Below are 71,663 nucleotides of genomic sequence, written 5' to 3' on the forward strand. Positions count from 1 at the left end.
TGGCCATGCTGAGGCCGTGTCCCACATACAGCAACTAGAAGGATGTGCAACTATGACATACAATTATCTACTGGGGCTTTGGGGGAAAAAACGAGGAGGAGTGGCAATAGATGTCAGCTCAGAGCCGGTCTTCCTCAGCAAAAAGAGGAGGATTAGCATGGATGATAGCTCAGGGCTGATCTTTCTCAGAAAAAATAAAAAAACAGTAGTTATGTGGATGGATTTAAAATATTTCATGAAGAAATGTTTCAGTGTTTGAATTTTACATGTATATAAATATAAAATATATATTGTACACATAACATATGTGAGCCCTTTTTGTGTACAAAGCCATATGTGAACACTATAGTGGGAAAGGTTGGAAAATCCATATTAGTCTTGTCTTCATGGAATATCTAATTTAGTGAGAAAGAATTAAATCTTGAAAGAAATAGATAATAATGCACATATAACTAAAATAGAAACAAAATCAACAAAGAGGTAAAATGGGGTTTTGTAATTTAGGTTACTAGAGCAGGAGACATCCCTGTGTGGAAATGATATTTTGTATGAGATCTGAAAGGTGATTAGAAATAAATTAGAAGTGGATAACCTGTAGGTAGCTTCAGAAGGGTGCATGGATGGTTCATTGATTGGTGAGTTTGGGGTGGCAGGCTGTGCAGAGTGACACCCAGGGGTAGACAGCTTATTACCACAAATAAGTGAGTTTGGGGACACTGAAAGAGAAGCAAATTATTTGAGGATGTGATTTGTTGAAGTTGGGACCTGGTCATTGTGAGTTGAGTCATCACTGATGTGGTGAGTGGGCAGGTAGATAAATGGGTCTGGGGGTCAGAGTTAGGTCTCTGTTGATTATTTGGACATGTTTGGCTCATTAGTGGTATTTGAAGCCAGGGAAATGTATGGGGTTGCCCAAGAAGGAGGGTGCAGATGGGGAACAGGTATCAGAGCAGGGCTCACTTCCGGGAATCATCCATCATTGTGGGGTGGTCATAAAGGTAAGCAAGGATGTTGCTCAGGAAGTTTAGACAGGCAAGAACAGGACAGTGTAGGGTGGTGGATCCCATCGGCTTTTAAAAGGACATTGTTGTCTGCAATGTCACCTGCTACTGCAGAGCATGTCAGACAAATCATGAAAAGTCCCCAGTTGATTAGAAAGAGACACGGCTTGTGAGGTTAGCAAGAGAAGCATCCACAGAATGGGGATGGGATTGGGTGGGCACTGTGGAAACAGAGGCATTGGGATATATGTGAACTTTTTGCAATGTATGCCTGGCAGGAGGAGGAAAGTAGGGGCGTGGAGGGTGAGGACTATTAGGAAGTCTGGATGAGAGATTCGTTTGTAGATGGTAGAGATTTGTGCATATTTGAAACTTGAGGGATGATTCCAGTAGGGAAGTTATGGAAAGCACAACAAATATTGAGGGCATAATGTCATTGAAATGGAAGGATAAGATAAAAATCAGAGTGGTTTCAGCCAAAAAATCAATTTCTTTGGATATAACAACAGAAAGGGTGTGATAAATGAATTCCTTATGAGGAATATTTGTAGATCTGATGACTAGAGAGTGAAATAGTTCTTGTCTGGTGGTTTACAATTTATCTGTGAAATATGGAGGATGTCGGAATATAGAGATTTATGGAACTCAAGAAATGGAAAGAATTGAGCAGGGCATTCAGGAAGCATTAGAGCATGCATATAAGTCCATTGGTTGCTGTTGATTCTCTGTTGGGATCCACAGGTTTCTGGTGCATTCTCTCTTCAGTGCAAGTGTCAACATGGCATGGCAGGTATTTGAAATCATCTGAAGTGTGCAGGGTGGATATGATGGCAATAAGGAATCTTGGAGTATGGTCAGTGGATGACTGAAATGATGCACTGTGAATCTGAGGTTACTAGAAAGGAGTATGAGAAGAAAAAAAAGAGTGGCTTGTGAAGATATTCCTACTGGAGTAATCTAGTTTATTGAAGAATGATTATTTAGAGTGGATTTATTTGTGTAAAAACTGGAAATGTGGAAATTTGTGGTGGGAATATGGTGTTTCTGAGTTACTGATTTGGGAGCAGGAGAATTTTGGGTGAAGATAGGATCAGGGTGTGGAAGTGAATGACTAAGGATGGAATAGTGAATAATTTCATTAGAGATGAGGCCGTAAAGGAGCTGTGGAGTCCTTGGAACTCTGTGTCCCAATAACAGTGGGCTGTGGAGCACCAGCATGTGTGTATTTGACCATGACAGAGAGAGGAGGAGAGGAACGTCCTGAAGCAAGATGGCGGAGGGAAGTTGGTCTGGATTTGACACTGGATAATGACCTGGCTATCTCTGTCCTTGTCTCACCTCAGCTTGATGGTGTCACTGAATCCTGGTCTCCACGTGTGGTCCCTGTACCAGCAGCATCAACATCACCTCTTAGAAATGAAAATTCTCCATTCCTTCCCTAGACCTGCTTGGGTTGAGGTCCAGCACTCTGAGTTTTAAAAACCGTCCAATGATTGTGATGCACAGTGTGAATTGAGACGCATGTGTCCAGGGAGAGAAGGAGGGTGGAATATCTATGTGAGCTGAGAACGATCTCCATGGATGGTAATCTTCATCCTCCATTTTGTTCAAATTTCAGATTTTATTTTGTTTTGAAAGAGAAAGCTCAAAAAACATGCCCCGACTTCATAGTGGAAACAGTAAGACCGTGAAACTAAACCCAATCAGAAAACTGAAGTTCTACGCACCCTGAAGCCTAAGCAGCTGTATATTCCAGAGGCCAGTTACTGGACTAACTGCCCATCCTGGTGCTGAAGTCAGATGCAGTCAGTGGGAGGAGACCTTGAAGAAGCCGCAGAAAGTCTGTGGATACAGTAGACTGCAGGGACTCCAGGCCTGCAGCAGTGAAGGAGAACTCTTACGTTCTTTGGAGTCGCAAATACCTTCTAAACGGTTGCACAGACTGGCCCATGTGAATCCCTGGACCATGCTGGGGCCGAGGGATCTGCACACCAGCCCTGAGCCCACCTGGGCCACTGTCTATATTGGGCAGAGATGAGTCCAGGGATGGGTCTGGGTCGCTCACAGCCCCTCTGCAGGCAACAGGCATCTTCTAGAGATATCAGTGGACAGACACAGAAAGTGAAGAAAAGCATGGGACAGACTGACGGTGGCCTCGAGGACAGACGAGATTGCCGGGGAGGCAGAGAGAGCAAGGAGCCAAGAAAGGCATCCTGAAAACACAGTGAGGAAAGCAACATCAGTTCTAAAGAAAAGGAGAGTGGTGCCGATGAGAAATTCCCCATGAGACAGGCTTGACTCTCACAGCATCTCTTTGTAACGGCCATCATGATCTTGACCTTTCATGGTAAACCTCAATTATTATTTACCATGAGTTTTCTCCTTTTTATATTAAAATTGATAGGAGAATTGAAGCTGAGGAATTAGTGTTTTGAAGTTACATTTGTATTTTCTAGAACTTACACTCAATGAAGAGATGATACCTACTTGAACAAGATTTGTCTGTTAATTTATATTAAATCCGATTCCATAAATTTTATTGTGATTTTGCTTTTTTTTTTTTATTTTTGCTGAGGAAGATTCATCGTGAGCTAACATTTGTTGCCAATCTTCCTCTACTTTGTATGTGGGTCACCGTCACGGCATGGCTGCTAATGAGTATTGTAGGTCCGTGCCTGGTAACTGAACCTGGGACACCAAAGCAGAACATGCCAAACTTAACCACCTGGCCAGGGGCCAGCACCATGATTGTGCATCTAGTTATAACATAAAATCCATCAATCTTCTCTTCATTGTCACATGGTAATTCAGACATAGGTGATTTCAATATCATGAATTAAGTATCTCTTATCTGTTACCTGGAAAACTTGTGTAGCTTTGATTTTGGAATATTAAAAATGAGCATACCCCCTGGGGGCATTATTCTCCACTTAAGAGAAGCTTGCAGCAGGCTCTTTGCCTTCCTTCCCACACTAGATCCAGAGTCGTGGAAATGTGTTCGCCTTGCACACAACACAGAGCACAAAGGAATTACTCAACAAACACGTGATAAGTGAATAACTGGTGGGATCATCAGGTCATTCACAGAAGCCAGACTGAGAGAGAGCTTCCTTAGGTCAGGAAGGAGAAGCATTCCTTTATATTTGTGATGTTTTAATTTGTAACATTGTAATATGAAAAGCAACTATACTACATTTATCAAAATTGTGTTCTGAAGGTTTTCAAAAATCTCTAAATCTCGGAATAGAGAAAAATCAATCTCTGTGAACCTGTTACTTGCTTCAAAGATTGTCAACTCGTATACCATCTGGCTTTGTTTATCCTCACACCAAGTCCCCAAGAATTAACCAGAAGAGATGGCTGAGAGCACATCATTTCAGCTGTAAATATTTCCGTTTCTCTTACAGATGAGGGATTTTGGAACACAAACACAATAATATTATCACACACAAAAATAAAAATGTCATTCGGATAATCAACTGTCCAGTCAGTATCCCAAGTCTCCCAGTTTTGTCAAGGTTATTTCCTGGTTTTACATTTTCTTTGAGTCAGGATCTTCATGAAACCCTTCTTTTGCAATTGGTTGGTCTGTTTCTGAAGTCACTTTTAATCTCTTAGTAGTTCATGCATCTTGGGATTTGGGTGGAATATGAGTGTGTGTGTTTGTGTGTCTACACCGATGCGTGAACTCTTTCTTTCCTGGATGGCAGTGTCCTGAAAGGAAGGGCCTGGGCTGTGGGAACCAGGATTTCTACTCTGCTTCAGGCTGAACTGAAAAGGCATCCGTGGGTGACACTTGCAGCCTTCAGAAAGGAGGGGGAAGAAGTACCAAGGAATTCAAGACAATGGCCCTTGTCTTACAGGGTATTTCCAGGGCATGATGTTCAAAATGCCAGGTGCTAAGACTTTAGCTCCACGTCGTTGGGTGGATTCTCAGCATGAGCTCTGAGCAGTGTCTGTTCACCACCCAGGTGGGGAGCATTTCAGTATTTTAATTGGTAAGGTTGTGTCTGTTGTGTCTGTGGTGTCTAAGATTGGTGGCATTCCCCTGCTGGACCCACTTCTATACCTGCCCCTCTCTTGCCTCATCTTTCAAAACTCCCAACAGTAAAGTTTCACATCCCTGTAACACAAATCCACATATCCTCAGCACAGACTGGGGAAAAGAACACAGCAGTCCCAGGGACTAAGTGCTCTATTCGCTCAGGCCCAGCTGCCACTTTGGGACAAGTCAGTAACAACACGACTGAGTATGTAAACGAGTGATTGTCTAAGACCATGGACCTCAGAACCACATGGGCCCAGATGTCACCCAGGGCAGCAAGGGACGGTGTGGGTCATTCAGTGGACAGGATTAAGGTCTATTGTCCTGGCAAACCAGAGCTCACCACTGATCCATCAGGCCCAGCCAGGGAGGAATGGCCACGATGTACCTGACAGAGAGGCTGGGGGCCTTCTAGGGAATTTCTGCCCAAAAAGAATCATACAAGGATGTGCGGGGATGCTGGAAATCCTAGTTCACAGGGAGCAGTGAGGTGTACGGAACAAAGTCCTGTTGTAGCTTTAAAAGCTGCATCATGAATCTTTCCCTCTGGATATGAAACAAGCGGGAAAAGGACTTCCTAGGGCATGGGCCAGGATCCCAGGTTTCCAGTCTAGGCGAAGGGTGAACAGGGAGGACTAGAGGCGGCCTGATGGGGATGTCCTGTTGGCCCTTAGTCCATCTGCACATGGTGTTCCTCTGGCCTTGTCTGTTCCACATGCAAACTTTTATCTTTTTACATTTTTCCTCATTTAGTGTTGATGCAAATCCAGAGACTGGTTAGAAAACGGCAATTTCCAATATCTGATGAAAGAAACATCAACAAGAGAAGCAAAAAACATTCCTTCTTCCTGGAAAGCTGTAGAAAGACAGCCGCTGTCCTGGGGAAGGACATGGTCCTGGTAAGTGCTATTTGAAAGACACCCACATTTCAGTGGTTATTGCTCTGCCTGGGAAAGTCCCTCCAACCTCTACATCCAGGGAGATCTGAGGGGCTGTCTCTGCTCCTGGCCCAGGTGAACCACACTGAAATGCACCTGTCCTCTGAGGAAGGGGGACTTAAGGGTTTCATTCAGTAGCCAGGGAGGAGGCTGGCCCTCCTCCATTCTCCCACATACAATAAGCTGTGACCATACACAAGTTCTTCATTCAAGGAGGAAAGTGAGATTCTGTGTCTCATTTACATGAGCATAAGAAGTGAAAGAACCACACCACAACACCCAGGCTGTGAAAGAAACAGGATATAATGTAAGAGTCAAATCTACCATTTACTATTAAAGAAATAATATCACTCCTCCCCAATGGGTTAACAGTGGCTGGCGTGGTGATGTCAGGGAGAGGGAGGGGGTGGTGCCCTCCCTCTGGGGCTTTAGGGGAAACCAGGGAAAGTCTTAGGATGTCCTCGTTCACTCAGGGTGGGAAGAGCTGGCCCAGTGCACCCCGAGGGCGCCAGTGTCCCTGCTGGTCGGGAGGAGCTGCACTTGTGGTCTCCAGAGTGTGACGGCTCATCGCCAAGGGCATGGTGGCTGAAGAGAAGAAACAGACTATTTTGGGGATCCTTCCTGAGATTCATGGCACAACTCCCTGTTCCCCTGCACTCTGATCCAAACCCTGTACCGAGTGCTCAGTCCATCAACAGCACCTCGTTTGTCCCTGATGCAGGAGGCATCATTTAGCATCACCCATTTCAGAGGATGCAACTGAATCCCAGAGAGGAGAGGGGAGCGGCCTGTCCCAGGCCTGCTCAGCAGTGGAGCTGGGATCCAGGCCCATGCTTAGCCCGGAGCTGTACTGAGCCCCTGGATTCAGTCGCTCCTGGTCCCAACACTCACTTGGCCCTGAACTGGAGGATGTCCGGTTCCTCTTTCTCCTGAAGAGCCGCATTTTGCTCGCCTTCTGGTGTGCGGGCTCCAGCTGGCAGGAGACCCAGTAGCTACAGGACAGAGTGGACCTGTGAGCTACCAGGAGCCACACCTCAGGTGCCCCTCCCAGAGCCTGCCAGCAGCTGAGTCCTGGTGCCCCATGGGTCACCACGCTACGAGTTCTGTGGCTGATCAGCGAGCCAGGCCACAGGCTCTGGAGCTGGCCATCAGAGAGAGTCTGCCCTGCCCTCACCCAACTCCTGTCCCCCTCACCTCTCATGGACACTGATGGGCTCCATGGCCTGGAACCAGGCCCCAAATCGCTCGTCGGGCTCCAGGTCATATCCATTTGCAGCCTGCTGGAGCAGCTGGATCCTCCTGATGAGTTTGTATTTCTGGGAGGAAGGACAGGATGCAGACAGGGCTTGGGTGGGGAACGCTGCCAGGGACTTGTGCGGAGTGAGGATCTGGTCTGGGGTCTGTGCTCACTCGGGACCCCTCCTTCCTTCCCTCTCCATTCAGGACTTGCCTGTCCTCACAGTTGGCTTGAATTAGTTCCTCATCCAGGAAGGTGTCCTTGATGCCAGCCCCTCCCGCACCCGCCAACGTGATGGGATGCCCAGCTTTGTGGATCTGACTCTCCCAATAAATGTAAGACCCAAGGGATGAGGCCAGAGAAAGTCTTGCCAGGCGAGGTCTCTGATTTCCACATCCCCACCCTCCCCATAGCTGCTCACGTCACACCATTTCTGAAAGTTGACCCGATTTCCCTGGAAGGGAGACAGCCAATGTCCATCAGAAACAGCCCCCTAAGCCCAGAACCAACCCCCATCCCACCCCTTCTCAGGCTGCAGGAATGTCAGGGCCCAGCAGAGGGCAGACCTTCCACAAAGAGAACTTGACACTGGGCCAGGCTCTGGGCTCCAGGGCAGGAGGGACAGGGGAGCTGAGGCCAAAGACCTTATGTAGCACACCCTCTCTGATGAAAGACGGGGAGACTGAGGCCTCAGGGAGGAAGGGACAGCTGGAACACAGAAGTGCTTCCTCACTTGCAGGGGCTGATGGCACTCCCCCAAGGGCAGGGCCCGAGGGGGAGGCTGAATCCATCTCAGACACAGCCTCCTGCAGCTCTGCAGGCAGGCAGCTATGAGCTTCACCAGCCCAGGTAGACTGGTGGGGGGCTTATGCGGAGTGTCTATTCACGCATTGCTAAGATGGGCCTGACTCCCCAACTCCAAGGGGTGGCCATGGGGCTCTCATGAGAGGAGGTTTGCCAGGTACTGAGAGCTCAGGTCCCAGTGCAGGGCTCTCGCCTCCCAAACCTCAGGATCCTGCTCTCTGGCCCCACCTCCAGGCTCACTCACTTCCAGATCATCCTCCATCCCAATGTCCAGCAGCTTCAGGTGATAGAGGAACATGCCCAGGAAGGGGACGACACCCTGTGAAATCAGGGTGGGAGTGGTGAGATGAGTCCCACCTCTCAGGTGCCCCCATGGACCCTCCCCAAAATCCCTTCACCCCAGCCTCCTGCCCACCACAGACTCCCACAGAGAACAGCCTAGGACCCTCAGCGGCCTCCCCCCAGTTACCCGCTCCAGGACCACCCAACTTCCCCAGTCACCTCCCAGGGGCGGCTTTTGGCAAATCCCAGGGTATGTGGTCCCTGCCCCTCCCCACCCTAACCCATCCTGGGCCCAGCCCTTCCAGGCCTCCTCCTGGTCACTTCCAGGGCAGGCCTTTCAGGCTCTTGGGCTCCTGGAGCTGGGCTGGAGGAGGAGGGACCCCTCTCTTAGGGAGGCCTCCAGCCGTGAGGTGAGTGACCCCTCCTCTGACACCTAGACCCTCCCCCTCAGGCCACCTCACCTGCTGCTGTCTCTCCTGGGCTCCCTGGGGGTCCATCTGCACGGTGGCCCTCACAGATATCACCTCCTGCAGGGTCAAGGACAGGCTCAGGGAAGCCATGTTCCCTTCCCCATGTCTCCCAGGCCCCTGATCTTGGACCCTGGACATCTGGTGTCTATGGCTGCTCCCATTCCAGGGTGCCCTGATTCTAGATCACTCCCAGCTCCAACACTCCCTTCTCTTTGCCCTCAGGCCTGCCCAGGCCCCTAAGCCTCTCTCCTCATCAGGAAAGTGTGAGGAGGACTCCCCATGCATCCCAGGGTCCCCTGAGGACTCAGTATCATCTGACTGTCACCAGTGCTGTCCCCTCCCCCATCGAGGAGGAGGAGCACAAAGCTCCTGCACATTCCTCTCCCCCTTGTACCTCATCACCCCTGTGAGGCCTGCACCACAGATCATCTCCCTCCATTTCCCAGATGAGGAGACCGAGGCCCACAGAGGGGCAGTGACTTGCTCAGGGGCCCACAGAGGAGACCGCTCCCCCTCCCAGCCAGAGGCCCTGGCCCCCGGCCTTCACTCCTCCTCCAGACACACCTCTGACCAATGTCCTGTCCTCTGGACTCTCAGGGTGTGTTGAGGCCCTCGGTCAACCTGAGCCATGGATGGAGAGGCACAAGGTATCTCGGGGTCCCATGCAAGTGGCTGCTGTGTTTTCCAGCCCCCTGGGATTCTCTGACACCAGGCTGGACCTGAGGCCATGCCAAAGTCCTCAGCTCCCTAGGATCCCCTCAGGATTGTCCCTGTACAGAACTCCTCCTTCACTCACTCAGGAAGGGGACCCACGTGTGCCACATCTGAGTGACAGTGTAGGATTTGACCACGGCACTGTGTAATGGTGACATTTGCATCCTTTTCACTTGGAAACTTCTAATGTCCCTTTTCTTTTCTCAGGTCTCATGTTTGAAGTCTGTGGTCTGAGCCTTTGCACAATCCTTAGGCCCCTCCTGCCAGGGCCTCGATGGAGGCCATTAAGTATCTGTCAGGAAAGTCCATTAAGAATCTGTAGGTTCCTCGATAATTCTCATTGCCATCTGGGGCTTATCCTTGTCGACAAGGCACCGGGGGAGACTCACTGGTTTGTCAGCAGTGACCACTATCAGGCTAGAGTGCACAGTCCCAGAGAGCACACAGTTCTGTCCCAGATCCACCATTTGGCCCAAGGCTGTGCAGCCCCTGTGTCCACAAGGCCTGTGTGACCTCACAGTGCCCATCCCTGGGACAGGCAGAATGCCCTCCCCTGTGAGGTGCAGTGAAGACAGAAGGAGCAGCAGGGGCCTGGCTTCCTGAGGACAGACTGGGCTGCTTTAGGAAGAAAGGAACCCCCACCCACTCCATCCACCCGCCAGCCTGGAGGATGATGAGGGCCAGCTGATGGGTCCGCATGGAAGCCAGACACCTGCTCATTCTGCCAGCTCCTCACCTCTTGGAACAGTCCAGGCGACACCACTGTATCCCGTGACCAAGGCCTCCTGCCCCAAACAGTCCCCACCTGCCCCTGCAGCTCACACCCCCCGCTTCCTGTCCAGCTGGACAAGACAGACCGTTATTTCTCGGGGAACCTTAAGTGAAAAACTTACCAAAGCACATCCTGCCTGGTCCCTCCCCACCTCACCTCCGGTCCTTCCAGTTCTCCAGCCTCCACTCACCTCCTTGAGAAGCTTCCTGCTCTCCTGGTGGCATGTTTCGATGATGTTTTTCAGTATTTGCCAGTTCTTCCTGAGGAGGGAAAAAAGGAAAGAAACACTGTGGAGTGGTTTGAGGGTAAATCCCTTTTGTTTGAAAACCCAGAAGATCCAGACAGCCTGGATGAGCATTTTCACTGTGTCGTCTGAGCCCTGAGGTGTCTGGGACTGGGGAGGGGCTCTCCTATTGTCACCTGGGGCCTCCATTCTCTTATTTTCTCAGCAGATGTGTTTTAAACAGTCTTAATTTCACGTGGACAGAGAGTTCTGTTGCTGCAAACACTTGAAAATCTTCAATTTGGTTCAAGCCATGATCTGTCACTTAGGGAAACTGATTCCTGAAGCAGAACCACTGGCCTAAGTTTTCAGAAAGACTTCCAGCCTGCCAACCAGGTCAGACCCTATCCCCAGGGTTTGCTGTCTCCCAGGAGGTCCCAACTGACTGAAGGGCAATGCCAGCCCTGTGGGGGGTGTCTGGTCCACCCAGGTGGTGCTCGCATGGAGAGAGGCCTACCCACCTGGACACCTGTCTCCACGTCTCTTTTAAACGTTGAATGGAGGGGCCCTCCAGAGCCCAGAAGATCGCATGGAGAGAGGAAAGGTTCCTCAGGCCGTGGCATTCCTGGGGAAGGGAAGAGAATGAGCTGTGAGGGGGAGCTGGAGCCCTGCTTCCTCTGGCTTCTGTCGCCTCATTGACGTCTCCTGTCCTGGATGAGACAGCAGCTCAGGGAACCCGGGAAAGGCACAGCTGGAACCTGATGAGGAATACTTCCAGGGAGGAGGATTTCAGCTCAAGCCAAGAAAGGAGCCCAGGAAGGGGTGAGCTTCCCACCACTGGGACCAGGAGTCAGGTCATCGAGGCCTGGCAGGAGGGGCCTAAGGATTGTGCAAAGGCTCAGACCACGGACTTCAAACATGAGAGCTGAGAAAGGAGAAGGGGCAGTTCCCCCGACTCCAGAGAGGGGCTCCCAGGGCCTCCCACATCTTACCTTGGCCACCTGGATCCAGAGCTCCACCACCCTGGCCCTGTCCTGGGCCGTCATGCTCGGGTCCCCAATGCAGGTGGTGACGATACATTCGACCACTCTGTTAAAGTGGGTCATGGTGGCATGGATGGTCGGTGCCAGGTGCTCAATGCCCCTGTTGTCACCCTGGGACCAGATGGAGTCCAGGAATTCGTGGGGCCTCACTGTCTTGAAGAGCTCCTGGGGAGGACAGGGAGTGTCACCCAGCCCTGCCACAGCCCAGCTCAGCTTCCGCAGCCCCCAGTCCCAGGCTGGGTCAGTGGTGAGAGCTGGAGCTCAGGAAGCTGAGAATGCGGCCTGAGGCTTGTGGGAGTCCCTGGGTGTTGCCTGTGTCCCCTGAGGGCACCCAGCACAGGATGACCCAGGAACCGATACTGTGGCGCAGGGAAGTGGCATTTGCTCGCCGCCCAGTCTCACTTCCTCCAAGCACCAGAACTCGGCTCCTGCTTGACCATCTCTAGGGGCATCTTCCACCCATTCTGACCATCCTGGGGTCTGACTCCTCTTTCAGATGCACATTCCCCCAAGGCAGCAACAACCACGGGCTTTGTTTGTCTGCCTTGTAGTCATGTACACATGAGGTGCCTAATTAGTGCTGAGGCTGTTGAGGCCTCCTGGGCAAATGAGTGAACTACCCAAGGACGAGACAGCGCTTCAGTGTGCTCCCCTCCCCCACCAAAGCGCAGACTCTGCCCAACTTCCTCTCTGCTCCCCGTCATCCACCTGCACAGCCACTCTGCATGGCAGCTGCTCTCAGTGTCCACCCCTACTGTCCACATGAGGACAGCAAAGGCTTGGGAGTTAAGAAGGCTGCTCAGGTCACATGAGGGTAAGTGGGGAAGCAAGAGGTTGGACCGAGATCATGGGATTCTGGATCAGGAAATGGCAGGTCTGGGGCAGCTGATGGCACAGGGAAGGCCGGCCCCACCTGCCCTGAGAGCCCCGCTGCTCACCACATCCATCAGTGTCAACTGCTCTGCCACCAGCCGGGGAGGGAACTCCAAGAAGTCAGGCTTCTCCTCCCTCAGCAGGTTCTTGGTGGTCACGTCCCAGGGGCAGGCGGGCTCTGGGGCTGGATCTGGCTCTGCTGTTATCTCTCCAGGTGGAGGGAGGATTCTCCCTGGAGCCAATGGTCCAGCTGGCTCCAGCTCAGGAGCTGGCACTGGGGCTGGAGCTGATGTTGGTGGTGGCTCTGGCCCTGGAGGGACTGATGGAGGTGACACTAGCTCCAGCTCTAGCACAGGTGGTGGAACTAGAGCCGGAGCTGGATCTAGCCAGGGAGCTGGCCCTTGCTCTGGTGCTGGAGCTGGAGGGAGCTCTGGAGATGGTACTGCAGCAGGAGAAAGAAACAGTGTCACTCAAGTAGCTGACTTCCCCTGTGCCTGTCAAAGCCAGGAAAGACCCCACTGCCTTGAAGTGAACCAAGCCTCTGAACACTCTGCAAATTGTCATCCCAGACTGCAGTCGCCTCACCTTCCAGCTCTGCCTCAATGGGCCGTGGATGCTCCAGCTGGACCTGGAGAAGGTAGGCGTGGCCCTGCAGCCCCGAGCCAGGCAAGCTGAGATGCAGAGAGGCCAGCTTCATGCTGAAGCAGGGATAGTGCAGGAGCTCCCAGAAATCCTGCCCTGGGTCCAGGCAGGTTCCCACCAGAGAAGAGATGGCACTAGGGGAGGCAATTGGGCAACAGAGTCAGAGGCCTGGCCTTTCCCTCCACACTTCTCACCCAAGGCACCCTGGCTTGGGACTGGGCCCTATGCCTGCCCCTCTCCATCCAGGTGAGAGCCACATGGCAGCCCTGACCCCTGTGAGGCTGTCCTGGCAGTGGCAGGCCAGCTTATCCAGCAGGTTGACACAGAGTCTATTGTGACTCTCTTCCCACTGACACTCTTCTCCTGAAGGTCTGGGACACAGCCCACCCCAGCCCTCCATGCACTTGTGCAACTGGATTGAGCACTGAGACAGATTTGTGACCACGTTGCTCACACACCTCCTGTTCTAGGCCTGGAGGCGGTGGTCAGAAGAGGTAGATGTGGAGAGGGGAGGCAGATTAAAATGGGTCTGTGGTGGGAATGGGTTTCTAGGGGAGAACACAGCCCAGCCACCCCTCTGGTTCTTAGGGGGCCTGGCACCTATCCATAGCTCTTTGACTCCTGTCCTCCTGGAGTGGAAGCCACCGGACCTCTGCCTTCCCATGGGAATCAAAAGATGCGTGAGATGCGGCTTCTGACAGGCTCCCCTCAGCCACAGCCTCCATCTCTCCCCACACAGCTTGTTCTTTAGAGACAGGAGGCCGTCCTTCTGGACCCAAAGACCACTCACTTTTTTAGGTGGTCCTGCGCTCTGCCCTCCTGGCTGGAATAAGGGGAGATGCCTCCAGATGTAAAGGAGGCTATGAGGGCATCCCTTGGGATGGACGGTGGATGACAAGACCTGCGAATGATGTCTAATGTCAATGTCTGACTCTCAGACGGAAATTGAGGCCACGCATTGTGTCTCCTTCATTCACTGAGTTTACTGTCTCCAAATGTCCTGCATGCAGTAGGTGCTTAATCTACATGGTTGAATGAATGTAGTCCACCCAGAACCATCCCAGACACCTGAGTGGGCCTAGGGCCTCTCTGCTGCCCCAGAGATCCTTGACTGGCTACCCCAAGGAAAAGGACCAGGACCAGCTGGATGGAATCTCCAACTCCTTGACAGGGTGGTTTCCATGTGCTTTTCCAAACTCAGAAAGGCCGCATCTCAGAGATGGGTGAGGCAGACTACTTTTCACGGGGAAGAGAGAAATAAACACCATGAACAACCACAGCACGTCCACAGCCCTCTCTGCAGAGCCAGGCACCAGGTAAGCACCCGCCATGGCTGATCCCATTAGTTCCTACAAGATCCCCATGAAATTTATCCTCTCCCACCCTACTTTTCAGAGGAGCAAACTGAGGCTCAGAGAGATTTGGTGACACTCCCAGGACACACAGCTGGCAGGGGGCAGAGTCACCACTGTGCTGAGGAGGGAGTGGCCACTCACCTAGTAAACAGCTGGTCCAGGACCTGGTGGGATGTGTCTAAGGCCGAGTAGTTGACCATGAAGGTGGTGAAGCTAGAGATGTTCCTCCTCAGGAAAGCTGGTGCGATGGACTCTGTCAGCTTCTCCATCATGCCTGTCTGGAGGGCCCGCATCCTGCAGGCCTCATTGAAATTCACGGTGGACTCATCCTCACACTGAGGGGAAGGAGGAGGGACATACACTCAATGACATCATGGTGAACCAGCGGGAGGATTGAGGTGACTTTCTACCCTCCTGTGTAGCTGGTGGGAAGGAGTGGAGGTCCAGATTCCTTTGGGAGTGGGACTGTGGAGCACTCTAATGAGAAAACCCTGGGGGGTTCCAGGGGAGACTCAGATTTGAGTCTGCATTCTAGTAGTGCCTTGGTCATCTCAGAGTCCTGGGTATGAAGACCCCTCTGCACCCACACTCACCTCAGACCAGCCCTCTTCATTGATGGACTGGTGCACCTGTGTCCTCTCCAGGGAGATGGCGAACTGGAAACCATCTACCAGCTCCTCAACCATCACTTGGGTGCAGCTCTGCAGTGACAGTGCCCAGAAGTCAGGCCAGGAGGCATCAGGGGCCTGCCTGGACTTCACCACAGAGGGAAACCCCACCACAGTTCAGGCACAGAGGGGCATCTGCATAGTCTCCATCAGGGAAGGAATGTGATGACACCTCGATGGCCTGGGATTCACATGTGGGTAGAAGAGCTTGGTCCCCAGCACTCACCATCCTCTCCTGCAGCCAAGATCTTCAGTATGAACATGACACACCACCAGATCTCCACCATTTAGCTACCTGCTCCTGCTCAGGGTGGTTCCTCCTCATACTACCTTCTCTAACTCCACCTCACACACACACACACACACACACACACACACACACACACAATGAGGGTCAAGGGTCTGTGGTTTCAGCCAGACTACCAGAAGCTGGATACCGTAAGAAGCGGAGTCCCAAGTTACCTTGGGCTCTGGTCTCTGTTGTGTGAGAGAACTGCCTGCTTCTCAAGCGGCCCGGGAAAAAAGTCGGCTTTTGTCGGACTGCTCCCTTGAGATGCTTAGACATGGGTTGTACATGCGTATGTGATATGTATTATTATAAGTAATGTCAACTATTATGAGATTGATATTGTATCAATTGATTAATCAATATGCTGTATTATTATTCATATAATATTAATCCATAATATAATTAATTATGTAATTAATAGATGTATATAATACATTAATATATAGTATAGTACAGTAGTGTATTGTACACACTATATTAATATATAATACAGTATTTTAGTGTGTTTTATAATTATTATAATATATTAATATAATTAACATGCTATATTAATAATTAATATGGCATTAATATATTAAACACGATTTTGCTTCATGGCTTCCATATTGTAAATCTCTTTATTTGGAACCATTGTGCCTCTTAGCAACATTCAACTCTTGTCCTTGACTAGATGGGAAACAACCACGTTACCATTTTAACCAATAATTTCAATAAATAAATAACCTGTTATCGCCAGAGAAATAATAGTTTTGGTGTACCTTTGCTACAAGGGACACTGTCTCCAGTGAACTAACCATGAGAAAGATCCATTTAGAAAGATAGGAAACCATCTAGAATTCGTCCTCATATACAACAAACATCAATTTTCATCACATTCCTACAGTCACTTTGAAAAAATAGCTTAGTAAACAGAAAATGTTGTGAGACAGCAGTGCTCGCAGGACAGTAATGGTGAATTTTTTATAAACCAATGTCATCATTTTTTTGAATGTGTAGTTATGAATATACTGGAAGAAACGTTGGTCTTAGAAGCACGTGGGTTTTGTCCTCACCTGTGCCTCCCCCCACCCCCCCCACCCCTGCCTGCTGTCCTCCCACACATGAACTCCTCCTCTCAGATCTTTAGGAGTGCCAAACTGTCCCTGAAAGAGCTTACAGGTGTGTCCACCGGGTTCTTACTTTCTGCTTCCACCTTCCCCTGAGAAGTCCCACTGTTGTGCCAGCCAGCATCACCTAATACGAGAAAGAACATGGGCGTGTCAGGTAGGTCGTCGACTCTCATTGTCATAGCTGATGGTGGTCCTGCTAACTCGCCCAAGCGGTGATGAGATTCTTGCAAAGTGGGGTTGGAGTCCTGTCCCCAACCCTGTGCTGCCCCATCACCCAAGCCCTGAAGGGGCTGCCAGAGCCCAGAGTCTCTCCCATAAATAACAATCCCTTGATTATTTTAATTAAACATGGGAACTGAATACCATTATCTACCCTCTTTTCCAGCAGACACTAAAACTGCAGTGACTGATAAAGGAAAATTTATTAATCTATAAGAACAAAGCTAAGACCTGGAGAGGCCCTCTTGCTGACTTCCGGCTCCTTCTACTTCTGGTCACATGGACGCCTGAATCCCCTGCCCCTTGGGAGGCACAATACACATCTAATTGCCAGCACACATGGGGGCAAATTCTCTCTCCCTCTGCCACTTAACGCCCTGCCATTCTTCTTGTGGTGGTACCCCACTTTCAGCACCAATTTCTCCAGCAGTCAAGACAATACAGGGTAGGCTGTGGTAGCAAATGTTTATTCCTCTCAGATTTCAGGCTGACAAGGGCTAGCCCACCAAATGGCATCCAAATTGGTGTAGGAGGATGGTGGATTTCCAGAAAGAAGGCTCCAATGAGAAAAACAGAATTAATATATTATTTGATGTGTCCAAGTCCTTGAGGAGAGATTATTGAAGAATCTACTGGAACATTTGGAAGGATTGGTTACAAGAAAAAGCAGAGAAAATAAAAAATGAAGAAATCATGTTTTCTTCACATATTAGTATTGTGTGGACAAGTTTGTGGCCCCATCATATCCATTTTTATTCATATTCTTTGCAGAATATGTATGTCTCCTAAATGATATATATAAATAATTTGTTAAATTTATATAACACCAGTTTAAATGCAATTTTTCAACTTAGTCTCTCCCAGCAAGAATTAATCTAATCTTCTACTATGCTGTTTGACTACATCTCTATAACACTATCCAATACATTATGCATTTTTATGTTATCTATGCCAACAGTCTTTCTATATGGTAGAGATTGGGTTTATCTGTATATACTAGTTGGCACCCAGCAAAGTATCTTCTACAGAGTAAGTACCCAATAAATGTTTATTAAGTTTAACTTAAATTTGGTAATTCTGTCTAGAGAGAATACTTGCTGTAGAAATATTTATTTCCATGTTAGAAAGGGCATTTATTTATATCTGCTGTGCCTATTGTTCGTCTTTCAACCAACCATCTGAGATCGTGGATGCTCCATCAGAAATGTGGACAGATGTGAGCACAGTTTGTTTGGAGAAGGCATCCACAGAGCACCGAAGAGCAGAGAGCTATGTCAGGGTTTTGGTTTGGAAATGCAGACCATTCCAGGAAATACTAAAGGTAGCAGGAAGACCCAGTTACAATGGTGTTGGAATTAATTTCAGGAAAAGTTGGTATAAAGGCACGTGAGTCATGAAATCTTAGAATCAGTGTCAGAAAGATAGTCTATCACTCAGGACACCATTGTCTCACTTCCCACCATTCTCTCTCAATGTGTGTTTTCTCAATGTGTTCTAATCTCACCGTGTGATTAATCTACACTTGTCTCATCTCCAGGAACCCTGAGATCAAGGAAAGTTGATTGGTCTTACCATTGGGTTTCTGATTCTTCGCACAGTGCCTGGCACATAGCAACTACTTTATCAGAGATTTACTGATACAAATTAGCATATGATATCTTTGTTAACATGTTTGTATCCACCTTTCCTGGAAGTCCTAATTCATTTTCAAAATGGAAATTTACTTATGAGTTTTTACTGTGAAGCAGTGTAGAAATGTAGAGGTTGAATTTCAGAAACTCCAGAACCCTAAAAGTTATCACGCGGTTGTGCTAGAAAAAAAAAATGACTTTTTCCAGTTATATCCATATCATAAATCAAAAGATGCTATTAGTCTTGTTCTGGGAAGTCTGGTACTAATACCAGAGACTAATAGTTTTGTGATTCTAAAATTGGCCATGACCATATCACCACACTCCTTTCTCCGCCTCCTTCAAGACACTGTTGGTTTCTCCAGCATCAGCCTCAAGTACCACCCTAGGCCCCTCCTACACTCCATCTGTGGAAGTGGATTACTGAATTTGCTCAGCACAACAAAGGATTTGGATCTGAAGTCTGGGTATATAACTCATACCAGTTGGCTCCCCTTGTCTTCTATTATTAATAGGAAGTGAATATTTTCAACCTCAACTTGCACATCACTTCATAACATACTGCTTCCTGGATGTAGATAAAGAATAAATCTTCAAAAATGCAGGACAAAATAAATAGTCCTCTATTTTGATCCATATAGGAATCAGTCACTAGGAACTGGCACTGTTCCTAAAACCTGCTTTACTTTTTTCTCTTCTCCAGGGAGAATTGGTGTATAAACTCAAAACCTATCTTAAAATTTATCTACAAATGAAGCTGAAGTGGAAAATTGAGACATTTAGTCAATTATATATTCCAAAACACTTCCAACTGATATATCAAGGCAAAGCATAGTTTGTGTATGTGTAATTATTGCAATTTGTCATGGTCCGGGAGGATTCCTACCTTTCAATCCTTTTAACCCTTTAAGTTGAATGGATTTAATTCCTCTCTATAACCGTAGGCTTGGTTTCACCCAGGAGGACATGAAGACCTTCATGAAGCAGGGTTAAATTGAGCCATTTGTGGCCCGTCCAAGCTCTTAAAAATGTCCAAGTGCCTGGGTTCTTGGCAGGTGCTCTTCATTTTCTGGGCTTCTTGACCCATTTCTTAGTCTCTAAGGCTCTGCTTACTCTGATATCTTGGATGATATTCATATCCTTGTAACCTTTACTCATACGCATTCCAGATATGAATCTACGAGCCCAAGTGTGGGGGTGCATTCTGATAAATTAATCACTATACAGTTCTCCCTTGTAATTTCTATCTCCCATGACTGACCTCCACTCAGACAGCTCGACCTGAAAAGTCCTTTTCTTGAAGCAAGAATTATTGAAACAGCATAAAGAGGAAATTTGTTGTCTTGACATTTGAATTTCAAAAGCTGAGTCCACAAAGTAGGACTTAGAGGAGAAAGAGAAAAGTCAGACCAGTTTTTTTCTGTAACTTGACTTGCTAAATTTTCCTGAGAATGGGGGAAAGGAGGAAAACCTGAATAAATAGAATTAAATGCAGACCTGTTTCCCTAAAAAGGGACCTGTGTCCGGCCAGCTCAGCCTGTCACGTCTGGCCATATTCTGCTGGAGGAGCTGGAGTACTGGACTGATTGGATTCTGGAGACAGAACCCCCAAGCTCCCACTCCCAATTGACAGCCAAGAGTAGGAGCAGAAGTAACGTCTGTGAGGAAGATAGGCTGAATCGAGCCTCGCAGTCTTTACAGGAGCCCAGCGCAGGAGTGGCCATGTGCTTGAGAGCACAGAAGACATGCGGTGGAGAACAGCCTCCCTGTACTGCTCCCTCGAGGGTCAGCAACTGCTGTCAATTCCACATTGGTGATATCATCTTCTTTTTTTGTGCTGTGCGTAGATACATCCAAATCACATTGTGCTAATTAAACTGAAGATATTTCAAGTTTACAAATCCCAGTGCCTGCCTTCCTCCCAAACCCAGAAGTTAAGTTGGAGCCTAGGATGGAAGTGCATGCCAATGAATTTACAAAAATGAGCACAATAAGAGAGCAACGTAAAGTCACATGTTTGTGTGCCAGCCACTGCCCTCGGCACTGGGGATGCAAGAGTGAACCAAATGGATGAAGTTCCTGCTCCTGTGGACCTGCTGTGCCAGTGGAAGCGGTAATGCCCCAAATAAGACAAGTCAATGTTGGCCACTATGTTGAAGGAAAAAATGCACTGTCCCTCTCAGACAACAAATTCTCTTCCCCCAACATAAACTCTTCAAGAAGAGTCTTAAAGAGCAGAATTAATTCCGTGGATTACACCGAGATTAATGATAAAGACCTTTCAGAGCAGTTCCCATGTGGTTGTTCACTGGTGCCATGTGCAGGACGAGGCCCACCCGTACCAGTCAGTCCCTCCAGCCATTTATGCCCAGGAAACAAACCTGTTGGTGCCTTCTCACAGCACATTCTGGCCTCTGGGATTTGGCCGTGTGTTGAACAGTTAGTATATATTATTTTAGAAAGAGTTCCAGCCTGTCGTTATTTACATACTTAAGACTGTTTGATTCTTAAACCACAGCCCAAATATTTTCTTTTAAAATCTCTGTAAGTATCAAGATGTATCCCACAAAAAGTGCCCTGTGTTCTCCCTGAAAACAGGTGCATTGAAAAGTACCTGCCTTGTTTTTTAGAAAAACACTTAAATCATTCCTTGAGGTCCAGCCATCAATGCATTTAGATAGAAAATGCTTTCGGAAGAAACAGTCCTTGTTAAAATGTTTTTTTAAAAAATATGGTGCCTTCGCTAGGTATTTAGAAATTCCTCCTGTGGTGAAGGTATACGAGCCCTTCCAAAAACTATCCTGGGTTAAAATGATTAATTATCCCTAATAGACTCTTTTAGAGCCGTGTTTATTCTGCCATGCACAACACAGCAGGAGCCCAGAAATCGCTTCCAAATCCCAGCTTCTTCCAAGAAAATGGAGGAGAAACTGTGGCTGGCACCCAGTTTCTCCCAGGCTGATACTTTCCAGGTCTCTCCCTGTCATCTGTTTGCACGGGAGAGCTCAGACCATCAACACTCCCAATGTCTATACAACTGTCCGTCTGTACTTCACTTGCTTCTGCCACTACGTACATCTCAGAGAGAGAAGCCATATTCAGACCAGAGCATCATTCCTGTTGGATGGCAAGTACCCATTGCAACGCCAGGGTACCTGGGGTCAAAGATGTGCAGCGCCCAGCTAGTCAGCAGGTGTCCCTGCCAGCGGGGAACACAGACGACGCTCTGTTTGGTAACCACTGCCTGGGGTTGGCTGGTTGCTGGTTTGCACAGACTTTGGCTTGGCAGCTGCTGTCCTGCTACCTAAATCCTTCAATTCAACCTCAGCTTTCGTTTTTTCTCTGGGCTTGGATGAAACTATCTTTCTCCGGGTAATTCAAGACCCTGGAGGTGTATGTGTGGTGTTATTTTTCTCACTCTTTCACTGCATTCAATTTTCTGGGAAAGGCTCATAAACTAAGATCACAACTAACCCACACAGAAACTTTAAGTCGTTAATTTTACTTTCTGGAGATCCTTTCGTTTATCTCACTTTGTTCTAAAACCGCAGGCCTGTGTAGGATGGAGCTCTCAGGAGAATGATGCGGTGAGACATATAAGCCTTTCCAGGTGAAAACCGAAGTCATTAAAGGCAGAAACTTCTAGAAGTCTATCACTGTGGCCATAATCTTTAATAATGAGGAAAGAGAAACTTCTCCTGGTCTAGTATTTTATTTTTAAGAAGGAGAAATATAAATTTAGGAGAAGAGAAATTTAAGCAGAATTATAAATTTGTTGAGGAAAACAAAAAGGTAAAAAAAAAGTCTCGTTAAATGAAAAATAAAATTGGCTACTGCTAGGTTGGTACCAGTCTACCAAATTTCCATAACTGTACTGTGTCTTATCAATTTTCCTAGTTAATTTATGAAGACTCGAATCTGATCATAAAAAGGGGTCAAACAAACTTGAATCTGATCAAAGAAGTTTGTTGAAAGGCTTAAGAGTCTTCTCAGGTGACACTGAGTTACAGATCCAAAGCCACATCACACAGCAGAAGCTTCTTCCTACAGTGTCCCAAGGTAAGGTTCATGCCCTCACCAATGTTGTCTCGAAGTACCCCACCTTGGAGCGTCTCTGGTCCTCTGCTTGGTAGGAAACATTAATCCTGCCTTCCTGGGCTGTCAACCATCTCTGTTCCTCCCATGATAATTTAAATTCCTTATGCAAATAGTATGTTCTGTAATTCCAAAGTTTTTAGGATAGATGTGGAAAGTACACCCTCTAAATGACATTCATAATAAAAATAAATTAAAGCAGTATATCAGGGTTCATCCAGGAATGGATACCTTTCAAAGTCTTCTATATGATTCTAATGTGCAGCTAGTGTTAAGGAACATGTGTCTTGGGTCTGATTCCATAGCACGTGACAGTGGAAGGTAGGGCATGTGTACATGTACGTTTGTTTGGAGTCAGACCAGAATTCCGACCCTACTTTGTTACTTTTAAATTCTTTAAAAATAAGTTCTATTATAATAATGTTATAATATACATCTTGGTGCACACGTATTTTTCTTCTTTTATCACTATTTCATTTGGATAGCTTCCTAGATGTGGGATTATTAGATCAAAGAATATGACTATTTTAAAGGAAATTGGTGCATATTGTCAGATTATTTTCCAGAAAGAGTATATCAATTAAGTTTTCCACTAAAGAAATGGGGAAGTACCTGTCTTGCCAAATGTACGCCAGCTATGAGGAATACAACTTTTTAATTATTTGCGAACTTCATAGGTGAAAACAGCATTAGATTACAATTTTCTGCACATTTTAACATAAATTTATATGTTTTAGCCATTTGAGTTGTTTCTTCATGTCCTTTTCTGTGAATGTTTTATTCATGTTTGTGTCAACTTTTAATGCAATCCTACCACTTTTATTGGTTGTTATATATTATTTAAGTATTACCAAGAATTATTTCCAGTTATTGTTTGCAACTTAATTTGTTCTTTATAGTTTAAATATATATTTTTTTTGTTTACAAAATTGAATCCATCAACATTTCTCTTACTATTTCTTGAGTTTGTGCTTGGGAAGTCCTACTACACCTTGATCTAAGATTATTATTCTCCCACACACGTGTCCAGTTCTTAAAAGGTTTTTCCTTTTGATCTTGGTCTGGAATTTATTTTGAAGAATGGTATTAAATAAATAGTTAATTCTATTTTTGTATAAATAGCCATCTTTTCTCAGCAGGATTTCTTGAGTAATCCTTTCCTGGCTTTTCCAAGTGAAATATAATCATTCCTTTATATATGAGAAACATCTCTGAATATATGAAGAGCTATTCATCTTTCTGGTTATTTGTGTTCTGAATTGTATATGTATCAAAGTTATTATCATAACTATTATCACAGTTTTGGAATTCTGAGAGACTTGAAGCCAATTTAGCTCTATCAACAAGATCATCACTAAGCCCGGGTCACTTCTTGATTATCAGCTTAGTTATTCCACACACCCACTTTCACGGTTATTTTGTGTGTTCTCTTCCTAGTGCGGGCGATTATTTTCACTAGTCATATGACCATAAAGTAAACCTTTCTTCCCCTCCCCTTCCTCCAATTCATGGAAATATGGATGAAATCACTGCCAACGAGCCCAGGCAAAGCACAGACCTCCCAACACCACTGGTCCATCAGATTTATCGAGTGCCTGCTGTGGGAAGGCAGTGTTTTAGACATGGAGTATCCAGCAGTGAACAAAACAGACCAAAATTTCTGCTCCATGGACCTTAAAAGAAAGAAGTAAGTAAAACTCACACAGTGTGGGAGGGAGAAAGACAGAGGTGGAGCTGGCCTACGGCTCAGGAGGGCTGAGAGGGCAAATTTCTCCCGACGTCGTTTTCCGAGACATCACGATGAGAGTTTGAAATAAATGGGCTGTGGTGAACGAGTGTTTATGCAATGGAAATGCAAATGCTACAAATCAGGGCTCTTTTTTTCTTTTTTTTTGAGAGGGAGAGCTGATTCACAGGTGGGCACTGTTGGTGATAAGTAACAAAGAGAAATTGAAGCAGGGAAGGGAGATAAGGTGTGCTGAGGATGGGGCCTGGCATTTCAGTTTTAAATATGGGGCCCAGAAGCCTTCCTGAGGATGTGACGTTGGAGTGACGTCCCACAAGGAATGAGGGAATAAGCCGTGCAGACATCTGCGGGGAGAGGACCCAATAGAGGAAGGACATGTGCAAAAGCCCGGGAGAGGAGAGAGTCTGGCACGTTAAAAGGGGGGAATTGTGGCTGAAACAGAGGAATGGGGGACAGTGGTGGAAAACAAGTCAGAGAGGATGCCTTCAAGGTCATCAGATGACCTTGGGTTTCCACCTGCATGAGGGTGGAAGCTAGTGGAATGTACTGGCTAGTTAGCACCCAAGACGGCACCCTGTGGTCCCACATCCTTGTATTTATTCCCTTTTGTAGGTCCTGCCCTATGGAATTAGGGCTGGCTTGGGCCACCAAAGCAGCAGCATGTGCAAAAGGCTTGCATTTTCCATCACCCAGGTCTTCTGGATCACTCTCTGCAGGAAGCCAGCCACCACCTCAGGAAGACACTCAAGCAGCCCCCTGGAGAGGTGCCTGTGTAGAGGAACCAGCTGGCGTGTGAATGACCCACCTTGGAAGTGCATCTGCAAACCCCAGCCCAGCCTTCGATGACTGCAGCCCCAGAGAGACCCTGAGCCTGGCCCACCTGAGCATGCTGCCTCCCCTCTCCTCACCTCCAGAAGAGGAGAGAGATCACGAATTATTACTCTTGTTTTAAGGCACTAAGTTTGGGGCGATTTGATATGCAGCACTACGTAATTAATACAGACAGCATTCAGGGGCGGTGCAGCCAAGTAATCTGTGATATTAGAGTGCCTGCTGACATCTGGGAGTGGAGGAAGTAGAGCCCCAGTGAGAAATCCACAAGACAGAATCAGAGCAGCAAGGACAGGCAGGAAACCAACAGGGGTGAGTGTGAGCTGTGACGACTCCTCCGTCTCCAAAACTTGTTGAGGTGTTGAGGATGGCACTGTAGGAGTCATCACTCAGTCTGTGAACCATTCACACGGTTCTGAGAGATTCCCTTCAGAGGTCAGACACGCAGTTGGCCACAAGGACGGTAAGTGACAGTGATTCACTGGGAAGCAGCTTCTTTTCTCCCACACTGTCAATGATTTGAATATTGTACAGAGGTTTTGGGAGGAAATGACATGCGGCATGGAAGCCCCTCACAAAGCTAGTTAGGCGTAGGGTTTGAATGTGTTTCGTTTTTCCTAGTAACCGTTCTTATCTTTTAAAACAAGTTTTCCACAGAATGCTCATAACTTAGTAAAAGCACAGAGGAGTGTTGGTTCCAACAGAAGCAGGTGGATTCGTAAAGCATGAACAAATATAAGAATGGAAACGGGTTTTGGAATAAAGCATAACTCACTGTGATTTATTAGTTGTTCCATGAAATAAAATAGGGCATAAACTCTCTTATTACTCACCATACCAATTATACAACGCACACAAGCGCATTTCACAATAACGGGCACTAAGATTAATATACGTCAATTCATTATGATGGGGGAGTGATCGATGCCTTTGGGCCATCTCCTGACTGCAGCACCAACATGGAGCCGCAGACACACAGATCCCCCCCTAACAGGACATTTTCCACACTAAGGACATGGATTTAGGAAAAGGCATTTCTTGTCGTGAGGTTAATATCACATGATCCCTCAATTTTCATTTTTGAAAACATTATTTTAAGAGAAAACTGATAAGAGGCTCTTAGACTCTAGTAAGAGATCAAGTGTGGGCAGCCTCCTCGTTGAACCTACACAAATCCTTGACTTTAACCAGGTGGAGTTAGAGTTGCCCACTGGGACAACTAGAACCATTGAGTGGTCAATTACGGCTTCTAGATCCACCTGAGCAGCGGTGGCTGAGGCAGCAGATAAAGACCCAGAACCTGGGCTGTCTGCTTGGGTCAGTGGTTCTCAAACTTGGAGGCCAGTAAAATGATGGACATTTTATAAAAACACAGCTGCTCAGTTCCTGGCCCCCACCCCGATCAAATGAACCAGAACCCCCAAGGGATAAGAAGCAGGCATGTGTACTTTTATTTTGTGGTGAGGAAGACTGGCCCTGAGCTAACATCTGTGCCAATCTTCCTCTATTTTGTATATGGGATGCCACCACAGCATGGATTGACAAGCGGTGTGTACTTCCGAGCCTGGGATCCGAACCCACGAACCCCAGACGGCCGAAGCAGAGCACGCAAACTTAACCACTATGCCACCAGGCCAGCCCCAGGCACATGTACTTTTAACAAGACTTCACTGAGTCTGATGTACCCTAAAGGTTAAGAATCACAGGCTCAATTGATTCCAGCTCTTGATGGAAATCTTTGAGTTGTACGGATATGGGCCATTTAATTTTGGAAGGAAAAGTATATTCCTAGATCTCAGAGTAAACCCGTTAGCCCAATTCATCTTTCTGTTAGGGTGTTCGTGTGCCAGAGGCACTCCCTAACAGGGCAGCATCATAGAGGCACGCCACCTGTCCAAAAAGCCACAGATCAGGAATCCTTAATAGTTCCCTGTCCTCACAAACAGCACTGTGAGTAGCGTCCAGATTCATGGGAAGCTGAGAAATGGTTCCCCCATGAAAGGAAGACAGAGGTGGCTGTCCTTGCCAACCTTGTACACAAAGTGACAAAGATCTGAAAAACAGACATGCAGAAACAGCTGGGAGAATTTAAACTTAAACAATGTCTACAACCATGTTCTGTGTGTTAATTTGCTGATTTTTCTGATCTGCTCTCTAGAGATATCTACTTTATGACATCACCAACGGAAGAAAAAGTTTATTAAAATCAAACGTCTAGGTTCTTGAGGAAAGAACAAATCTTTGGGGTTGACCAATCTGCAATGGATCCCTTTTGTCCTCGAGCTGGTTATTGAAGCACAAGTGAAGACAATGGTACCTTTCTTTTAGGATTGCTTAGAGGATTAAATTAGATAATACATGTGATGTTCCTGGCACATAGTAGTTGGCCAATAAATGTATGTTTTTCTTTCTCTCTGGGACAATTTTTCAATACGGAAAATAATGAACTGTGCCAACTTACATAAAACCGATTTCTAATATCTAAGCAGCTCAAGAATTTGCTAGAACATAAGGTTCTCAAGAGCAAGGACTAGGTCCCCTTTGTCTGCGTGTTCCTGACAGCCCCCACTGAGGACAGTCCATGGTGATGGACTAAGGATGCACACATTTATTGATCTGAACTGGACCTGTGTTGTTACATATCGGCATCTGGCATGTCCTACTTTTCTGTAAGACTAACTCAGAAGGGAACATTATGGTTATATGCATCCCTAACAGCCTCGGGATTCACACCAGACAATAAGAATTTGGGAAACTTCCACTGCATTTGTTAAGCTGGAAACACCTGGACAGGTCCATCTCTAAATGCCATCCTTACTGCAGATCGCAAGGCGCACGCGAGGATGGAGCGCAGCATCGCAGGACTTTTAGGAGCTCGGTGGAAGTTCTGGGGATTAAGCACAGGAAAACTCGCAGGTTTTGAAAGAGGCTTCTGAAATCGAATATCTGTGGTTTCAGCCAGACTACCAGAAGCTGGATACCGTAAGAAGCGGAGTCCCAAGTTACCTTGGGCTCTGGTCTCTGTTGTGTGAGAGAACTGCCTGCTTCTCAAGCAGCCCGGGAAAAAAGTCGGCTTTTGTCGGACTGCTCCCTTGAGATGCCTAGACATGGGTTGTACATGCGTATGTGATATGTATTATTATAAGTAATGTCAACTATTATGAGATTGATATTGTATCAATTGATTAATCAATATGCTGTATTATTATTCATATAATATTAATCCATAATATAATTAATTATGTAATTAATAGATGTATATAATACATTAATATATAGTATAGTATAGTAGTGTATTGTACACACTATATTAATATATAATACAGTATTTTAGTGTGTTTTATAATTATTATAATATATTAATATAATTAACATGCTATATTAATAATTAATATGGCATTAATATATTAAACACGATTTTGCTTCATGGCTTCCATATTGTAAATCTCTTTATTTGGAACCATTGTGCCTCTTAGCAACATTCAACTCTTGTCCTTGACTAGATGGGAAACAACTACGTTACCATTTTAACCAATAATTTCAATAAATAAATAACCTGTTATTGCCAGAGAAATAATAGTTTTGGTGTACCTTTGCTACAAGGGACACTGTCTCCAGTGAACTAACCATGAGAAAGATCCATTTAGAAAGATAGGAAACCATCTAGAATTCGTCCTCATATACAACAAACATCAATTTTCATCACATTCCTACAGTCACTTTGAAAAAATAGCTTAGTAAACAGAAAATGTCGTGAGACAGCAGTGCTCACAGGACAGTAATGGTGAATTTTTTATAAACCAATGTCATCATTTTATGAATGTGTGGTTATGAATATACTGGAAGCAACGTTGGTCTTAGAAGCACGTGGGTTTTGTCCTCACCTGTGCCTCCCCCCACCACCCCCCACCCCTGCCTGCTGTCCTCCCACACATGAACTCCTCCTCTCAGACCTTTAGGAGTGCCAAACTGTCCCTGAAAGAGCTTACAGGTGTGTCCGCCGGGTTCTTACTTTCTGCTTCCACCTTCCCCTGAGAAGTCCCACTGTTGTGCCAGCCAGCATCACCTAATACGAGAAAGAACATGGGCGTGTCAGGTAGGTCGTCGACTCTCATTGTCATAGCTGATGGTGGTCCTGCTAACTCGCCCAAGCGGTGATGAGATTCTTGCAAAGTGGGGTTGGAGTCCTGTCCCCAACCCTGTGCTGCCCCATCACCCAAGCCCTGAAGGGGCTGCCAGAGCCCAGAGTCTCTCCCATAAATAACAATCCCTTGATTATTTTAATTAAACATGGGAACTGAATACCATTATCTACCCTCTTTTCCAGCAGACACTGAAATTGCAGTGACTGATAAAGGAAAATTTATTAATCTATAAGAACAAAGCTAAGACCTGGAGAGGCCCTCTTGCTGACTTCCGGCTCCTTCTACTTCTGGTCACATGGACGCCTGAATCCCCTGCCCCTTGGGAGGCACAATACACATCTAATTGCCAGCACACATGGGGGCAAATTCTCTCTCCCTCTGCCACTTAACACCCTGCCATTCTTCTTGTGGTGGTACCCCATGTTCAGCACCAATTTCTCCAGCAGTCGAGACAATACAGGGTAGGCTGTGGTAGCAAATGTTTATTTCTCTCAGATTTCAGGCTGACAAGGGCTAGCCCACCAAATGGCATCCAAATTGGTGTAGGAGGATGGTGGATTTCCAGAAAGAAGGCTCCAATGAGAAAAACAGAATTAATATATTATTTGATGTGTCCAAGTCCTTGAGGAGAGATTATTGAAGAATCTACTGGAACATTTGGAAGGATTGGTTACAAGAAAAAGCAGAGAAAATAAAAAATGAAGAAATCATGTTTTCTTCACATATTAGTATTGTGTGGACAAGTTTGTGGCCCCATCATATCCATTTTTATTCATATTCTTTGCAGAATATGTATGTCTCCTAAATGATATATATAAATAATTTGTTAAATTTATATAACACCAGTTTAAATGCAATTTTTCAACTTAGTCTCTCCCAGCAAGAATTAATCTAATCTTCTACTATGCTGTTTGACTACATCTCTATAACACTATCCAATACATTATGCATTTTTATGTTATCTATGACAACAGTCTTTCTATATGGTAGAGATTGGATTTATCTGTATATACTAGTTGGCACCCAGCAAAGTATCTTCTACAGAGTAAGTACCCAATAAATGTTTATTAAGTTTAACTTAAATTTGGTAATTCTGTCTAGAGAGAATACTTGCTGTAGAAATATTTATTTCCATGTTAGAAAGGGCATTTATTTATATCTGCTGTGCCTTTTGTTCGTCTTTCAACCAACCATCTGAGATCGTGGATGCTCCATCAGAAATGTGGACAGATGTGAGCACAGTTTGTTTGGAGAAGGCATCCACAGAGCACCGAAGAGCAGAGAGCTATGTCAGGGTTTTGGTTTGGAAATGCAGACCATTCCAGGAAATACTAAAGGTAGCAGGAAGACCCAGTTACAATGGTGTTGGAATTAATTTTAGGAAAAGTTGGTATAAAGGCACGTGAGTCATGAAATCTTAGAATCAGTGTCAGAAAGATAGTCTATCACTCAGGACACCATTGTCTCACTTCCCACCATTCTCTCTCAATGTGTGTTTTCTCAATGTGTTCTAATCTCACCGTGTGATTAATCTACTCTTGTCTCATCTCCAGGAACCCTGAGATCAAGGAAAGTTGATTGGTCTTACCATTGGGTTTCTGATTCTTCGCACAGTGCCTGGCACATAGCAACTACTTTATCAGAGATTTACTGATACAAATTAGCATATGATATCTTTGTCAACATGTTTGTATCCACCTTTCCTGGAAGTCCTAATTCATTTTCAAAATGGAAATTTACTTATGAGTTTTTACTGTGAAGCAGTGTAGAAATGTAGAGGTTGAATTTCAGAAACTCCAGAACCCTAAAAGTTATCACGCGGTTGTGCTAGAAAAAAAAATGACTTTTTCCAGTTATATCCATATCATAAATCAAAAGATGCTATTAGTCTTGTTCTGGGAAGTCTGGTACTAATACCAGAGACTAATAGTTTTGTGATTCTAAAATTGGCCATGACCATATCACCACACTCCTTTCTCCGCCTCCTTCAAGACACTGTTGGTTTCTCCAGCATCAGCCTCAAGTACCACCCTAGGCCCCTCCTACACTCCATCTGTGGAAGTGGATTACTGAATTTGCTCAGCACAACAAAGGATTTGGATCTGAAGTCTGGGCATATAACTCATACCAGTTGGCTCCCCTTGTCTTCTATTATTAATAGGAAGTGAATATTTTCAACCTCAACTTGCACATCACTTCATAACATACTGCTTCCTGGATGTAGATAAAGAATAAATCTTCAAAAATGCAGGACAAAATAAATAGTCCTCTATTTTGATCCATATAGGAATCAGTCACTAGGAACTGGCACTGTTCCTAAAACCTGCTTTACTTTTTTCTCTTCTCCAGGGAGAATTGGTGTATAAACTCAAAACCTATCTTAAAATTTATCTACAAATGAAGCTGAAGTGGAAAATTGAGACATTTAGTCAATTATATATTCCAAAACACTTCCAACTGATATATCAAGGCAAAGCATAGTTTGTGTATGTGTAATTATTGCAATTTGTCATGGTCCGGGAGGATTCCTACCTTTCAATCCTTTTAACCCTTTGAGTTGAATGGATTTAATTCCTCTCTATAACCGTAGGCCTGGTTTCACCCAGGAGGACATGAAGACCTTCATGAAGCAGGGTTAAATTGAGCTATTTGTGGCCCGTCCAAGCTCTTAATAATGTCCAAGTGCCTGGGTTCTTGGCAGGTGCTCTTCATTTTCTGGGCTTCTTGACCCATTTCTTAGTCTCTAAGGCTCTGCTTACTCTGATATCTTGGATGATATTCATATCCTTGTAACCTTTACTCATACGCATTCCAGATATGAATCTACGAGCCCAAGTGTGGGGGTGCATTCTGATAAATTAATCACTATACAGTTCTCCCTTGTAATTTCTATCTCCCATGACCGACCTCCACTCAGACAGCTCGACCTGAAAAGTCCTTTTCTTGAAGCAAGAATTATTGAAACAGCATAAAGAGGAAATTTGTTGTCTTGACATTTGAATTTCAAAAGCTGAGTCCACAAAGTAGGACTTAGAGGAGAAAGAGAAAAGTCAGACCAGTTTTTTTCTGTAACTTGACTTGCTAAAGTTTCCTGAGAATGGGGGAAAGGAGGAAAACCTGAATAAATAGAATTAAATGCAGACCTGTTTCCCTAAAAAGGGACCTGTGTCCGGCCAGCTCAGCCTGTCACGTCTGGCCATATTCTGCTGGAGGAGCTGGAGTACTGGACTGATTGGATTCTGGAGACAGAACCCCCAAACTCCCACTCCCAATTGACAGCCAAGAGTAGGAGCAGAAGTAACGTCTGTGAGGAAGATAGGCTGAATCGAGCCTCGCAGTCTTTACAGGAGCCCAGCGCAGGAGTGGCCATGTGCCTGAGAGCACAGAAGACATGCGGTGGAGAACAGCCTCCCTGTACTGCTCCCTCGAGGGTCAGCGACTGCTGTCAATTCCACATTGGTGATATCATCTTCTTTTTTTGTGCTGTGCGTAGATACATCCAAATCACATTGTGCTAATTAAACTGAAGATATTTCAAGTTTACAAATCCCAGTGCCTGCCTTCCTCCCAAACCCAGAAGTTAAGTTGGAGCCTAGGATGGAAGTGCATGCCAATGAATTTACAAAAATGAGCACAATAAGAGAGCAACGTAAAGTCACATGTTTGTGTGCCAGCCACTGCCCTCGGCACTGGGGATGCAAGAGTGAACCAAATGGATGAAATTCCTGCTCCTGTGGACCTGCCATGCCAGTGGAAGCGGTAATGCCCCAAATAAGACAAGTCAATGTTGGCCACTATGTTGAAGGAAAAAATGCACTGTCCCTCTCAGACAACAAATTCTCTTCCCCCAACATAAACTCTTCAAGAAGAGTCTTAAAGAGCAGAATTAATTCCGTGGATTACACCGAGATTAATGACAAAGACCTTTCAGAGCAGTTCCCATGTGGTTGTTCACTGGTGCCATGTGCAGGACGAGGCCCACCCGTACCAGTCAGTCCCTCCAGCCATTTATGCCCAGGAAACAAACCTGTTGGTGCCTTCTCACAGCACATTCTGGCCTCTGGGATTTGGCCGTGTGTTGAACAGTTAGTATATATTATTTTAGAAAGAGTTCCAGCCTGTCGTTATTTACATACTTAAGACTGTTTGATTCTTAAACCACAGCCCAAATATTTTCTTTTAAAATCTCTGTAAGTATCAAGATGTGTCCCACAAAAAGTGCCCTGTGTTCTCCCTGAAAACAGGTGCATTGAAAAGTACCTGCCTTGTTTTTTAGAAAAACACTTAAATCATTCCTTGAGGTCCAGCCATCAATGCATTTAGATAGAAAATGCTTTCAGAAGAAACAGTCCTTGTTAAAATGTTTTTTTAAAAAATATGGTGCCTTCGCTAGGTATTTAGAAATTCCTCCTGTGGTGAAGGTATACGAGCCCTTCCAAAAACTATCCTGGGTTAAAATGATTAATTATCCCTAATAGACTCTTTTAGAGCCGTGTTTATTCTGCCATGCACAACACAGCAGGAGCCCAGAAATCGCTTCCAAATCCCAGCTTCTTCCAAGAAAATGGAGGAGAAACTGTGGCTGGCACCCAGTTTCTCCCAGGCTGATACTTTCCAGGTCTCTCCCTGTCATCTGTTTGCACGGGAGAGCTCAGACCATCAACACTCCCCATGTCTATACAACTGTCCGTCTGTACTTCACTTGTTTCTGCCACTACATACATCTCAGAGAGAGAAGTCATATTCAGACCAGAGCATCATTCCTGTTGGATGGAAGTACCCATTGCAACGCCAGGGTACCTGGGGTCAAAGATGTGCAGCGCCCAGCTAGTCAGCAGGTGTCCCTGCCAGCGGGGAGCACAGACGACGCTCTGTTTGGTAACCACTGCCTGGGGTTGGCTGGTTGCTGGTTTGCACAGACTTTGGCTTGGCAGCTGCTGTCCTGCTACCTAAATCCTTCAATTCAACCTCAGCTTTCGTTTTTTCTCTGGGCTTGGATGAAACTATCTTTCTCTGGGTAATTCAAGACCCTGGAGGTGTATGTGTGGTGTTATTTTTCTCACTCTTTCACTGCATTCAATTTTCTGGGAAAGGCTCATAAACTAAGATCACAACTAACCCACACAGAAACTTTAAGTCGTTAATTTTACTTTCTGGAGATCCTTTCGTTTATCTCACTTTGTTCTAAAACCGCAGGCCTGTGTAGGATGGAGCTCTCAGGAGAATGATGCTGTGAGACATATAAGCCTTTCCAGGTGAAAACCGAAGTCATTAAAGGCAGAAACTTCTAGAAGTCTATCACTGTGGCCATAATCTTTAATAATGAGGAAAAGAGAAACTTCTCCTGGTCTAGTATTTTATTTTTAAGAAGGAGAAATATAAATTTAGGAGAAGAGAAATTTAAGCAGAATTATAAATTTGTTGAGGAAAACAAAAAGGTAAAAAAAAAGTCTCGTTAAATGAAAAATAAAATTGGCTACTGCTAGGTTGGTACCAGTCTACCAAATTTCCATAACTGTACTGTGTCTTATCAATTTTCCTAGTTAATTTACGAAGACTCGAATCTGATCATAAAAAGGGGTCAAACAAACTTGAATCTGATCAAACAAAGAAGTTTGTTGAAAGGCTTAAGAGTCTTCTCAGGTGACACTGAGTTACAGATCCAAAGCCACATCACACAGCAGAAGCTTCTTCCTACAGTGTCCCAAGGTAAGGTTCATGCCCTCACCAATGTTGTCTCGAAGTACCCCACCTTGGAGCGTCTCTGGTCCTCTGCTTGGTGGGAAACGTTAATCCTGCCTTCCTGGGCTGTCAACCATCTCTGTTCCTCCCATGATAATTTAAATTCCTTATGCAAATAGTATGTTCTGTAATTCCAAAGTTTTTAGGATAGATGTGGAAAGTACATCCTCTAAATGACATTCATAATAAAAATAAATTAAAGCAGTATATCAGGGTTCATCCAGGCATGGATACCTTTCAAAGTCTTCTATATGATTCTAATGTGCAGCTAGTGTTAAGGAACACGTGTCTTGGGTCTGATTCCATAGCACGTGACAGTGGAAGGTAGGGCATGTGTACATGTACGTGTGTTTGGAGTCAGACCAGAATTCAGACCCTACTTTGTTACTTGTCATGTGGCTCCTAGCAAATCATGTAAACTATCTGACACTGAAAATTGAGTAAAAAGCAAATATAAAGATTTTCCTCACTGGATCATTGTGAGTGGTAAAAAAAAAAAAAAGAAAAGATAAACATCACAGATGTAAAGTGCCTAGAGCTGTGAGTGACAAACGTTAGAGGCTGCAACCTGCTCTGGGTGGCACTGCCTGTCCCAGTCTTCTAAACCCTCTGCTGTGGCTGCCGCATCTGAGAGCCTCGTCTTCCTTCCTGACCCATGACTCCTGGTCAGAATTTTCTTGCCATCCAGGCTGGTATAAATAATATTTTTTAAAAAATAGTCCTCTGAATAATCATTCTGATTAAACATCTACCTTCTCAGAAAAAATTTGTTTGTAAGGTTGTAAGTTTGTGTTTCTTCCACCCATTCATTTACTTATGCAATTAATATTTATTGAATGTAAACATTTTCTAGATACTTATATTATAGTGAAGGATAAAGTGGGAATAGACAATGAATAACTAAACAAATTTGTAAGTGAAATAATAGCACATTGAAAAAGTGTGTAATTAAAAAAATAAACATGGGCCTGAAAGAAAGAATGTAAGAAGAGTCTGCCATAGGTTGAGGAGTGAAGTCCTCATCAAAAAGATAGAACATCTTCACCTAAGCTGAGACCTGAAAGCTAAGATGGCATATAGATTGCTCCATTAAAAAATCACCCAATGCGGCCGGCCTGGTGGCTTAGCGGTTGGGTTCACACATTCCACTTCAGTGGCCTGGGGTTCACCAGTTTGGATCCTGGGCGTGGACCCACTCAATGTCCATCAAGGCAAGCTGAGGCAGCATCCCATATAGAGGAGCTACAACTCTACAGCTATGATATACAACTATGTACTAGGGCTTTGGGGAGAAAAAAGAGGAAGATTGGCAACAGATGTTAGCATGGGGCCAATCTTCCTCAAAACAAAAATCACCCCAAAACATAGTGGCTTAAAAAAACAACACTGATAGTCTCACAGCTTCTGTGGTCAGGAATCCCAGTGTGGCTGAGTGGGGCCCTCTGGTTTGGGGTCTCTCACAAAGCTTTAATCAAAACACTGGCTGGGCTGTGGTGGCATCTGAAGGCACCACTGGGGAGGAATCTGATTCTCAGCTCACTTGTGTCTTTGTTCCAGGACTACTGGCCTGAAGCTGCCAGGAATTCCTTGCCTGTGGGCCTCTCCCTTTGACAGGTTCCAACAAAGCTGCTGGTTTCATCAGAGGGAGCAAGTGAGAAGAACTAAGAACAGCAAGACAGAAGTCACGGATTTGTGTGACCGGATCCCAGAAGTGGCACTCCATCACTTTCACCATCTTCTGTCCACGAGCCGTGAGGCACTAGGTTCACCCACACTCGAGGGAGGGGTGGCAGGCACAGGGGCATGGAGACCAGGAAGCTGGGATCACTTGAAAGCTGCATACAACTACATGGCACCCATGAAATGAAGAGCAGAGGTGGGGGAGGAGCATTCTGAACCCCTGGCAGGGAAGCATGACAAGTCAGCTTTGAGCATTCAAAGGGTAAAACCTCGCTGGTGGTTGTTTTGGTGATGATGGGTATAGGAAATAGGGGAAATAGCAGAGAACATCTGACTCTGAAGACAAGATCCTTAGCAGAAACCTATTTTCTCCCTTACAATTCCATCTTTTTCTATTTTGGAGAACTGTTTTTGACACATCAGTTCATTACTCTTAAAAGCACCTACTATAAAGCTATAACCCAAGACATGCTAAATATAGTTGATATTTACTTAGCACTTCATAAATTCTTCATCGTTTCATAATTGTTGATTAACTTTGCATTTTTAGAGTTTAAAGAATCATAAAAAGATGTATTTTTATTTGCAGACCCATTAATATTAGTTAGACATTCTGTTCAAACTCCACTTTTTTTCCCTTTAGTGTATGGTTCTATAACATTTAACCCTTTAATAGATGCATGTAACCATCACTATAATCAGGATACAAAATACAAACTTCACCTTTTAAGTGTTGCTTTAGTCATGGATACACTCAGCTGTAATAAATGTACACAACTATAAAACATGGCTCTTATAAAAGCTTCCACATAAAATGCATTCACCACATTTGAGATAAAACAAGAAAATAGAACTTATGCAATGGATGTATGCTTTAATAATGAAAATTAGATAATCTACAACATTAACTTTTGAAGGCACATTTTCTGGTCTAAAATCATTTAGTGAGCTCTACATTTTAAAGATATGGAATATTTCAAATAAACGGTGTTAAGTGGTTGACAATAAATATAAGTCAATGCATATCATGAGAGTTTATTTATTGTATTCTTTCTTTTTCTACAAATAGAGAAAATTTTTCTGAATTTGGTCGAGAGAAAAAATCATGTGCTCATTTGAATGAGATGGAGATAGGAAAAAAAAAAAAGCTATCCACAGATTAAAAGCAATGAATCAGAAAGGAAACTGTGGGACGCTGAGCAGAGGCTGAAGGTGGCAACGATGTGGCAGCCTGAGGCGTGAGAGACATGCCAGGTGAGTCTATTTGTGTTATTCCCCTGTTTTGTGACATAATGAGTAGGAGTGGGCTTTGGAATCGTGGAATTCCAGTTTTGAAGCTGGGATGCCCCAGCTATTGGCTTTGTGGTCCTAGTAAGGTTGTCTGCTCTCTCTGATGTCCTCAATAATTTTTTTGCTACTGTAACAGCTCCTTCAACACTTTGTTTTGAGTATAAAATGTGGTTGCAGAAGCCAAGGACCTGCATAGACCTAGCACAGAATGCAGGTTCCATTTCACTGGTGGAGGAAAAGGCTGAGGCGCTCCAGTGTCCTCTGAATGCCGACACCATCCTGCCCACAATGGCCTCTGACCCCATCTGCGACTGCTCTTCCCCTCTGCCACTCCCTACAGCCACACTGGCTGACTCTTTACTGTTTCTTGAACTGCTGCCTCAGGGATGCTCTTTCTGCTCTGAGGGCTCTTGCCCCAGATATCCACATGGTTTGCTGTCCTGTGTCCTTCAGATCTCTGCTCAAATGTCACTTGCATGGACAGAATGTCCTCGGTGGTGCTCCACTGTCCCACAGACCCTGTGTCCTCCACCTGGCTTTCTTTTTCTCATGGCACATGGCTCGAGGCTCCTGGGCTGGGCATGGCTTAATTCATATAGTCACGTGTGTGTGTGTAGTTTCCAGAATGTGAGTAGAGTGGAAACTCCACAAGGTCTCTGCTTTTTCCCACAGTATATTTTCCATGAACTTGGCCCGAGCTGTAAATTTCTCCCCAGCCATTATAATAGTTATTTTCACATTCTTGCATATAGGACTCAGGAAGAGCACAAGATATGAGTTGAAAGGGTGGAAAACCTGGGGTGTAGAGAAGTTTTTGCACAGACGCAGTCTCCAATGCACTCCAGTTGCTGGTATTCGATCTGACCTGGGAAGTCGAGTTGAGACTTGGGGAAATAGTTCATCCAGGTGGGGCTGCAGGGCCAGGTGAGAGGATGTTGTCCCAGGCCCACAGGCCCAGACAGGGCGCTGAAGCGTATCCCTGAACAACCGCTGCCTACGGCAGGTTGGCACCATTCCTCAGAAGCAGGATGTAAAGAGAGTGAAAGGAAGAAAATGTAAAAGAAGATGCATCATCCTTGATAGCCCCAAGCCAGGTCTGTATCTCATCTAAGCTTGATTCCGGGAGGGCCTCATTACTCTTTATTTTTATTTTGACAGAAGCATTTCATGTGGGAAAATCACATTTTAGATTCACCTCAGCTGAACTTATGTTTGTTGAGCACCCAGCTTCTCACAGCCTTTCAAATAGTCATATAGGATCCATTTGCCTGCAGAGAAGGCAGACGTACCTGTTACAGTGAGATCCTGTGTTAACTATCACGTAAGCAACCACAGAAATTACTCAAGGGCTCGGTTAGATGCTATTGTCATCATTACCTACCCATAAAAAGACTTCCAGAAGCCAAACACAGAGTTCAAAAACGTCATTTCAGCTCATGTTGAGTCTATAGAGCATTTTTATAGTCTTTAAGATAAAGAAACAGTAATTTAAACTACAATATTTTTGCTGATGTAGATTTTAATTTTGATACCATTATATTGCAGATGTTTTAGTCTGCACAAAATGCCCTGTCATTTCCCATGAACACTGAAGATGGGTCAAGTTTGTTTGCAAACTGGCTGCTGGCTCATGGACAAAAATGAGCCAGCTGTAACACTTCCATCACATAATCCTAAATGTGAAAAACTGTGTCCCTCACCATAAGAAGAAATCAAGTGCTGTGGGTTCTCTCTAAGTCTTTCAGCAGCGGTTTTGTTCCCAATCTTAAGTAAAGCATAAATCACACGTTGACGACTTCACAGTTGTGACAGGTTGGTAAGTCAACGTTCTTGTGTCTAGTCGGCAAATGGAAACATCATACAAATATTAATGCTTAGAAAATAAAGAACTAAATTCCTTAAAATGACATTAAAGTGTCTTCAGAATCTGACCTGAATTTACTTTCATGACAGTGTCTCTAACCCCTCCCTTGAGTCTTATCAGAATATTCACCGTTTCCACACAGGCCGTAAGCAGCATCTTTGCCTCCATCTATGCTGAGATAGGTTCTGCCACCTACCACAGTCCATCACTGAAATCCCACCCATTTCAAATAAACCCTAATCATTGTCCTCTGGCCCCATTCTCTACCTATGTTTCCATATGACTCTGCTTATGCAATTATCATGATATTCATCACACTAACTTAAACTGGCTTGCATACTGAAACTCCTGGTGAACCGTAAGCTTCATGAAAATAGGTGTCACATCACAGCCAATTCTTTTTAAATTGACTAAGCCTATTCATGAACCTCCTCCTTGTGTGTCAGGCACTGTGGATGGTACTAAAGGTACAACAGTAAAGGGCAGGGTCTCTGGTTTCAGGAAGCCCACATTTTAATATATAAGATAGATAGGAAAACAAATACTATAAAGCTGTGATAACATTATGCATATGAGGCATAAAAAATAATCAGCCTCCATTTTCCTAAGGAAGTGAACCCTGAGCTAATATCAAAGTGAACCCTTCTTAAATATCAAAGAGGAATTTTTCAAGCTGAGATATGCCAGAAGGTTGTTGCAGGTGAAGAAAACTTGTGTAACTACATTAAAGCAAAAGTGTACATGCTGAGGCTAGACGAGATGATTAAAGTACAAGAGATACAGATGCTGCATGAGTGACAGATGTAACTAGGTTGGAAAGGACTTAAGTTTTATTCTGAAAAAACTTGGGAACTCTGTAGAGTTTTAAGTGGGTTAAATATTTTTTGTAGCCATGGGGAGGATGGATTTCAGTAGGACAAGACTACAGACAGACATCACTCAGGAGGTTGTTGAAAGGACTCAAGAGAGAAGGAATCAGTGTCTGAGCTGCAGTGGGGCATCCAAGAGGAAGATATGGAAGCACACTTGGAGACATATATGAGAAACATAGCAAATACTTGTGGAACAAGTGCACGAATGAACGAAGGCGAGGATTCTACCTCCAGGATGGCAGCACGAGGAGCTCCATGAACACATTCCTGAGCAAAACAATCATAACTGGTGAAATTATTTTAAAAACTACAATTTAAAGTCTTTGGAAATGTCCCAAAAGGTACACAGCAAATGCAAGAACATTTGCTTAAGGAAACCTGCTAGATCTCAGTAGGAACAGTGAGAGTGCTTGATACACGAGCCACAGCTCACCATCCCATCTCAGCATGACAGAAACTCCACTCTGCATGTATGTGGCCAGAAAGACAGGGCTCCCAGTCAAGGGCTACAGATCTCCTGGGGGGAGGAGTCCACATACACCAACATACAGAAGGAGAGAAAAGGAAGGAAATACGTGAAGAAATAATGTTTGAAAACTTCCCATATTTGATAAAAAATATTAATCTAAATATCCAAGTAGCTCAACAAACTCCAAACAGAATAAATGCAATTCAAAGAGACCCACACTGAGACACATCATAATAAAAAGATGAAGGTCAAGATGAAATGTTGAAAGTAGAAAGAGAAAAATGACTCAGTCTGTACAAGGGACCCCAGATAAGATTAACAGCTGACTTCTCATGAGAAATTGTGGAGTTCAAAAGCCAGTCAGATGATATATTCAAAGAGCTGAAAGAAAGAAAAAAAAATTGTCAACCAAGAATCTTATATCCAGCAAAATTGTCTTTCAAAATGGAAAGTAAAATTAAAATATTCATTCACAGATAAACAAAAACCAAGAGAATTGTTGGTGGCAGACCCACTTGATAAGAAATGTTGTTTAATCTGAATGCAAGTAATGCCTGGTAGTAACTCAATAAACACAAAGAAACAAGAACCAGTAAAGGGACTTTTGTAAATATAAAAGATAATATAAATGCATATTTCTTCTTTATTCTCTTATCTGATTTAAATTTCAATTGCATGAAACAGCATGTAAATGATTTTATTGTTGGTCCTATAGCATATAGAAATGTAATATATTTGACAATAATAGCACCAAGGAGGTGGGTGGGATCAAAGTTGTAAATAAGGAGGAAGGAAATGACACCAGATGCTAACTTGTATCCAAGGGAATAAATGAAGAGAACCAGAACTGTTAAATTACAAGGTTAATGTAACAAACCCTGCAAATATACATTTGCTCTCCTCTCTTCTCTCAGCTTCTATAAATGATATAAAATTGCATAAAGTAATAATTATAACAATATATTGTTGGGTTTGTAATATACATAAATGTCATACGTATAACAATGATAGCTTGAGAGGGAAAAAGGAGCCAGAGCTACAAAGGAATAACATTTTTATATCTCACTGGTATTAAATTAGTATAGATCTCAAGTAGATTCTGATAAGTTAAGACATATGTGGTGAGCTCCAGAGCCACCACTATGAAAATTAGTCAAGAAATATAGTGAAAAATCATTAAAGAAATTAAAATGTTACAAGAGAACAGTTTAACTTGATGCAAATGAAAGTAGTAATGGAGGAACAAAAATACTATAGACATATATAAAACAAAAGTAAAGTATCAGACATAAACCCAACTCTATCAATAATAACATTAAATGTGAGTGAATTAAATAATCCAATCAAAAAGCAAAGATTGTCAGACTAGATAAAGAAAACAAGACCCACTCTATGCTGTCTACAGGAGACATACTTTGATTTCACAGATAGAAATAGGTTGAATTCAAAGAATGGAAAAAAGATAAATCATTCAAAAACAACATTAAGAAAGCTGGAATGGTATACTAACAATGGTATACTAGACAAACTAGACTTCAAAACAACAAAAAAAAGTTACTAGGGATAAAAGGGACATTTTGTAATGATCAAAGAGTTAATCTATCACTAAACAATAACAATAATAAACATATGTACCTACAGTAGACAAATTACTGACCTGCTAAAGATAACCGTACCATAATTTCCACAACTTGGAAATGTTTTACATTACACAGCCAAGGAGATTTTGCAGGTGTGATTTAGTTAGGGATCTTGAGATAGAGAATATCTTGGATTACTCAATGTAATCACAAGGGTCTTTGTGAGTGAGAAGCAGGAGATTTGGAGTCAGACAGTGAGAGACTGGAAGATATCATGCCACTGGCTTTGAAGATGGAGGTTGATGCCATGAGAGAAGGAATGCAGGAAGCGTCTATAAACTAGAAAATGTAATGAAACTGATTCTCCACTAGAGTCTGCAGAAAAAACACAACCCTGCCAACAACTGGATGTTAGGACTTTTGGTCTCAATAACTAAGATAATATATTTGCATTGTTTTAAAACTCTGAGTTTCTGGTAATGTGTTACAGCAGCAATAGGAAACTAATATAGATTTTGATACCAGAAGTGGAGAACTACTGTAAGAAATACTGGTTTGAAATTGGGAAGCGGGCAGAGGAAGGAAAAATTTTATGGAACATCATAGAAAAGGGCTAGATTGCTTGAGGAGACCATTAATAGAACTACAGAAGTTAAAGACTCTACTGGTAAGGACTCAGAAGGGAGTGAGTAGCATGGGAGAGGAAGCATATATCACCTTAGAGAATAACTAAATCACCATAAACTGATTGTAGGTGGAAATATGCACATTAGAAATGATCCTGACGAGGGCTCAGAAGGAAGTGAGGAGAATGGTAGCAGAAAACTATATAGCACTAGAGAATAACTAAATCTTCATAAACAGACTGTAGAAGAAATGTGGACATTCAAAGCATAGCTGGTGAGGGCTCAGGGGGAAATGGGGAACATGTTATTGGAAACTGGAAGAAAGGAAAACCTTGTAATACAGTGGCAGAGAGCTGAGCTGAATTGTGTCCTACAGTTACATGGGAAGCAGTCTTGTAGGTGATGAACTTGAGTATTTGCCTTAGGAGATTTCCAAAAAAAGCATGAAAGATGCAGCTGGTTTTCTCTTGCTACTTAGAGTAAAATGTGCAAAAACAAACAAACAAACAAAAAAGATAGATCACTATTTGGCAAAAAGGAACCAGGATTTAATGATTTGGGAAATTTTCAACCCATTCAGATTGCAAAAGACTCTAAAATTTGCAGATTCACAATTAGGAAAGTGTGCTATGGAGAGAATGTCAAGGGTGTGGCTGAACAACGTTCCAATATAGGCATAAAGCAAGGTTAACATGAGGGAAGCCATATTGTAACTTAGAATAACCTCTAACCAACCCTCCCAGCTGTATATGGTTTAACATACACATAGCCTAGGTGATAAATAGCTACTCTCCAGGAAATATACACACTCTGCAGATTATAATCCTGGCTGATGCATTGTGATACATGACAACTTTGTTCTGTTGAGCTTCTTAGGAATATGGTGACCTCCTCAGAGAAGAACATCTATGCTGCCATCCACCATGATGACAACTGAAAGACCTGGTGTGGCGCCTCTGGTCGCTGATGCCAGACGGTCAACATACCTGAGCCCCTCCTTCATAGCCCACTAGCCCTATATAACGGCTTGAACTGGGTGCTTGTTTAAGATGGTCTTTGGGACATGAGTCCACCATCTTCCAATTTTGCTGGCTAATCTAATAAATCCCTTTCTCGACCACCGACTTATCTTGCTATTGATTGACTTTAGTGTTGTGGTGAGCAGAATGACCCCTTGCTTGGTTACACTTCTGCTAGTGCCTCAAAAGGATGAAAATGTCAGAGCATTCAATTTCACAGACAGGTCTTTGAAGAGATGAAGTGTGTGACTCATGGATCTCGTCAGCCACCTCAGCAGAAACTGAAGATAGAGATGGGGTTATCAGGAAAGTTCTGTACAGGAAGGTCTGTATAAAAAAGTGCATTTATGTAACATTCACAGGAGATCTACAAGGTCCTCAAAGATGTTACACCTGTGAAAAACTGAAGGCTTGGACTAAAAAGAACAGAGAGAAGATGAATAAAAGAAGGCTCTCAGACTTCCAACATCCACAATCAGAAAACAGGCTGATAAAACTACTCAGCTGAAACACGTGAAGGCAGCCTTTAGGAACTAGAAAAGGCAACAAAATAAATTCTGCTTCAGGACCTCCAGAGGAAACGCAGCCCTGCTGACACTTTAATTTTATGACTTCTGATTTGCAAAACTGTAAGGTAGTAAATTCACACGGTTTTAAGGCACTAAGTGTTTGGTAATTTGTAGCAGCAATATAGGAAGCTAATACAGCATCTACAATGTTGCTCCAAAACACACAAAGCAAAAATTGACAAAACTGAAGGTAGAAATAGACAATTCAACAGTAATAGTTGGAAACTTCAATACTTCACTTTAAATATGAACAGAACTACAAGACAGAAGATTAGTAAGGCAGCAGAAACTTTGAACCACACTATAAACCAACAAGATCTAACAGACATCTAAAAAACACTTGACCCAACAACAGCAGAGTAGACATTCTTCTCAAGTGCACATGGAACATACTCTAGAAGAGACCATATGCTAGGCCATACAACAAGTGTGATGTTGTGATATAATAAGAAATGTATATTTGGTCTTTGTCCTTGGTTCCTGGCACAGAGCTTCTAAAATCTTTGTAATTTCCAAACTGGTAACAGTAACAGGAGCATATTTTGTTATAATATTCTGTTTTTATTCCCAGCTCCTGGCTAGCTCCAGACTGATAAAGGTGAAAGCAGCACCTTTTGTTATTCATACAAAGCCCCTTTCCAGCACCTCTGAGTTTCTGTTAATGAGGTGACTTCTGGAAAGCCCTAAGGATGGGGGCCTGGTTGCCAGGGAAACTAATTATGTGATTAAAGAGTTGGGACTTTCAGGTCCACCCTCAACCTCTGGGGAGGGGAGAGGAGCTGGAGATTGAGTGAATCACCAATGTCCAATGATGTAATGAATTATGGGTATATAATGGAGCCTCAACAAAAACCCTAAATGAAGACATTCAGAGAGCTCCTTGATTGCTAACACATAGAAGTTCTGAGAGGGTGATTTGCCTGCCATGGAAGCTCCATGCCCCTTCCCTCCTTTTCCCTATGCAACTCTTGATCTGGTTACATTCTCAGTAAAAATCGTGTATCATAAACTGGTAAATATAAGTTAGTATTTCCCTGAGTTCTGTGAGCTGTTTCAGCAAATTATTGACCCCAAGAAGGGAGTTGTGGAATCCCCAATTTATAGCCAGTCAGTCAGAAGTACAGGTGACAACCTGGAACTTGTGATTGGCATCTGAAGTCAAGGCAACTGAGCCCTTAACCTATGGAGTCTGTATCAACTCCATGCAGTTACTGTCAAAATTGAGTTAACTTGTAGTACAACCAGTTAGTGTCCTCCAAGAATTGGAGAATTGCTTGGTGTAAAACCCCACACACATTTGGCTTCAGAAGTGTTGTTGTGAGTAGAGAGAAACAAGAAATTTTCCTTTTTTGTTTTTGGTGTGGATGATTGGCCCTGACCTAACATTTGTTGCCAATCTTCCTCTTTTTGCTTGAGGAAGATTATTGCTGACTAACATCTGTGCTAATCTTCCTCTATTTTGTATATGGGACACCGCCACAGTATGGCTTAATGAGCAGTGTGTAGGTCCACAGCCAGGATGCAAACCCCAGGTGGCCGAAGCAGAGCACGCAAACTAGGCCACCGAGCTGGCCCCAAGAAGTTTTCCTTTTAACAAGCCTCAATAAGCTTAAAAGGATTGAAATTATAGAAACTGTCATCTCCAACAAAAATGGAATTATACTAGAAATCAATCACAAAAGAAATTTTGGAAATTCACAAATATGTGAAAATTAAACAACCTACTCCTAACTGAGCAATGGATCAAAGAAAAAAATCACAGGGGAAATTTAAAATATTTTGAAATAAGTAAAAATGAAGACACAACCTAAAACAACTTATGAGACTCAGCAAAAGCAGTGCACATAGGGAAATTCATAGCTACTCTTAAAAAAGAAAAAAGAGGGGCTGGCCCCGTGGCATAGTGGTTAAGTGTGCGTGCTCTACTGCTGGCGGCCTGGGTTCGGATACTGAGCGTGCACTGATGCACCGCTTGTCAGGCCGTGCTGTGGCGGCATCCCACATAAAGTGGAGGAAGATAGGCACAGATGTTAGCCCAGCGCCAGTCTTCCTCAGCAAAAAGAGGAGGATTGGCATGGATGTTAGCTCAGGGCTAATCTTCCTTACAAAAAAGAAAAAGAAAAAGGATCTCAAATCAGTAACCTAACCTTCCAACTGGACATAGTAGACCAAACTAAACCTAAAACATGCAGAGGGAGGAAGTAACAAATATTAGGATGGAAATAAATGAAATAGAGAATAGAAAAACAATAGAGAAAAATCAGTGACTCCAAAGGTTTGTTCTTCGAAAATATCAGGAAAATCAAGAAACCTGTAGCTAGACTGACCAAGAAAAGTCTTAAATTTCTAAAATCATGAATGAAAATGGAAACGGATCTAGAAAACTTACAAGAATAAAAATGATAACAAGAGGATACTATGTACATCTGATATAAGCTAATTAGACCACTCAGATGAAATGACCAAATACCTATAAAGACACAAACTACAAAAACTTATTCAAGAAGAAATAGAAAATTTGAATAATCCTATAACAAGCAAAGAGATTGAATTAGTAATAAAAAAAACTACCTACAAAGAAAAACTCAGGCCTAGATGACATCTACCAAACATTTAAAGAAGAATTAATACCAATTCTTCACAAACTCTTCCAAAAACTAAAAGAGAGAGGACTACTACTCAACTTCTTCCTAAGACCAGTATTACCCTAATATCAAAACCAGGCAAAGACATCGCAAAAAAGAAAACCGCAGATCAATATTTCTTATGAATATAGATGCAAAAGTTCACAGAAAAAAGTACTAGAAAACTGAATCAGGCAACATATAAGAAAAATTATATGCCACAACCAAGTGGGATCAATTCTAGGAATGCAAGATTAGTTCAACATCTGAAAATTAATTAATGTAATACATCATACCAATAAAATAGAATAAAAATAAAAACCACATTATCATTGCAATAGATGCAGAAAAAGCATTTGACAAAATCCAACATTCTTTCATGGTTTAAAAAAAAAAAAAACTCAGAAAACTGGGAATAGAAAGAAATGACCTCAGCCTCATAAAAGGCATCCAGGAAAACCCCAGAGCTGACAGCTTCCTTGATGGTGAAAGTGGATGCTTACCCTCTAGGACCAGGAACAAGACATGGGCGTCTGCTACATCACTCCCATTTTTGTACTAGAGATTACAGCCAGGGTGATCAAACAACACTTTTAGTGGTTTCCTAGGCCGGCAGAGATGGCAGAGGGTGGGGAAGGGAGATGATAGCTAAAGAGTGTGGGGTTTCTTTTTGTAGTGATGAAAATGTTCTAAAATTGACTGTGGTGATGGTCACACAACTCTTTGAGTGTACTAAAAACAATTGAGTCACACACTTTAAATGGGTGAATTGTATGAATTATATCTCAATAAAACTGTTTAAATGTGCATATGAATCCTCATAGATTTAAATGATAACCTAGCCAAAGCTAATTCATTTAATGCTATTCATTTAATTCTAGTCCCATAAAGGATGTAGATCAAAACACTAAAATAAACAGATGGTTAGATGCACCCCTTGCTAATTACCTCTTAATATGGCAGGCTTCTGTTTCCCTCGCGTTCTGATCTTACATAGTGAGAGGGCACATGTGTGCCTGCTGGGGTGCGTGGTGGAGGGTACAAGATGATTGGTGATTCGTGTTCCACAGCAAGCCACAGAACAACTGGCCCTGTGGGATGGTGGCAGGCCCAGACACTGGGGCTTGTTTCCTAGGTGTTAGTATTTGTTACAACTTTCAATAAGGTATCTTCTTCTTTTAAGAGCTACTGTCTTCTCACTTAAAGAGGTTTCACAGAAGGACAAAGTGTACAAACGGACACTCTTGCTGTCTGTATGGATTCCACACTCACCAGAATAGGCTGGCTTGGAAAACAGGCCGATGCAGGTTCCTCCATGGCTGCAGAGTTGTCCTGCTGACCCAACTCCTGATGTGCAGACAGCCCGTGGATTGGTAGAAAATACAGTGACTTCCGCCTCTGATTCCCCTTTTATGGAGGAAGGAAGTGGATAATTCAATCAGTGGATAATCCAGAGGAGACATCCTGTCTCTTATCAATGGGATTTGAGAGATTCCTAAAGCTTTATACCTAAACACAAAATTGTTGGGTAATTGACACTGTCAGATACTGTTGACAGATGAAAAAATTTACTACAATTGTGTGGGGAGGTGGTATTTGCAGTTTCTATTTCCTTTTTCTTCCACTATGGATACCTTCTGTAAAAATAGGAATGGAAGTTTATATGTACAAAAATGTCCATACAACTTATGTTTTAATAGGAAAAATAGAGACTGTGTAAACGTTTAACAATAAAAGAATGTCCAAAATATTTATTAACACGTCTCTAGAATATATCACACGTCTCATGTAATTACTCTTTCCCTTCCCTTTAACCTAAATAATTAATGTAACTTTACTCTCTTTACTTCACTGATGTTGATTTAACTCTTTTATTATTCCATTATTTCCTCTATAAACTTATTACTTGAAATCATATAGAAGTCTTTGTTTAATTGCACTAATGGTTAAATCCTGAATCCTTAATACAGTCTAATACAAATAATTACTTTTACCACCTCCCCCAAATGCTAATACCTTCAACAGTTTCAATTCTATTTTTAAGCTTCCTGACATTTGTATTACTGTTTTTATGCATTTTATACTACATATATTTTAAACTCCATGAGAGATTTCTAGAATTACTTCACAAAATAAAATTCATTTATATTTATTTATAAATTATAAATTATCCTTTCCTTTCCTCTTCAGTCCTTTCTGCATTCCTGGTTTTCAACCTGGGATTATATTCCTTTCGGTGTGATAACTCACTCCAGTATTTTATCTAAGACAAGGCTACTAACAATGAAAAGTTTCACTTTAAGTTTTTCTAGAACTTCTTTATTTGGGGCACTATTGCTGCTGGGTGTAGAATTCTGGTTTGATGAGAGATTTCGTTTAGCATTTTAAAAATGTTGCTCTGTTGATGTCTATCTTATTTTCTTTATGGTTAGAAATCACCAATTGGCCTTTTTCTTGCTTATTTGGCCTCTATAATCCCTAAAATCCTTTACATTAACTTTGGCTTTTAGACCATAGTTTAGTTCATTATTATTTCCTTTGTAGTCACTCTGCTTAGGGAATGTTGAATTAATTGAATCTGTGGATTGATGTCTTTCATCAACTTGGAACATGCTTGTGTATTTTCACTTCTGATATCAATTCCTCCCCACGTTCTCTCAACTCCCCTTTTAAGCACACCCCATGTGTCTTCTAATTCTACCCTGAATTTTCCAATGTCATTGACCCCATGATTTTCTTGGGAGATTTGCTCTTGAACTGTCTTCCATTTTAGTAAACCAGCCTTTTGCTGGAATCAATTCCTTCTTAATTCCTTAAATTCTTAATTTGACTTCTAACATAAACACAATATATAACTTGAATTTTTTTTAAAAAGAGCTAGCAGAGCATTTTGACAATAAGGAGAAAATGATTTACTTTTGATACAATAAAACTCAAATAGATAGGAGAAAATTATAAATTGGATCATATTAAGATATATGAGGAGCCAGTATTCATTAAAATTCACCAGTAAGACAGAGTGGGTGGAAAACCTGAGTATCTTGTTCTTTGTACTGATGTGGACTACATTTTGAAATGATAATATTTAGATTTCTTGGGTTAAATAAAAATGTTATAAAATCCAGTTTCATCTGTTTGTATTTACTTTCTTTAACATGTCTTCTGGAAAATTTAAATGACATAGGTCATGTTGTGATATCTCTGTAGGTCTTGGTTGGATAGAGGCATGATGTGATGGTTAATTTTAGGTGTCAACTTGACTAGACTCAGGAGTGTCCAGATAGACTGTGAAGCATTATTTCTGGGTGTGCTTGTGAGGATGTTTCTGGAAGAGATTAGCATTTGACTCCATAGTCCACATAAACAAACCCACCATCACTAGTGTGGGTGGGCATCATCTGATCTGTTGAGGGCTCAATAGAACAAAAAGCAAAGAAAGGCTGAATCCACTGTCTCTTCCTGACTTGGGATGTCCTTCTTTTCCTGCACTTGGACATCAGAGGTCCTGGTTGTCAGGCCTTCAGACTTTGACTGAATTATATCACTGGTTTTTCTTGTTCTCCAGCTTGCAGATGGCAGATTGTGGGACTTCTCAACCTCCATAACCTTGTGAGCCAATTCCTACAATAAATCTTCACTTCTATATGTTTATATATATTCTATGGTTCTATTTCTCTAGAGAATCCTGACTAATACACATGGATAACAAAGTGCATATTAATTGAACATGGAGGAACTTTCCCAAGGCATAGGAGGCTCCCCCAAGCCCCAGGAGGAAGCAACACATCCCATCCAGGCAGCAGGCATGAGCACGTTCACACACACACACACACACACACAATCCCAAGTAATTTGAAAATGTGCTCAAGCTCAAACTCTCACTCTCTGCCTTATTGTTCATCACAGCTGTGATTTCTACATGGCATGTTCTACATCCTTTGCCATTTATTATCTATTTCCTCCCACTAAGACTAAATCAAGCAGGCACAGTCAGTCTGTTTAGTTATTTTGTAGATCACAGGTATTATACCAGAGCTTTGCATGTAGTAAATGCTCTAAAAATAGAATGACCAAATAGTTTTCCCTCCAAACTGGAACATATCTGGGAATGAAAAGGGTAGTGCTAATAATTATGATAAGACAACAGAAGAAATATGTGGTGAAGACAGAAATAGAGGTTTTAAAATTAAGATGAACTAATCACTTTTGCATTTTAAACAGATCATTGTGACTAGAATCTCATGATTAGATTATGAGGAGAAAGGATTTGGAATCTTAAGCTACTCTTGCTAATTTATTGCAGTGTACCACTCTAAATGTGGTATCTTTGCACAAGAGTAGTTAAGTCGAGGGGCCGGCCCCGTGGCTTAGCGGTTAAGTGCTGGCACTCTGCTGCTGGTGGCTGGGGTTCGGATCCTGGGTGCACACCAATGCACCGCTTTTCTGGCCATGCTGAGGCTGTGTCCCACATACAGCAACTAGAAGGATATGCAACTATGACATACTGTTCTGAAGGTTTTCAAAAATCTCTAAATCTCAGAGTACAGAAAAATCAATCTCGTAAAGCTGTTACCTGCTTCAAAGATTGTCCACTCGTATACCATCTGGCTTTGTTTATCCTCACACCAAGACCCCAAGAATTAACCAGAAGAGATGGCTGAGAGCACATCATTTCAGCTGTAAATATTTCTGTTTCTCTTACAGATGAGGGATTTTTGGAACACAAACACAATAACATTATCACACACAAAAATAAAAATGTCATTCGGATAATCAACTGTCTAGTCAGTATCTAAAGTCTCCCAGTTTTGTCAAGGTTATTTCCTGGTTTTACATTTTGAGTCAGGATCTTAATGAAACCCTTCTTTTGCAATTGGTTGATCTGTTTCCGAAGTCACTTTTAATCTCTTAGTAGTTAATGCATCTTGGGATTTGGGTGGGATATGAGTGTGTGTGCTTGTGTGTCTACACCAATGTGTGAATTCTTTCTTTCCTGGATGGGAGTGCCCTGAAAGGAAGGACCTGGGCTGTGGGAACCAGGATTTCTACTCTGCTTCAGACTGAACTGAAAGGGCCTCACTGGGTGACACTTGCAGCCTTCAGAAAGGAGGGGGAAGAAGTACCAAGGAATTCAAGACAATGGCCCTTGTCTTACAGGGTGTTTCCAGGGCATGATGTTCAAAATACCGGGTGCTAAGACTTTAGCTCCATGTCGTCGGGTGGATTCTCAGCATGAGCTCTGAGCAGTGTCTGTTCACCACCCACGTTGGGAGCATTTCAGTATTTTAATTGGTAAGGTTGTGTCTGTTGTGTCTGTGGTGTCTAAGATTGGTGGCATTCCCCTCCTGGACTTACTTCTATACCTGACCCTCTCCTGCCTCATCTTTCAAAACTCCTAACAGGCAAGTTTCACATCCCTGTAACACAAAGCCATATAACCACAGCGCAGACTGGGGAAAAGAACACAGCTGTCCCAGGGGCTACATGGTCTATGCCCTCAGGCCAAGATGCCCCTTTGGGACAAGTCAGTAACAACACAACTGAGTGTGTAAACTAGTGATTGTCTCAGACAATGGACCTCAGAACCACATGGGCCCAGATGTCACCCAGGGCAGCAAGGGACGGTGTGGGTCATTCAGTGGACAGGATTAAGGTCTATTGTCCTGACAAACCAGAGCTCAACACTGATCCATCAGGCCCAGCCGGAGGGGAATGGCCACAATGTACCTGACAGAGAGGCTAGGGGCCTTCACGGGAATTTCTGCCCAAAAAGAATCATACAAGGAAGTGCGGGGATGCTGGAAATCCTAGTTCACAGGGAGCAGTGAGGTTTATGGAACAAAGTCCTGTTATAGCTTTAAAAGCTGCATCATGAATCTTTCCCTCTGGATATGAAACAAGTGGGAAAAGGACTTCCTAGGGCATGGGTCACAATAACAGGTTTCCAATCTAGGCGAAGGGTGAACAGGGAGGCCTAGAAGCGGCCTGATGGGATGTCCTGTCGGCCCTTAGTCCATCGGCACATGGTCTTCCTCTGGCCTTGTCTGTTTCACATACAAACTTTTATCTTTTTACATTTTTTCCTCATTTAGTGTTGATGCAAATCCAGAAACTGGTTAGAAAATGGCAATTTCCAATATCTGATCAAAGAAACCTCAACAAGAGAAACAAAAAACATTCCTTCCTCCTGGAAAGCTGTAGAAAGACAGCCACTGTCCTGGGGAAGCACATGGTCCTGGTAAGTGCTATTTGAAAGACACCCACATTTCAGTGGTTGTTGCTCTGGCTGGGAAAGTCCCTCCAACCTCTACATCCAGGGAGATCTGAGGGGCTGTCTCTGCTCCTGGCCCAGGTGAACCACACTGAAATGCACCTGTCCTCTGAGGAAGGGGGACTTGAGGGTTTCATTCAGTAGCCAGGGAGGAGGCTGGACCTCCTCCCTTCTCCCACATACAATAAGCTGTGACCACACACAAGTTCTTAATTCAAGGAGGAAAATAAGATTCTGTGTCTCATTTACATGAGCATAAGCAGTGAAAGAACCACACCACAACACCCAGGCTGTGACAGAAACAGGATATAATGTAAGAGTCAAACCTACCATTTACTATTAAAGAAATAATATCACTCTTCCCCAATGGGTTAACGGTCACTGGGGTGCAGATGTCAGGGAGTTGGAGGGGGTCGTACCCTCCCTCTGGAGCTTTAGGGGAAACCAGGGAAAGTCTTAGGATGTCCTCGTTCACTCAGGGTGGGAAGAGCTGGCCCAGTGCACCACGAGGGCGCCAGTGTCACTGCTGGTCATGAGGATCTGCACTTGTGGTCTCCAGAGTGTGACGGCTCATCGCCAAGGGCGTGGTGGCTGAATAGAAGAAACAGACTATTTTGGGGTCCCTCCCTGAGATTCATGGCACAGCTCCCTGCACCCCTGCACTCTGAGCCAAACTCTGTGCCGAGTGCTCAGTCCATCAACAGCACCCTGTTTGTCCCTGATGCAGGAGGTATCATTTAGCATCACCCACTTCAGAGTATGCAACTGAATCCCAGAGAGGAGAGGGGAGCGGCCTGACCCAGGCTTGGTCAGCAGTGGAGCTGGGATCCAGGCCCATGCTTAGCCCGAAGCTGTACTGAGCCCCTGGATTCAGTGGCTGCTGGTCCACACACTCACTCGGCCCTGAACTGGAGGATGTCCGGTTCCTCTTTCTCCTGAAGAGCCGCATTTTGCTCGTGTTCTGGTGTGCGGGCTCCAGCTGGCAGGAAACCCAGTAGCTATACGACAGAATAGACCTGTGAGCTACCAGGAGCCACACCTCAGGTGCCCCTCCCGGAGCCTGCCAGCAGCTGAGTCCCAGTGCCCCATTGGTCACCATGCAACGAGTTACGTGGCTGATCAGCAAGCCTGGCCACAGGCTCTGGAGCTGGCCGTCAGAGATAGTCTGCCCTGCCCTCACCCAACTCCTGTCCCCTCACCTCTCATGGACACTGATTGGCTCCATGGCCTGGAACAAGGCCCCAAATCGTTCTTCGGGCTCCAGGTCATACTGATTTGCAGCCTGCTGGAGCAGCTGGATCCTCCTGATGAGCTGAATTTCTGGGAGGAAGAACAGGATGCAGACAGGGCTTGGGTGGGGAACCCTGCCAGGGACTTGCGGGGAGTGAGGATCTCTTCTGGGTTCTGTGTTCACTCGGGAACCCTCCTTCCTTCCCACTCCATTCAGGACCTGCCTGTTCTCACAGTTGGCTTGAATTAGTTCCTCATCCAGGAAGGTGTCCTTGATGCCAGCCCCTACCACACCTGCCAACGTGATGGGATGCCCAACTTTGTGGATCTGACTCTCCCAATAAATGTAAGACCCAAGGGATGAGACCAGAGAAAGTCTTGCCAGGGGAGGTCTCTGATTTCCACTTACACAGCCTGCCCACAGCTGCTCACCTCACACCATTTCTGGAAGTTGACCCGATTTCCCTGGAAGGGAGACAGCCAATGTCCATCAGAAACAGCCCCCTAAGCCCATAACCAACTCCCATCCCACCCCTTCTCAGGCTGCAGGACTGTCAGGACCCAGCAGAGGGCTGACTTTCCACAAAGAGAACTTGACACTGGGCCAGGCTCTAGGCTCAAGAATAGGAGGGACAGGGGAGCTGAGGCCAGAGTCCTTATGTAGCACACCTTCTCTGATGACAGATGGGGAGACTGAGGCCTCAGGGAGGAAGGGACAGCTGGACCACAGATGTGCTTCCTCACTTGCAGGGGCTGATGGCACTCCCCCAAGAGTAGGGCCAGAGTGGGAGGTTGAATTCATCTCAGACACAGCCTCCTGCATCTCTGCAGGCAGGCAGCTATGAGCTTCACCAGCTTAGGGAGCCTGGTGGCGGGCTTACGCGGAGCGTCCATACACACATTGCTAAGATCGGCCTGACTCCGCAGCTCCCAGGGGTGGGCGTGGGGCTCTCATGAGAGGAGGTTTGCCAGGTACTGAGAGCTCAGGGCCCAGTGCAGGACTCCCGCCTCCCAAACAACAAGATCCTGCTCCCTGGCCCCACCTTCAGGCTCACTCACTTCCAGATCATCCTCCATCCCAATATCCAGCAGCTTCAGGTGATAAAGGAACGTGCCCAGGAAGGGGACGACACCCTGTGAAATCAGGGTGGGAGTGGTGAGATGAGTCCCACCTCTCAGGTGCCCCCATGGACCCTCCCCCAAATCCCTTCACCCCAGCCTCCTGCCAACCACAGACTCCCACAGAGAGCAGCCTAGGACCCTCAGCAGTCTCTCCCCAGTTGCCCCCTCCAGGACCACCCAACTTCCCCAGTCACCTCCCAGGGGTGGCTTTTGGCAAATCCCGGGGTATGTGAACCCTGCCTCTCCCCTCCATAATCCATCCTGGGCCCAGCCCTTTTAGTCCTCCTCCTGGTCACTTCGAGGGCAGGCATTTCAGGCTCTGGGGCTCTAGGAGCTGGGCTGGAGGAGGAGGGACCCCTCTCTTGGAGAAGCCTCCAACCATGAGTAGAGAGACCCCCACCTCTGACACCTGAACCCTCCTCCTAAGGCCCCCTTACCTGCTGCTGCTGCCTCTCCTGGGCTCCCTGGGGGTCCATCTCCAGGGTGGCCCACACAGAGGTCACCTCCTGCAGGGTCAAGGACAAGCTCAGGAGGCCATGCTCCCTTCCCCGTGTCTCCCAGGCCCCTGATCCTGGACCCTGGACACCTGGTGTATATGGCTGCTCCCATTCCAGAATGCTAAGATTCTACATCAATCCCAGCTCCAACACTCGCTCCTCTGTGCCCTCAGGCCTTCCCAGGCCCCTAAGCCTCTCTCCTCATCAGGAAAGTGTGAGGAGGACTCCCCGTGCCTCCCAGGGTCCCCTGAGGACTCAGTGTCATCTGACTGTCACCAGTGCTCTCCCCTCCCCCCTCGAGGAGGAGCACAAAGCCCCTGCACATTCCTCTCCCCCTTGTACCTCATCACCCCTGTGAGGTCTGGACCACAGGACTTCTCCCTCCATTTCCCAGATGAGGAGACCGAGGCCCACAGAGGGTCAGTGACTTGCTAAGGGGCCCACAGAGGAGAGACCACTCCCCCTCCTAGCCAGAGGCCCTGGCCCCCGGCCTTCACTCCTCCTCCAGACACACGTCTGACCAAGGTCCTGTCCTCTGGACTCTCTGGGTGTGGTCAGGCCCTCAGTTAACCTGAGCCATGGATGGGGAGGCACAAGGTATCTTGGGGGGCCCATGCAAGTGGCTTCTGTGTTTTCCAGCCCCCTGCGATTCTCTGACACTAGGCTGGACCTGAGGCCATGCCAAAGGCCTCAGCTCCCTAGGATCCCCTCAGGATGGTCGCTGCACAGAAGTCCTCCTTCATTCACTCAGGAAGGCGACCCCCTTGTGCCACATCTGAGTGACAGTGTAGGGCATGACCACGGCGCTGTGTAATGGTGACATTTGCATCCTTTTTTACTTGGAATCTTCTAATATCCTGTCAAGAAGGTCCATTAAGAATCTGTAGGTTCCCTGATAATTTTCATTGCCATCTGGGGCGTATCCTTGTCAACAAGGCACCGGGGGAGACTCACTGGTTTGTCAGCAGTAGACCACTATCCGACTAGAGTGCACAGTCCCAGAGAGCACACAGATCTGTCCCAGATCCACCATTTGGCCCAAAGCTGGGCAGCCCCTGTGTCCACAAGGCCTGTGTGACCTCACAGTGCCCATCCCTGGGGCAGGCAGGGTGCCCTTCCCTGCGAGATGCAGTGCAGATAGAAGGAGGAGCTGGGGCCTGGCTTCCTGAGGACAGACTGGGCTGCTTTAGGAAGAAAGGCACCCCCACCCACTCCATCCACCCACCAGCCTGGAGGAAGATAGGGGCCAGCTGATGGGCCTGCAATGAAGCCAGAGACCTGCTCATTCTGCCAGGTCCTCACCTCCTGGAACAGTCCAGGCGACACCACTTTATCCCGTGACCAAGGCCTCCTGCCCCAACCAGTGCCCACCTGCCCCTGCAGCTCACATCCCCCATTTCCTGTCAACCTGGACAAGACAGACTGTTATTTCTCAGGGAAACTTAAGTGATAAACTTACCAAAGCACATCCTGCCTGGTCCCTCCCCCCTCGCCTCCCCTCATTACAAATCTCCAGCCTCCACTCACCTCCTTGAGCAGCTTCCTGCTCTCCCGCTGGCCTGTTTTGATGATCTTTTTAAGTTTTGTACAGTTCTTCCTGAGGAGGGAAAAAAGGAAAGAAACACTGTGGAGTGGTTTGAGGGTAAATCCCTTTTGTTTGAAAACCAATGAGATCCAGACAGCCTGGATGAGCATTTTCACTGTGTCCTCTGAGCCCTGAGGTGTCTGGGACTGGGGAGGGGGCACTCCTATTGTCACCTGGGGCATGCATTCTCTTATCTTCTCAGCAGATGTGTTTTAAACAGTCTTAATTTCACGTGGACACAGAGTTCTGTTGGTGAAAACACTTGAAAACTTGGCTCAAACCAGGATCTGTCACTTAGGGAAACTGATTCCTGAAGCAGAACCATTGGCTTAAGTTTTCAGAAAGAATCCAATCCTGCCAACCAGGTCAGACCATATCCCCAGGGTTTGCTGTCTCCCAGGAGGTCCCAACTGACTGAAGGGCAATGCCAGCCCTGTGGGGGGTGTCTGGTCCACCCAGGTGGTGCTCGCATGGAGACAGGCCTACCCACCTGGACACCCATCTCCATGTCTCTTTTAAACGCTGAATGGAGGGGACCTGCAGAGCCCAGAGGATCCCATGGAGACAGGAAAGGTTGCTCAGGCCGTGGCATTCCTGGAGAAGGGAAGAGAATGAGCTGTGAGGGGGAGCTGGAGCCCTGCTTCCTCTGGCTTCTGTCGCCTCATTGACGTCTCCTGTCCTGGATGAGACAGCGGCTCAGGGAACCTGGGAAAGGCATAGCTGGAACCTGATGAGGAATACTTCCAGGGAGGAGGATTTTAGCTCAAGCCAAGGAAAAAGCCCAGGAAGGGGTGAGCTTCCCCCCACTGAGACCAGGAGTCAGGTCATCGAGGCCCTGGCAGGAGGGGCCTAAGGATTGTGCAAAGGTTCAGACCACAGACTTCAAACATGAGAGCTGAGAAAGGAGAAGGGGCAGTACCCCCGAATCCAGAGAGGGGCTCTCAGGGCCTCCCACATCTTACCTTGGCCACCTGGATCCAGAGCTCCACCACCCTGGCCCTGTCCTGGGCCGTCATGCTCGGGTCCCCAATGCAGGTGGTGCCGACACATTCGACCACTCTGTTACAGTGGGTGCATGGATGGTGGGTGCCAGGTGCTCATTGCCCCTGTTATGACACTGGGACCAGATGGAGTCCAGGAAGTCATGGGGCATCACTTTCTTGAAGAGCTCCTGGGGTGGACAGGGAGTGTCACCCAGCTCTGCCACAGCCCAGCTCAGCGTCCGCAGCTCCAAGTCCCAGGCCGGGTCATAGGTGAGAGCTGGAGCTCAGGAAGCTGAGAATGCAGCCTGAGGTTTGTGGGAGTCCCTGGGTGTTGCCTGTGTCCCCTGAGGGTACCCAGCACAGGATGACCCAGGAACCGATACTGTGGTGCAGGGAAGTGGCATTTGCTCACCGCCCAGTCTCACTTCTTCCAAGCACCAGAACTCGGCTCCTGCTTGACCATCTCTAGGGGCATCTCCCACCCTTTCTGACCATCCTCTTTCAGATGCACATTCCCCCAAGGCAGCAACAACCATGGGCTTTGTTTGTCTGCCTTGTAGTCATGTACACATTAAGTGCCTAATTAGTGCTGAGGCTGTTGAGGCCTCCTGGGCAAATGAGTGAACTACCCAAGGATGAGACAGCACTTCAGTGTGCTCCCCTCCCCCACCAAAGCGCAGACTCTGCCCAACTTCCTCTCTGCTCCACATCATCCATCTGCACAGCCACTCTGCATGGCAGATGCTCTCAAAGTTCATCCCTACTTTCCACATGAGGACAGCAAAGGCTTGGGAGTTAAGAAGGCTGCTCAGGTCACATGAGGGTAAGTGGGGAAGCAAGAGGTTGGACCGAGATCATGGGATTCTGGATCAGGAAATGGCAGGTGTGGGACAGCTCATGGCACAGGGAAGGCCGGCCCCACCTGCCCTGAGAGCCCCGCTGCTCACCACATCCATCAGTGTCAACTGTTCTGCCACCAGCCAGGGAGGGAACTCCAAGAAGTCAGGCTTCTCCTCCCTCAGCAGGTTCTTGGTGGTCACATCCCAGGGGCAGGTGGGCTCTGGGGCTGGATCTGGCTCTTATGTTATCTCTCCAGGTGGAGGGGGGATTCTCCCTGGAGACAATGGTCCAGCTGGCTCCAGCACAGGAGCTGGCACTGCGGCTGAGCTGATATTGGTGGTGGCTTTTGCCCTGGAGGGACTGATGGAGGTGACACTGGCTCCAGCTCTAGCACAGGTGCTGGAACTAGAGCTGGATCTAGCCGTGGAGCTGGCCCTTGCTCTGGCTCTGGAGCTGGAGGGAGCTCTGGAGATGGTACTGCAGCAGGAGAAAGAAACAGTTTCACTCATGTAGCTGACATCCCCTGTGACTGCCAATGCCAGTAAAAAGACCACTGCCTTTAAGGGAACCCAGCCTGTGAAGACCCTGCAAATCATCTTCCCAGACTGCAGTCCCCTCACCTTCCAGATCTGCCTCAATGGGCCTTGGATGCTCCAGCTGGACCTGGAGAAGGTAGGCGTGGCTCCCCAGCTGCAAGCCAGGCAAGCTGAGATGCAGAGAGGTCAGCTTCATCCATCCTGAAGCAGGGAAACTGCAGGTGTTACCAGAAATCCTGCCCTGGGTCCAGGCAGGTTCCCACCAGAGAAGAGATGGCACTGGGGGAGGCAATTTGGCAACAGAGTCAGAGGCATGGCCTTTCCCTCCACACTTCTCATGCAAGGCACCCTGGCTTGGGAATGGGCCCTGATGCCTGCCCCTTCCCCTTCTGGGGAGAGCCCCATGGCAGCCCTGAACCCTGTGAGGCTGTCCTGGCAGTAGCAAGGCTGTTCATCCAGCAGGTTGAACACAGAGTCTGTCGTGAATCTCTTCCTGCTGACACTCTTCTCCTGAAGGGCCGGGACACAGCCCATCCCAGCCCTCCATGTACTTTTGCAACGGGATTGAGCAGAGGCCGGTTTTTGAATGGGTTGCTCACAGACCTCCTGTCTTGGGCCTGGAGATGGTGGTCAGAAGAGGTAGATATGGAGAAGGGGAGACAGATTAAGGTGAGACTGTGATGGGAATGGGTCTCTTGGAGACAACACAGCCCAGCAACCCCTCTGCTTCCCAGGGGTCCTGGCACCCATCCATAGCACTTTGACTCCTGTCCTCCTGGAGTGGAAGCCACCAGACCTCAGCCTTCCCTTGGGACTCAAAAGATGTGTGAGATGCAAGGTTCTGACAGGCTCGCCTAAGCCAAGGCCCCCATCTCTCTCTCTACAGCTCATTCTGTAGAGACAGGAAGCCCTTCTTCTGGACCCAAAGACCACGCACTTTTTTAGATGGTCTTGTGCTCTGCCCTCCTGGCTGGGATAAGGGAAGATGCCTCCAGCTACAAAGGAGGCTATGAGGGCATCACTTGGGATGTACCCTGGAAGACAGGGCCTGTGAAAGATGTCTAATGTCACTGTCTGACTCTCAGACGACAAGTGAGTCACAGCGATTGTGTCTCCTTCATTCACTATGATTACTAAGTGTCTCCAAAAGTCCTGCATGTAGTAGGTGCTTAATCTACACACTTGAATGAATGAAGTCCAGTCAGACTATCCCCGATGCTTGAGTGGGCCTAGGGCCTCTCTGCTGCCCCAGAGATCCTTAAAGGGCTACCCCAAGGAAAAGGATCAGGACCAGCTGAATGGAATCTCAACTCCTTGACAGGCTGCTTTCCATGTGCTTTTCCACACTCAGAAAAGCCTCATCCTAGAGATCAGTGAGGCACACTACTTTTCAAGGCGAGGAGAGAAATAAACACCATGAACAGCCACAGCACATCCACAGCCCTCTCTGCAGATGAAGGCACCAGGTAAGCACCTGCCATTGCTGATCCCATTAGTCCCTACAAGATCACCATGAAATTTATCCTCCCCCTACCCCCAGTTTTCAGAAGAGCAAACTGAGGCTCAGAGAGATGTGGGAATTTGCCCAAGGTACATAGCTGGCAGAGGGCAGAGTCACGACTGTGCTGAGGAGGGAGTGGCTACTCACCTAGTAAACAGCTGGTCCAGGATCCGGTGGGATGTGTCTAAGGCCGAGTAGTTGACCATGAAGGTGGTGAAGCTGGAGATGTTCCTACTCAGGAAAGCTGGTGCCATGGACTCTGTCAGCTTCTCCATCATGCCTGCCTGGAGGGCACGCATCCTGCAGGCCTCATTTAAATTCACAGTGAACTTATTCTCACACTGGGGGAGAGGAGGAGGGACATACAGTCAGTGATATCACAGTGAACCACCAGGAGGACTGAGGTGACTTTCTACCCTCCTGTGTAGCAAGTGGGGAGGAGTGGAGGTCCAGATTCGTTTGGGAGTGGGACTGTGGGGCACATTAATGAGAAAATTCTGGGGGGTGGGGCAGTCCCATGGGATTCTCAGATTAGAGTCTGCATTCTAGTACTGCCTTGGTCATCTCAGAGTCCTGCGTGTGAAGACCCCTCTGCACCCACACTCACCTCAGAGCACCCCTGGTCATTGATGGACTGGTGCACTTGTATTCTCTCCAGGGAGAGGGTGAACTGGAAACCATCCACCAGCTCCTCGCCCATGTCTGGGTGCAGATCTGCAGTGACAGTGTCCAGCAGTCAGGCCACGAGCGATCAGGGGTCTGGCTGGACTTTGCCGTAGGGGGAAATCCCCCCACAGATCAGGCACAGAGGGGAATCTGCATAGACTCCAACAGGGAATGGGAGGACACCTTGAGGCCCCGGGATTCACATGCAGATAGAGGAGCTTGGTCCCAAGCACTCACTTTCCTGCAGCCAAGATCTTGAGTATGAACATGACACACTGCCCGACTCCCATCATCTAGCTTCCTACTCCTGCCCAGGCTGATTGTTCCTCATCCCCACCTTCCCTAACTCCACCTCCCACACACACACACACACACAATGAGTGTCAAAGGGTGTGGGGCTGTCCTTTTGAGATCACAGTTCTGGCCTGACCTAGAGTGGCCTGCCCTGGCCCACACTGCTACCTGATCGTTACTCCTGCCAAAAGGCCACAGACATTCGAGGTGAGGGCTGAGCCAATGTCTAAATCGACTTAACACGCTCTCATTCTGGGCTTTCCGGGTGCCAGAGCCTCGGAAAGTCACGGGATAACATGAGAACATCCTGCTGTGTCAAGTGTCTCCACTCAAATGAACTGGACAGGAGGCTGTGATTACAATGTGGGTGCCTGGTAACCAGAGTTCTAAGTTCTGTTGGGGGCTGTCACTAAGGAAGTGAGGTCACTTCTTCAAGGTTCTATCATTTGTCCCCTTCCTTCAATCAGACCCACCTAAAGCCCCCTCTAGGCTGTTGGCTGCTCTCCCTCCTTGCCCGTGTCATCTCCATCACTGTACACAAATACACATCACCACCCTCCCCACAGCTCCTTGGGAGTGGATCCAGGACCCCAGCTTTGAGGAGACAGAGCTGAAGTCAGACCTCTTTTTGCCTACCAGTTCTGTGTCCTGGAAAAACTGCTGTGCCTCTCAAGATCTGCCCAGTCTCCCAAGCTGCACAATGAGGATTGGGCTAAAAACAGATTCCTAGGGACCTTGTCAGGATCCATGTGATAATACGTACAACATCTGTGGGCTGGTGTCACATGTGTCTAATGTACACACTTAGAGATGGAGGAAGTACAAGAAGGAGTAGGACATCACATAGAATACCAGTCAGAACTTCTCTGGGTTCCAGACGTGTGATCTTGGGAAAGTGACTGCCCCTCTGGGCCTCATTTTCAGGTCTGCATCCTGAAGGAGTTGAAATTAGAGGAAATTCAGACATTGTAATCCACTGGCATTAACCCTTCCACGGTCCCCTGTTTTACTCAGAATCAGTCCCAACTGCCTCATGTTGGCCTATGTGGTGGGAGCCTCCACAATGGTCCCAATGCTCCCTGCCTCCTGGAGTGCACATCCTTGTGTCATCACAAAGTGGTCAGTATCTGGCTTCTGAACAACAGAACACAGCCAAGGTTATGGGATGTCACTTCCAGTTTTAATTACAAAACGTCGGTCACTTCCCGATTACTGGCTTACATGGGTTCCCTACTTACCTCCCTCCTTCTGTTTCCATCTCTCTCTCTCTCTCTCTCGCTCTTGCTCTCTATCAAATCACCAGAACTGGGAGAGCAAGTGCTGATGTTTTCAGTTGCACTATGTAGAGGCTCCATAGGAGAGAACTGAGGGAGTGTCCCGCCAACATACAGACAGGAGCACAGACTCTCGGTCCTAATGGATCCTGACAAAACCCATGTGAGTGATCTTGGGTGGGAATCCTCCCCCATTTGATCCCTGTTGAGACCACAGCCCCTGATTCACAGAGACTTTGAGGCAGAGGCACCCAGCTAAGCCATGCCTGATGCTTGGCTCACAGAAAATGTGAGATGTTCAATATTTGTACTTTATAGGTGGTAGGTTTTGGAGTAATGTTGTCACAGAGGAACAGAAAGTAACAGTCTACCATGTCCCAGGATCCAGCCTGATCACCCTCCTCTCTCCACTCCTCTCTCTTCTCAGGCTCCCTCCAGCCACAGTGGCCGCATTTCTGACTTTCCCTGGTCAAACTTTCTTCTTCCCGTGATTCTCTGCACCAGGGTGCCTTCTCCTTGACACACTAACTGTTCCCAGACATAGGCAGGGGTGCTTACACCTGTCATTCTGGTCACAGCAAATGTATGAAAAGCCTCAGGGAGGCCTTTCAGAACCTCCTAGCACAGTCTCTACCATCACAGTACTTACATCCAGAAGAGCATTACATGATTTCCTCCTCTTTCCTCCTATTTTGATAAAATGAGTGCATGAGGAAGGGATGTCTGCTTTGGCTGAAGCAGAGGCAACTCCTTCTGGTTATACCAGGCACATGACTGTCTCTTCCAGGCCGAATTTTTCCCACCACGAGTCCATTGTTTAAGGAAACCATCATTCCCTCTCTTTCATGGGTCTGGTTTCCCCAAGATCACAGTGAACCATCCCCTCTCCCTGTGCTGTATCACCATAAACCCACAGCCAGAATATAAGCACCAGGGTAAAACACCACCAGATCCTGAATTCAGTCACTACTGAGACCCTCCCATCAATGTTGTCATTCAATGGTGACTCCTGAGGACACCTTTCCCCTGAGACCCACTCCCAGCCTGTCCTCAGCTTCTTACAGTAACACTGAGATTTCCTCAGAGTCCTCCCAACCTGGGCAAGAAACATTCTGAAATGTTCTCTGTATTAATTTTCAGGGACTGGGGACACTGGTAGATGTAATTTGAGTGGGTATGTGCAGTAGTTTCTACGCAGGTATTCTATTTTTCATACACAGATAAAATAGTGTGGCTACTCAATGCACCAAGAAAATGGATAACTGATCACATTTTTTCATGATGTGAAGTCTTTAGAGAGTAAATGTCATGGTTAGGAGCACAGACTATGGAGCTAACTCTTCACGTCCAAATTCCAGCTCAATCCCTTATTAGATATTTGTATTGACCGAGTTATTTACCTGATTGGTGCCTCAGTTTCTTCATCTCTCAGTTGGCAGTAATGATCAGCATACCTATTTTGCAGGATTATGGAGAGTATTAAATGAGTTAATGTTTGAAAAATGCTTGGAACACCTAGTGTATTACCAGTGCTGTACCTATATATTAGAAATAAAATTCAGAAATTCTTCTGACACTGCCTGTGAGCCCCAGAGGGTGAGACCATTGCCTGGATGTATGTAGAAAGCATTCCATGACATACGATGAATAAATGAGTGAACAACATTGGTGAATGCATTGCAAATGTCACCTAGTCACCCTCCAGGAATTCCCAAGCCGAACCACACACAGACATTCGGGCTCTGTCCTGCATCACACTCTCTGGAGGAATCACTGGGGCTTCTTGGACCCTGGTAACCATGTCCACTAAAGGTTCTTTTCTGTCAGCAAAGCCCACTCTTTGTCCAATTGCTGCAGCTCACAGGGTCTGCACTCTGATCCTTGTCATCACTCGAGGCAGAAGTGTCATCCCCAGAGCTGGGCACATGCAGAGACTGAGCCTTGGAGAAAATGATTCCCTGGCCCTGGGGTAGGTAGAAGAGTGCAGGGACAGAGTGGGATTTGGGGAAAATCCTCCAGGTGTTGTCAGAAAGGATGGATCCAGGGGATGTGTCAGCAAGGACTGGTCTGGTTGGTGGGCCTTGGTAGTTAAATAGTGGGGGCTTTGGGAAGTTTCGTAGGTACTAGCATAATACAATCAATATGACGGTCACGAAATCAGAATCAGCCTAATTTAGGCAAAATTATCCCAATGTCAGCTGTTCCCTGACTCTCTAATCCAGTTGACTTATAATAAGGGTATTTGTGTTCTATCATCTCCTTTTCATTGATTGGCTAGAGTAATTATTCTTTACATAGCCTGTCTATTTTTACATAGTAAAGAAAAAGTGAGTTTTAAAACAACCCTCCTGGGAAAAGTCTCCCTAACATATTGAATTAATAACAGAAGCCACGACAGGAAATTCACCACATATCTTGAGCTTTAGTCTCTGGTTTTAGATCTTCCTAACTGGTAAATTACCTTGACTTCTTCCTTCTTTCTTAAGATTAGTCCACTTAGGACTAAGTAGGAGTGCAACCTCACGCCATGTGAGAAGTGGTGGGACACTAGGAAGAGGTTTGTTTCATTCTATCAGTGTGTCTGTGTGTGTGTGTGTGTATGACAGTTTTTGCTGCAGCTTTCAGTGTGGGCCAGTGTAGACTCCATTTCTATGGAAAAAATTTCCCGAACCACTTTCTCTGTACTTTATTTTCACTGATGGCTTCATGGGCACTGTCCAATAGCAACATTAAGCACACTCTATTATAGAATTTAAATATTTTTTTAGTAGCCACATTTCAAAAAAGTAAAGCAAACAGGTGGAACTAATTTGAATAGTATATTTTAATCCATGATAAAGAAGATATCATCAATGTGGGTGCAGTCTATACAAAACTAATAATGAGAGAGTTTACATTTTTTCCTGGGTTTCATAAATCCAGTGTGTACTTCCCACTTACATCACAATCTCCATTTGTAAGTTGAGTTTTCTCAGGCATACGTTTTCTGTACTGAGATTTAATGTTCACAGTTGTCAAATAAGAGTCACTAGGAGTGGGGTGGATGATAATTTCACCACTGATTTAAGCTCTAATGGAGCTATGAACACCAACTGGTCAATGGGTTAATCAAATGAATAATCATATAGCACAGAAGAATGGTATGATTTGGAATTTAGAAAAAGACTGTGGACCATGTGTCCTGACAGGGAGCACCATGGATTTTGTTGTTGAGAGTGACAAGGACAAGAAGAGAATAAAGTCATACTCATAAGTGTCTAACAACATGGGGGAGAAGAAATGACCTGCCGTAGTCCTGAGTTTTAACCACGAGCTCTCTGTTCTTGACCCAAATCTCTTTGATGATGGCCCAGGACACAGGTCAGATTAATCCCCACAGAAAAAGAGGGAGGGTAGAAGCACAAGGCATCTGACATAATTGTCTTGGGAAGGCAGGATTCCCTACCAGATTATAACTTTGATCCACTTTCACAATTTATTTTTATAGGGTAAGAGAAAAAGAAGTATGATGGTCAAATCATCACAGAGGAAGCGACATGATTGTGGAAACCAAGCCAAACCAAAGCCTGGTTTGATAATCTCCATCCCTTTGAGGATGTCCAGTTACATATTCAAGAGGCCAGTTACTAGAATCACATCCTATCCTGGCAATGAGGTCAGATGCCATCAATTGGTGGAAACCTTGGAGCAGCCCCAACAACTCTGCTGGCAGAAGAGACTGCAAGGTCTCTAGGCCTGCAGAGTGCGGGAGAACTGTTAAGTCCTCTGGACCTTGCCAAAGCCCTGCCGAACCTTGCACCTAGTTGCACAGGTGCATCTCTGCCAGGTGTGCTCGCAGGTGGTCTGAACTCCAGTCCCATGCCCACCCCTGCCTTGTCTTCAGATTCGGCAGAGATGATCCCAGGAGCTGGTCTGTACATCCCACAGCTCCTTTACAAACAACTTCTGGTGACTAAGGAGGATATCAGGAAACAGGAAGAGAAAGTGAAGACGGCAAGAGAGAGACTGGCGGTAGCACTGATGCAGACAGACTCGCTAGAGAGGCAGGGAGAGTGAGGGGCCAAGAAGAACGTCCCGACAAACACGATGAAGAAAAGAGAAGACGATGCAGATGACATAGAGTTCACACTACATTAATGCCTCTGCAGGGGTCCTGAAGTCTTCTTGCTTTGAGTTCTTGAAACTTTAATATATAACAATACTTTTCTTTGATTCCTTTGCATGACAGAGAAGATACACACAGTGATCCTTTGGAGGTGAGAGATTGGGTTTCAGGTGAGGAGAGAAAGGAGATCTTTCCTTCTCATTTTGTTCTCTCATTTTCCTTTCCTGAGTGTCATGTATTTGTATTTTAAGATCAACAAAGAGTTATCACAGTCAGGGGATTCTTTAGAGTTTTGCCCTCACAGTCACAGAGAAAACATACCTAGTCCAAATGGATTGTCCTTTTTGGGTAATATTGCCATAGATTCCAACATAACATTTCACTAAAGAGCTGTTATATCTGTCTTCTCAAAAAAGAGACCTACTTCTGGGTCTCTATTTTTCTGGTATTTGTTGCACGTTGAATCACAGTTGCATATAATGAAATACTGGATTTTCCCTGTTTTTAGATTTATATGTGTTGGAAATTTGATTCATGAAAATTGATATGCCATTGCGGTATCATGCTGTCAGGAGAACGACTGTTTTCTGCATCACAAGTCTCACAATAAGCCAGTGTGTTGGGATTTGTCTATTTGCCTGATCGAGCACATTGCACTCTTCAAATCCTCTTTATAATTACTTACTTTTACCACACAGATTTATCAGTTTCTGAGAGCAATGTGTTAAACAATAATAGAGTATCTTAGTATTTATATCTTCCCTAAAAAATGAGTTATTATTTAGTTAAATCTTCTCTCCTCTATTCTTCCATGTGGTAATCATCTGGAATTTTTGTTTGAATGTGTTTTTAATGTCTTTTTTTAAAACTAATACTAAATAAGACAGACTGGTTTTTTCCTTTTCTCGTGACTCCTGTTATGTTTTCCTGGGTTCATATTTCTTCTTCCTGATGCACATTCTTTACCGTTTCTTTCACTGCAGGCCTGTGGGAGGTCAACTTTGAATGTTTGTAGGTCAGATAATGTCTTTCTTTCTTTGACACATAGTTTGAATAGGTGTGTCATTTAGCTTCGTAGTAATTTTTTTTCTTCTTTGTCAAGTCTTTTAATATTTCTGAGCCTCCATATCTTTAGCTTAAAATGGGAATAAAACCCTAAAAATGGTGACTGAAACTGAGATAATACATGCAGAGCTTTCCAGTCATGTTGCTTAGCAGAAATTAAATAGTCAATAATGATAACTATTATTAATCATTAGAATGATATTATTATAATAATGTAATATATAATAATATATTAATTTATAATAATAACTATACATTAATTTACAATTATAATGTACAGTGTATAATGTATGCAATGTATAATAATATATTAATATTATTAATCACTAGAATCTTCAGAGTGTGCATTCTCAGAGAATCACAGCTTAAGATTGAGAATGTGAAGCTCACACACAAGAAGTCTGAGAGAGTGTCATGACTGTGACTGTAATTCTCAGCCCTTGGGTGTCTTCAGCTGTGGTCGTCTGCACAGTGTGCACAGATGATGTAATCTGTTCCCACAGACCCACTGCAGGACAGCGCAGCCTGCCTCACGCCTGGGATGCTCTGGGCTGCTTGTTGGGGAGCCTCTGCTGTGAGGCTAGTTGGACTCTGTACAGAGAAAGATGAAAAAAGACTCTTTCTTTTCCCTCAGATTTCTCCCCCCGAGTTTAATTCACTTTTACATCCAGAGCAGATACTCTCTTCCCAGAGCCTTGGTGTTACTCTGGGATTCAGGGTCTCCAGACACCTAGTCATTTCAGCTCCCAAGGCCCAAGGTGACTGCAGAGTCATGTCTCACCCACTCCTCCCATCTTGGCCTGTTTCCCGTCATGGAGGACCCATGAGTGGGGAGAGGAGACATCGAGGGAGATTGATCTGGAAGTCCTGGTGAATCTGAGCTTCAGAGAATGAAGCAGAAAAGGGGAACGTGAGACTGCCAGGGCTTCAGTGGGGGAGGAATATGGAGGAACCGAGAGGGGTGTGATGGCTGCACAGAGTCAAGGGGAGGGATGTTCCAAAGTTTCCTAAGAAGGGAAAACTTGCACTGAAGTGGGGATTCGATTTTACATGATGGCAATGTCTGTGCTGGTTTCACCAATTCTGGTGTCCCTGAGGGATGAACTGGTGTGACACCACAGGACAGTAGTTGCAGTCACTTTCAGGACTTAAGGAAGGTGAAACCTTTCAGCTTAGTGCCCTGTGAGCCAGTCAGGGCCCAAGTCTAGAAAGGCTCGGAGCCTGTGTCCATCCAATGTGGTTTCGTTCTGTTCCAGCCAAGCTTCTCTGGACCCCAGCTGGGAAAAGGGGACCTCAGATCTAGTCATATCTAGTCATCGTAGCTTCCGTAGGTCACCATGGGGCAGGTAATAGCCCAGGCGTCGTCACTGGACCTCATAGTAGCCCTCCTTCTTCCGCCGGGAGACAAGTGACTTGTGAGGTGAGGAGAGCGCATCAGAATGGTCCAGTCAGCTGCCCAGCATGGGAGACTCCAGGGGAAGGAGATGCCAAAGCCACAGAGACCTGATGCCTCCTGTGTCTCCCTCTTCCTTTTGTCCACGTAATTTTCACCCTCAGTCATTCTTTTCCTTCCCTTTTCCCTCTTTCGGCTCTCTCTCCCTCTCTTTCCCCTGCATGTTCTAGCTTAATTGAGGTATTAACGACATACAGTAAACTGCATACATTTAAAGTGAACAATTTGATACATTTTGATTATAACTTATTGAACCATCACCACAATCATGAAAAGGAATGCCCATCCTCCCCAAATTTCCTCATGCTCATTTTAATTCCTCCTTCCCTGCCGTTTGCAAACACATTCTCATACCCAGTCAACCAGTGTTCCGGTATATGTCCCTATAGATTTTCCTGTATTTTCCAGGGATTTTTATAAATGGGATCATATACTACTCATTTTTTACTGTCTTCTTTCACTCAGCATAATTATTTTGAGATTTATGCTTGTCATTGCACGTACTATGAAGTCATTCCTATCCCCAACCCTTCCTGGCAGCACTGTGCACACTCCAAGCGCTTCCCAGGTTGGTGTGAGAGCCAATAGTACTTCTGCATCCCCAAAAGTAGGAATGCACCTTGGTGCAACTCTGGGAGGGGTTGGCAGCAGCCCTGGACCCGCACATGCATGCTTTCCTGGATGGTTGGAAAGCCCACTGTGCCATGACAGTCCCAATGATTGGCCAATGCTCAGACCCATGAAGAAGCACCACCCACAAAGCACAAGCCTGG

The 71,663-nt window shown here is 45.3% G+C and overlaps 2 protein-coding genes and 1 pseudogene across 3 annotated transcripts; 1 reads left to right on the forward strand and 2 right to left on the reverse strand.

The window, feature by feature from the left end:
• Window positions 1-6,269: 6,269 nt before the first annotated feature.
• On the reverse strand, window positions 6,270-15,127 carry LOC147911217 (ral guanine nucleotide dissociation stimulator-like). Of its 2 annotated transcripts, XM_087428408.1 has the most exons (13): window positions 14,993-15,127; window positions 14,541-14,734; window positions 13,835-13,945; window positions 12,988-13,178; window positions 12,468-12,844; window positions 11,479-11,694; window positions 11,008-11,111; window positions 10,454-10,523; window positions 8,769-8,834; window positions 8,270-8,344; window positions 7,179-7,300; window positions 6,876-6,976; window positions 6,270-6,569 (listed from the first exon to the last, which is right to left on the reverse strand). In XM_087428408.1, exons 1-13 carry the CDS (start codon window positions 15,083-15,085, stop codon window positions 6,454-6,456), a joined length of 1,836 nt encoding a protein of 611 aa, XP_087284534.1. In that variant the 5' UTR covers window positions 15,086-15,127; the 3' UTR covers window positions 6,270-6,453. The 2 variants fall into 2 exon arrangements, with proteins under 2 accessions (XP_087284534.1, XP_087284535.1); XM_087428409.1 differs by lacking the exon at window positions 13,835-13,945.
• A 39,807-nt stretch (window positions 15,128-54,934) lies between these two features.
• LOC147911218 (ral guanine nucleotide dissociation stimulator-like) lies at window positions 54,935-59,692 on the reverse strand. The gene is made up of 6 exons (XM_087428411.1): window positions 59,569-59,692; window positions 59,136-59,269; window positions 58,546-58,767; window positions 56,529-56,597; window positions 56,029-56,103; window positions 54,935-55,303 (listed from the first exon to the last, which is right to left on the reverse strand). The coding sequence occupies exons 1-6, from the start codon at window positions 59,690-59,692 to the stop codon at window positions 54,935-54,937; spliced, it is 993 nt and encodes a 330-aa protein (XP_087284537.1).
• Window positions 59,693-67,775: 8,083 nt separating this feature from the next.
• LOC147911219 (methyl-CpG-binding domain protein 3-like 1) lies at window positions 67,776-68,382 on the forward strand (annotated as a pseudogene).
• Window positions 68,383-71,663: the final 3,281 nt, after the last annotated feature.

Source organism: Ceratotherium simum, unplaced genomic scaffold, assembly GCF_057802395.1.
Source record: "Ceratotherium simum simum isolate JZ-2026a unplaced genomic scaffold, ASM5780239v1 HiC_scaffold_46, whole genome shotgun sequence".
Classification (NCBI taxonomy): Eukaryota; Metazoa; Chordata; class Mammalia; order Perissodactyla; family Rhinocerotidae; genus Ceratotherium; species Ceratotherium simum.

Coding starts and splice junctions, on each gene's coding strand:
- LOC147911217 (XM_087428408.1), bottom strand. CDS start 15,085: ATGGTTGAGGAGCTGGTAGATGGTTTCCAGTTCGCCATCTCCCTGGAG. Junction 13,179..13,834: donor GCGCAGGACCACCTAAAAAA/GTGAGTGGTCTT, acceptor TGCCTCCCCTAG/TGCCATCTCTTCTCTGGTGG. Junction 11,695..12,467: donor AGTTGACACTGATGGATGTG/GTGAGCAGCGGG, acceptor TGTCCTCCCCAG/GAGCTCTTCAAGACAGTGAG.
- LOC147911218 (XM_087428411.1), bottom strand. CDS start 59,692: ATGGTTGTTGCTGCCTTGGGGGAATGTGCATCTGAAAGAGGATGGTCA. Junction 58,768..59,135: donor TCTGGATCCAGGTGGCCAAG/GTAAGATGTGGG, acceptor TCCCTTCTCCAG/GAATGCCACGGCCTGAGCAA. Junction 55,304..56,028: donor GGATGGAGGATGATCTGGAA/GTGAGTGAGCCT, acceptor ATTTATTGGGAG/AGTCAGATCCACAAAGTTGG.